Genomic DNA, 59,944 nt, shown 5'->3' with positions numbered 1-59,944 from the left:
TTAAAGTTAAGAATATATATTATTTTATTTTTATGTGATCATGAGTTAAATAATTCAAATTTACATGCAATGCATGTGAGTAAAAGAAACTTCATCAAAGATGTTAAGAATGTAACTAACTAAAGTAAAATATTACCGTATTATAGCAATAATAATAATAAAATATTATTATTATAAAAATAAAATAAAATAAAATAGTAGTGATATGTGAAATATATTTAAATGAAGTATTAAATTATATAATATAATATATTTATTAAATAAATATAATAAATATAAATATATTTATTTTCCCTTAAAATAAATATATATCTTATAAGAGCTTTATATATTGATATATTTTTATTAGTGTATAATGTAAGTTATATATAGCACATACAGTTTTTAACTTAATAATCTTATTATTAGGTCCTTCACAAAAATTTTAAAGTATTGACATGATTTAAACATAAAATTTTATAAAATTTAAATAATAATCTGAATAATTTTTTTTAAAGTTTTAAAATTATCGAAAAGTAAATGACTAAACTTAATACGTATTTGAAATAACGAATAAAAATTTAAACATATTTTGAATATCTAAACCTAAATAAAATATTAGAATTAAAAATTTCAATTTTACAATTTCTAAAAACAGAAAAAAAATAGTTCATATGAAGAAGTATTGGTTACTTTTTATTTTATTAAAATAAAATAGATTATTAATATGAAATTTTTTATTTAATTAATATATTTTTACAATATATGTAAAAAAATAATCTTTAATAATATATTAAATTATTTATTATTATTTATAAAAATTTATAATAATAAATTTATAAATATTATATTATTTATTTCTAGATAATAATAAATTAAATAATTAATATATATACATGTAAAATTTATACACGACGCATGTGAATAAAAATCAATAAAAATAAAATAAAGTAAATATCAACTTTTTTTTTATTTTTATTAAGGGATGGTAGACTTTTGCATATTCAAGTGGTTTATCCTCTGCCATTTCTGTATTTATTCATTTCGTTCTTTTGGTTAAGAAGAAGAGATTGCATATCTTATTCAGGAAGGTATCGAATTGGAAGTGTATCTCGGGACATGAGGCCCCTAACTACCAGCCTACTATCTGATGTTTAATAGCCATTTAATATGCACTTGCATACGCTATGTGGCCCATGGTATTGGCCGGTTCTAAATTGCATATCTTTCAATTTTGACTTTAGAAAATAAAAAACTAATTAAAATAATTTAAAATTCTTATTTACGAGTTGAATTGAAACCCATAATTCCAGTTTCAGTCCTTTTCCAGTTTTTAGACTGATTCAAATTCCACTACAATTTTAATCCGATTTCAGTCTGTTTTGATTGATATGATTTCAGCTAAGAGTCGGCCAGTGGCCTGGTCTACAATTTTGGACACACTGCACTTGTGGTCACTTTACACCACTCTTTAGATATCCATTTCCACCAATTAATTTAAACTATAAACTAAATTTAGATTAATTTATTTTAGGATAAAGTTTAAAAAACTACTCCATATATGGAGCATTTTCACTTGAGGAAAAGAAATCTTTTAAACACACATCTGTATTTTTATTATTTTTTACATAATTTTACATGTATTTAACTTGAACTATTTATAAATTTTATAAACAATGTAGCATCCATCAATGCATCAGATAATTTATGACTGTATTAAAATTTTATTTTTTAAATTTAATTAAAAATAAAAAGTATACGTTTTAACAATTTATTATAATCACAAAATATCTAGTCAGATGTTAAATTATTTAAAAATATTAATTTTATCAATAAATTATATTTCTATTAATATTTACAATCTAAAAAATAAAAAGAATTAAATATTCTTGAAAAAATGTTAAAGAAATAAAACACATATTACTTGTTTGATACAAAATGTAATGACCTAGACTCAGATCACATGAGATATTGTCCGCTTTAGCCCTACTGGCAGCATGTTTTTGTTCCTTTCGCGGATTCAAGAACTTCCGAGGATATCACCCATCTTGAAATTCTTCTAAACCAAGCATGTTTAACTATGGAGTTAGCGCCTCATATGATTAGTTTCAACTCTTTACATATATATTATCTTCCATTCCCCGCCTCACTTCGATGTGCAATTCATTCATCTACCCCTATACCTTAGAGTGCTGTTGTCCTATAAGCATGCCAGAAGTCATTCCTTGTCCAGGCATCCTATCTTTGTCCCGGAGTTCACTTCCCACTCTCATCGAATCGTTTCTCTAGGCTAGTCTGTCACATGCCCACCAGCTTATGCCTGGTTCGTCCTCGAACCACATATCTATTAGAAGGGTCTTGCTCTGATACCATTTGTAATGACCCATAACCAGATTACATAAGATATTGTCTGCTTTGGCCCCACTTGTCTCACGGTTTTATCCATTTGGCGGGTTCAAGAACTTCCCACTAAAAGGGTCAATGCTCTGAAACTATTTGTAACGACCCATAACTAGATCACATAAGATATTATCAGCTTTGGCCCCCACTGGCCTCACGGTTTTGTCCATTTGGTGGGTTCGAGAATTTTCCAGGAGGTCACCCATCTTGCACGTTTAACTTTGAAGTTACTATAACTCCACAGCTAAACAACCAAAAAACATCTCATGTGATTAGTTCCAACTCTTTACATATATTTTATCAACCATTCCCCTCCCCATTTCGATGTGCAATTCGGTTCATTCATGTATCCCCGTATCTTAGAGTGCTACCATCCTAGAAGCTTGCTAGAAGCCATTCCTTATTCAGGCATCCTATCTTTGCCCCCGTGTCCACTTTTCGCCCTATTCGGACCACTTCTCTAGGTCAGTCTGTCACATGCCCACTAGCTTCCGCCTAGTTCGTCCTCGGACCACATATCTACTAGAAGGATCCTGCTCTGATACAAAATGTAATGACCTAGAACCAGATCATATAAGATATTATCTGTTTTGGTCCCCACTGGCCTCACGGTTTTATTCATTTGGCGGGTTTGAGAACTTCCCAGGAGATCACCCACCTTGAAATTTCTCTGAACTAGCCCCCACTGGCCTCGGTTTTGTCCCTTTGGCGGGTTCGAGAACTTCCCAGGAGATCACCCATGTTGGAATTTCTCTAAACCAAATACATTATCTGTAGAGTTACTATTATTCCACAGCCAAATAAACCAAAAAACATCTCATGTTATTAGTTTCAACTCTTTACATATATGTTATCAACCATTCTCCGCCCCATTTTGTTGTGCAATTCGATTCATTCATGTACCCTCGTATCTTAAAGTGCTGCCATCCTAATAGTCTATCAAGCATCCTATCTTTGCCCAACGTCCACTTCCCGCCCTCATCGGACCGCTTCTCTAGGCCGGGCTGTCACATAAAAAAATACATTTATTCTTCAAGTGTAAAAGCATCAATCCACATGTAGTTGTTTGAACTTTACCTTTTAATATATAGTTTTGCCGGTCCAAAATAGAAAATTTATAAATGAAAATTAAAAGGTCTCATAAAAAATATAAAGGTGGAAAAAAATGAATTCAGAATTTAAAAATACAAAAAAGATTTTGTCAAAATATAAATGATAAATAATTAACAATTTCTACCAAAATACTAACATTAAAGAATTATACTTCCTCTTGAAAAGCAGTAACACATTAACAAATTAACATATAAGAAATATATTTTTTTCACAGTAAAATATGAAAAACTTAAAATTTTTGTCAAATAAAAAATTAATATATAGACAAATAAATAACTCATATCAGCATCAAAACAACTATAAATTATATACAACACCCGAAAATAAAAACTTACCGACTGTGAGAGTGGAAGGCGGTAGTGAAGATGGTAAGTGGTGTATAGATAGAAAAATTTATGTGTAAAACACTACAAGAAATTGACAGTTTACAGATCAAAATTTTCACTCTGTAAATTGTTATAAACCGTCGATAAATAACATTGTCGATGGTTTATTGACTATTTTCCAGCCGATGCTAATTTCACTGTGAATGAAAATTTATCGACGATAACCAAACCATTGGTAAATTTACCGACTAAAATTTAGTCGGTAAATTGTCAAAATATTTTATAAAATAATTATTTACCGACTAAATTTTATCAGTAATTGGTTTTGAGTGATCGATAAATTATTGTCACGGTAAAAAAAAATTAGAGAAAAATAATTTACCAACGAATCGGTAAACCGTTGGCAAATTGTTAATATTCTTTCAAAAATAAAAGAAATTGTTATCCGTGAACCATCAACAACTATTTATATAATATTTAAGAAATAAAAATATAGTTAATAATTCATTCGTAATTTTTTTAACTTTTTTTAAAATAAGAAAACTATTGGTAAACCATCGGTCTTAAAAAATATTTAAAAAGATAAAAAAGATCATTGGTAATCTGTCAGTAAAGTTATTTTTTTAAAATAAAAAATCTAATAATAAAAATTATTAAAATATAAATATAAATTAAAAATATAAGATATTATAAAATAAAATACTAAGATTAAAAAGAATATTCAAAACAAATAAAATTTAAAAACTTAAAATTGAACTTCAAAACTAAAGAAGTATAAGATAATCCTTAGAAAATATATAGAGATAAAGGAGGAAGAGAGAAAGATTTATAGACATAAAAAAATAAAATTAAAAAAATATTAAGATAAATTAAATTAAAGTAAAATTTAATGATTTTTCCAATTTATGTTAATATAACAAAGCTAAAGAAATAGAAATAACAAAGTATAATAACTAAACAAACTTTAAAAAATAAATCTAAGAAATTTAAGATTTAATAAATTTTCTTTCAATTGAAGGTATTGGAAGAATTTAAGAAGCAAATAGAAAAAACACATAGATTTATTCAGTCGGTAATTAATAGCAAACAAAGAAGAATAAATGAAATAAATGAGAAATGCATAAAAGAAATGTGAGAAAAATTATAAAAAAAAAAAAAGCTTTTCTCTCTTCTCTTCACTTTTACTTTTTAAACACCAATAAATTCATTGTCGGTAATTTTAATTTTTACTTTTTAATAGTTCTTAAAATTTCATAAAAAAATCTCCCTCCAAAATATTTTCAAAATACTGGCAGTTTACTTATAAATTTCGTCAATAATTTTAATTTTAATTTTTTAATATTCTTAAAAATTTCGTCAGTAATTTGAATTTAATATTTCATAAAACTTTTATAGGGAAATTTTTCTCCAAATTTATATACATTACCAACAAATTATTTTTGTAGGTAATAATAAATAAAAATTTAAATTATTAGTTTACCTATAGATTTATTCAGTCGGTAATTAATAAAAAATCATTCTATTAATTATCGATAAGAATAATTTTTCGATATGTAAAGTTTATTAGTATTAATTTATCGATGAAAATGCGTCATCGGTAAATATTAAAAGTAAAAAAATAAAAAAACACTTTTAGCCGCTAAAATATTTTGTCGGTAAACTGTGAGTAATTGTAAAATAAAATTTTTTGATATTTTTTCAATCTTCCATCAGTAATTAGTAAATTTACACACCCAAAAATTTTCATCGATAAATTTTATAGGTAAACCATCGGTAAGTCGTCGCTAATTGCGCTCACCTTCCTTTAGCGCCTTATTTAGCAGTGAAAAATTTTAGTCAATAAACTGTCAATAATCTTAAAATAAAATATTTTCAATATAATGCCAGTATTACATCAATAATTTAGTAAATTTACCAACAAAAAATTATCATATGGTAAATCTTGTCGATAAACTGTATTAAATCGTCACTAATTGTGTGCATCATTCTTTAGCGCCCTATTTAACGATAAATTTTTTTTCTCTGTAGACCATCAGTAAAATTCTTGATATATTGTTGGTATCTGTCGGTAATTAAGTAAATTTACCAATAAAAAAATTCGTCGATAGATTGTTGGTAAGTCGTCGCTAATTACCCGCACCTTTCTTTAGTGCCTTATTTGGCGACGAAAAGTTTTTATCGGTAAATAATTATCGGTAAACTGTTGCTAATTAAGATATAAAAAAAATTGATATTGGTTTAGTATTCCGCTAGTAATTTAGTAAATTTACTAACAAAAAATTTATGTAGGTAAATTTTATTGAACAAACTAAGCTTTTTTTTGTTAGTGAAAAACCTTTAACATATATAAAAGTTAAAACAACAAAAAAGAAAAATACTTATAGGCGGCAAGGAGGCAACATGCAGCGCTGAGGATCAAGCAACGATAAAAAATATTGTGAAAGAAGGGCAGAGAGAGAGAGGAGGGAGTAATGACTGTGAAGGGGAAGAAACAACTTTATGTCATTTTCTCCTTAAAAGGTTTAACAAAGAATTTGTGTCCATTGTTAAGTTTTAGATTGTAATTATTAGATGGGCAAAACGACAATATTTTAATTAGAACTTTAGTACAGATGTAAATTCGTTTCTATATTATTGATTTTGTATCAAAATGACATATCCATAGTACAAAAAGACGTTGTTTATGTGTTAAAACATGTTCGTCGCTAAATGGAAACGGCACTGTGTTGCTTGAAGTTAGCGCCGATGACTTCCAACCCTATTCTTCCAAAATGTAGAAACTTATCCACTAAATGAAGCTTTTAGCAATGAACTAGAGCCCTTAGTGACAATATTTTAGCACTTAATTTCCGCCATTTATACTAATAAATTTCCCGCTATTGCTAGAATCCATTGCTAGTCGGTTGTAAAAAAAGCGCTAACTTTTTGCCTTAATTTTAATGACGGATGCAAATCCATCACTAACTACCATCGCTAATCCATAGAAAAAAATTTCTCTTTGTTATCCGTTGCTAAATTGTTGGTATGTTGTAGCATTTAGCGGCAAATTATCATCCGTTGCTAAATGTCTCATTCAATGCAATGTATGATTTTTAATGGTAAACTAGCTAAGTATGAAAATACTCTTGATGAAAGAAGTTATTCACTTGTGGATGCTCCTATATACCTTTGTCACCCTCCTTTAACTTAAAAAAGAAAGGTAAGAAAAGCTACAAGGTGGGATCAAGAATGAAATCAAACAGCAAATGGATATACCATCAAAATTTGCACATTGATATGCCAAACTAAAGAAGTGGTCACCCATAAAATCTAAAGTAACAGGTGATGGAGTTTCGATTATTGAATCTCAAATTCCTTGAAAAAATTTAACTGAAAATGATGGGGCATATGTTGTTGGCGTATGGAAAAATTGCCCTGACAAATTTGGTCCCCGGTTATGGTGTGTAGGTCTCTTTCAATAAATAGAATACGTGCATGAACACTCTGAAGAAAATTGTTACATACATATTAGAAAAAGCCATAATTAACGTGTCTATAGTGTGGAGGAGTTATTAGCCTCCATGTTTCTTCCACAAAGAACCAAATTATGCTCATTAATTGGGTTCACATGCTGCTACTGCGGCTAAGTTAAACAGAAAATGATATTTAAATTAAAATCATTCAGTGTCTTTTTTTTTTCAAAAGAAATTTATTCATTGAATTCTCAATAGGCACATAGTTATACAATAAAGAAAATACCTATTTTTAGGTATGAACAAAAGGCCAATTCGATTTAAAATTCAACTAGACTGGAAAATAAAATAAAATACAATTGTCCTCTATCTTATAACCGAAGTTAATAAGTTTGGTTCAGATCGATTTGAATTTTCGGCATTTGAATATGTTTTTCATGTTTAGATTAAATTAATATTCTATTATAAAAATATAGTCATATTTTACATAAATACATATATGAGTAGTTTATTTTTACTATAAATTAATTAAATAATATAGAATGCCCTTAGCATATTAGATCTTAAAATATGTAAAAATTATTTCTATTAATAAGATTAAATAGAATTTTAATATTTTATAATTATTTATAATATTCTATGAACAATAATAAATTAAATACTTTTAATGTGTTTTTAAATCTTTTTATACATAAATTTAAGTTGTAGGCAAATATTAAAATGTGTCAAAATATAGTAAAATATATTAAAAAATTTATATCTCAAAATTTAATATATATATATTTATATTATAGATAAATAAAATTTAAAAATTAACATAATTAGTAACATATCTTTTTATTTTTCAATTAGTTATACTCTAGAGAATTAAAAATCAATATACTTTTGGCAAATAATGAAATAAATTATCTATTAAAACTAATATAATATAATTTTCAGGAACTCTTTATACACTAAAATTCTATATTATTAGTGAATAAAACTAATATTTTGTATATTTGATAATTTAAGTATTTCATTAATATGTAATTAATAATTTCATAACCAAAAGTGTTATATTATTATGATGGACATTAATATTCATCGTTCATAGGATAATATTTATTGTTTACTATAACGATTTTTATTTTATATTCAGTCAATTTTTTAAATGTTTATTATTTTAGTGAAGGATATTCATCATATATGATATACATATTCATTAATTTGTTATTGTCAATTTAGTAATTATAAATTTATATATATTTTTTAAATTACCGTAAAATATTTATTTTCAGATGAAAACGATATTGATTTTTATGAAAGTTAGATTCATTATTTTTGTGATGCATATTGAAAATTTTTATGATTGATATAAGTATCCATTATTTATAGATATAATATTTATTAATTTGTTAATGGATATTTATTATATTCATTATTAATGAACAACATATTTATTAATTTATCTAAACATATATATATATATATAACATAGATCGTCTTTACAGCTAGTAAATAAAAGAAAACGTCAAATTTAAATTATTTTGTAAATACTTATAATATGCTACAAATATCTTTTTAGTAAAATAAAATTAATAAATAAAAAATATTTAATATTTAGTAAATATAAGTTAATGAATATTTAGTATTTAATTTAATAAATATAAATTAAAAAAATGAAGAAAGCATACGTCAGAATTCTAAGATGACAGATGTGTTATGCTGGTCGGAACAAGGAACGGTGGATAAAGGCCTTATAAATACCACTCTGATTATGTCATGCATACAAAGATGAAACCTAATGGAAGAAAAGGAAAGTCAAACCTTAACTGAATAGTATAATATTACATCACTCATCTGGCCGTTATCGATGACTTTAAAAATGCAGTCTCCGTAAAGAATGTATCCATTGCTTCTTCCCTAAATAATTAAGATTTCTACTCCTCACTGTCATGGTTGGCAGTGCATCTTAAAGTCTGATATAAGCAAATATTAAATTTAAGTTTGATAAATGCATTTAAATGTTAGTTAAATTTTATACATTAATTAAAATAAGGAATTGGTTCATAAAAAAAAAATAAAAATAAATAACTTATGATTCTAATCTTTTAAATTAAAAATATTTATAATAAAAATAATAATAATAGTTCATGCAACATGCATGTAATATGATTAGTAAAGAAATAAATAGAGTATCCAAAGACGTAGTTTAGTAATAAATCAAAAGTTAAATAAGGTTTCAATCCCTCTATTTATACTTTATAAAAAGAAAAGCATATCTCAAAAAATAAGATTATATATATTTCACCATTTGAAATCTCTCCAATCCAAACACCATTAAAGCAGAAAAATTCATTAGTTGAATATGATAAATTGTATTCTCAAACACATGGCAAGTGGGGAGTACATAGTAAATTGCATTGGGATCACCACATTTTTTATTTTATAACAAAAATTAATCAAATCTTTAATCTATAACTAAAAGGTTATTGAATTTTAATTTTAATAATATCCATAATATTATTTGACAAATATAAAAATAAATTATATAAATAGTCACTAAATTTTTTATTTTGTAATAAAAAGGTACTAAAATTTTAATTTTAAAATATACGTAGATGTTTTTTTTTATACAAATAAAAAATTTGATACCTTTTTATTACAAATTACAGAATTTGATAATTATTTATATAATTTATCTTTTAAATGTGCTGACAAGACCGGTAGTTGTTATTAAAATTAAAGTTTAGTTTAGTTATAAATCAAAGGTTGGGTTATTTAAAAAAAGATATCATCAAAGGTTTGGTACTTAGAAGTTATTTCCTTATAAATAGTACTATACATATAGTGTAATTGCAAAGCTCAAAGCAGCAAGTATACACACCAAATGGCCTCAATAAGCCTTCTTGAGATCTTCTTAGCAGTCATTAGCTTTGTTGTTCTTCGTTATCTGCTCAACACCAAAGGCATGCCCATAAACTGGCCGGTCGTCGGAATGCTGCCGGATACTATATTCAATTTCCACCGAATTCATGAGAGGTTTGCAGAAGTTCTAGAGCAAAATGGGTTAACATTTTTGTACGCCGGCCCTTGGTTTTCTAACGTCAAGATATTAGGCACTGTGGATCCAGCAAATATCCACTATGTAATGAGCTCCAACTTTGCAAACTTTCCAAAAGGGTCCGAATTCTCCAAGATATTCAACATTCTTGGAGATGGGATTTTCAATTCGGATTCGGATTCCTGGAAGAACCAAAGGAAAACTGCACAAGCATTGATCAACCACCAGCGATTTCACCAGTTCCTGGTGAAGACTTGTCGAAATATGGTGGAGAAAGGGCTTCTTCCAGTTCTTGAGCATGTAGCAGATCAAGAGTCTGTTATGGACTTGCAAGATATATTTCAGAGGTTTACCTTTGATATCACATGCATATTGGTTACAGGCTACAACCCGAAATGCCTGTCCATTGCATTTCCCGAAGTAGAGTTCTCTAAGGCCATTGATGATGCTGAGGAGGCATTATTTTATAGGCATTTCTGCCCAGAGTACACATGGAAGTTACAAAGGTGGCTAGGGTTTGGTCAAGAATGGAAAATGGAGAAAGCTTGGAAAGTTCTTGATGATGTATCAGCCAGATTTGTATCAAGAAAAAGAGAACAACTCAAGGAAGGTTCCATTTTGCGAGAAGATGGAGAGGGTGTAGATTTATTAACCTCATATATGAGTAGTGAGGTTGAAAGCAATGGTCCACAACCAGAAGACAAGTTTCTAAGAGATACAATTATAAATTTCTTGCTTGCAGGAAGAGACACAACTAGTTCTGCTCTCACTTGGCTTTTCTGGCTTGTTTGTAAGAATCCACAGGTGTTAAGCAAGATAAGAGAGGAGATCAAAGCAAAAATACCAGAAAACCAAGACGAAAAATGTCGGATGTTCAACCCGCAAGAACTAAACAGTCTAGTTTATCTTCATGGAGCTTTCTGTGAATCACTAAGGCTATACCCACCAGTTCCCTTCCAACACAAAGCTCCTCTACGAGAAGATGTGCTTCCTAGTGGGCATAAAGTTAGTCCGGATATGAAGATAATCTTTTGCTTGTATTCCATGGGAAGAATGGCATCAATATGGGGAGAAGATTGCTTAGAATTCAAGCCAGAAAGGTGGATTACTGGAGGAAAGATCAAGCATGAACCATCATACAAGTTCTTAGCATTTAATGCAGGACCAAGGACTTGTCTGGGAAAAGAAATTGCATTCATTCAAATGAAAACTGTGGCAGCTTTCGTACTCAATAACTACAATGTTCATTTAGTAGAAGGGCAGCATGTGTCTCCGGCCACTAACTCTATCATTCTTCACATGAAATATGGCTTAAAAGTCAGTGTTAGCAGGAGGTGGGTTTGAAATTAATTTTATATATTGTTCTACTTATGGGGAAATGTTTTTCCTTCTTTTTAATTATTTTTTAAAAATTTAGAAAACAATTTAAATTAAAATATGCATTTATCATGAGACAAAGTCAGTAAATGCATGAAAAAATTGTTCTAATGTGTGTAAGAATTATTTTAATATGTCTACCATCTTTGCTAGTTAAAAATTGTGTGGTTTTCTTTATTCTATAAAATTTATATTTATCAAGGCCTATGATTAAAAAATTCAAATTTTTATATGTTTTGGTGACTTTATTTATTTTTTTAATTATAATAAATTTAGTTAAAATTGAAACCATCCTGACGATTATAGCCTGTCAAAATAAGTGACATGGCAAATACACATGGTAAAATCATGTGATGCTTTTAATTTCTGACAGCTGCACTTAGAGGAAAAAAAGAAAAAAAAGACAAAACAAAATTCAATTAATCCATATTACTTTCTTTTAATTCATCCATAAATGACGACACCACCGCTACCACTGCCGCCACTCCTTTTCACTTTTTTATTATCCAAACGACCACAGATCAAAATTAATTTTAAAAAAAAAAAGTAAAATCGAAAAGAAAAATACAATAGTAAAGTGATGAACAATGATTAAAAAAAGAATCATTTCTAACACTAATGGCGATGAACAATAGCAAAAGCGATAGTGATGAATATTCAGTTTATTGATTATATTTTATTCATATGGTGATCATCTAAATATTTAGATGCTTCTTTTCTTTAACCTTTTTAGGTTTTTTAAATTTTACATTATGTTATTTATTATATATACCCCATAATATTCATTAATTACCTTATAATCATATTCTTACTAAAGGATTGGATAAAATTGTAAAATATTCAAATGTTTGGATTTTTTGAGTCATGACTAATAGTTTTTATCATATGTATTTAGCATTTCATTTAATTTTGCCATATACGTTTACTACGACACTTAATTTTGACCAATCTTGACAATTGGCTATAATTACTAAAATATACTTAATTTTGACTAAATTTGTTAATATTAAAAAAATTGAATAAAATCATCAAAACACATAAAAATTTAAATTTTTTGAGCCAATAAACGGCATATTGATTATTTTTATGTACCAAGAAAGCTTAATTCAAAAGAGTAATTAATATTATATTATATGAGATATTTTTCATTAAATTTTAAATTTTTTTGGACGGTATATATTTAAACTATTTATAATTTAACAATTGAGTTAGTCACTTTTTCAAATGGACATTTGCGTGCGGAGGTATATTTCTTAGTACTTTGATAAGTATATAAAGTTGTAAATCACGTTCAATTTGGAGTGTTGCAGTTCTTTTCCGGTTATTGATCCTATTTTGATGAGTAAAAGGACCAAAATGCCTTTTAAAATGTGATGTTTGTATGTTTGGTAAATCATAATGAAATATAATGGAATCAAACAAGTATGAAATGCAATGTATTTATTATTATGTTTGGTTATAACAAAAAATAAATATAATATAATATAATCTTTATTTTCATTTTAATATTTAATTTATTTATAATAGCATATAAATAAATTATTAAAAACTAATATTTAAATTATTTTTTAAAAATATTATCAGTTCCCATAATCCAATCGTCAAAATTTACCCATCGGTCGTCAGAATTTGCTCATCGGTCGTCAGAATTAAATTGTCGACGATCGCCAGACGGTGGTGTTTAAATTATATTTGATAAAAATAAAAATAAAAATAAATATAAATTATAATATAATATAAATTTTGTATGTATTGAACATTGCATCAATTATTCTTTTAACTGATTACATAATGTAATTGTCATTTCATTACATCAAAAGATTTTAATAACCAAATAAAATAATAAAATATATAATATAATTATAATTTCATTACATACTTCATTACATCATATTAAATATAGTCTAAGTGTGGAGGTGAGCCAACAAGAATTAATAAATTAGATAAGCAAGCAATAAAAACACAATATTCATTAAAGTAAAATCCATAAAATGGAACTAAAATTTATATTCGAAAAAATTAAAATTAGAAAATAAAAAGAAAAGGTAAGATTGATATATACATAAACGTTTTAATTTTTTTGCAAGTAGTTTAATGTCAATTTAATAAATATAGAACTTTGAGTTGTTTAGATATTTTATGTATTAGAATTTAGTAAGATTAAATTCTCAAAATTAAACTTTTAGTAGGATCACAATAAAAATACTCATAGATTACAAACACTTCTCATAATTTATAAAAAATCTCAGTGGGACAGTGAACCCACTGAAATGGACATTTGTAACAAAGAGAAATTTTTTTTTTTAAAAGAATGGTATTTAGTTAAGATTTTTATAGAATTTTTAGGTAAATTATTTTTAAAGAGTTTATGAATTTTTAATAATTTTTGCAGATTTTATAAATTTATGACTGAATTTGATAGACTTTATTTAAAAATTTTGTTATAAATATTGACAGATTTTTATTGACTTTCACAAAATATTATTTTTTTACTATTCAAGCATTTAAAAATGAAATTAATCGTTATGTTTTTAGTCTTTTTTTATATTTTTTTTAAGCATTGTTACACATAATATTATTTGTAATTTTATATACAAATAATAAACTTCATTTCATTGTTATGTCAAATTCATATCTATTTAAATTTTTTATTTCACAATATGAACATTATGTTTTTAAGAACAATTTTTTTTTAAAAAGAAATAATTATATCATACTTTGTCTCTGATCAATCATTAAATTTATGCCATACTCGTTATATTTTATGCATTACCTATTTGATAAATATCTAAACTAACAATAATTATCCCTTACCAATAAAAACAAAGGTTTATGGTGGAGTTGTTTTCTCAAAACAAATTCTTCAAAAATCACTAGATTTTTCAATTGTAATTTATTTTTTATTAGGATCCCTCTTAAAATTAAATTAAAAACTTTTGTTATTTTTTTTGTATTTATGAGTTCAAGAAAATATTATTATTAGTTTTTTAGTTTCAATTAATTTTAAAAAAAATTAAGATTGAGAAAATAGTGGAAAAGAATAACAATGGTGCAGTAGACTTTGAGAAAAGAAAAATGAGTTTTCTAAAGAAAATTCTATTGAAATCTTGAAAAAAAAAATTCAGGGATTTTTTATTCATACTATTGCATAAAAACTCATCTAAAATATATAAAGTCTATGTTTAATGACTTTTTAAATATCAATTTACTTTACAGACTTTATAAAAATTGTAATTATATAAAAAATTTAGGCTCGGCCCGGGAAAGCATTGGCAACAACAGAAAGGAAAGGGTCCATGTAGCTGCTGCGCCCGCCTTCTTCTTAGTAAATGGGGCAGCGAGTTCGGCATCTAGTAGAAAAGAAAGAATCCACTTCAGATAACTACGCCTCCGCTACCTCACCCTAATTTAACATATGCTCTCGATCTACTTTTAAACAAAATAAAACTTCTCGAGTTAGATTAGAAGATTAGTAAATGAATTCCCTTGTTACTTTTTTTTTTTCCGCATGAGCAAGCCAAGCAGCTAACTTCGAGACAACTAAGGACAAACTAAGCACCCTAATTTTAAAAAAGGTTTTTAAAGGATATTATTGAGTGCCCTATAATTTTTATAATTTTTTAAAATTATTATTAAAAGTACACTGAATTCGACCGGTCTTTAATTCTCCTAATCCAATAAGAGGAAAATTTTAAGAGTTAAAGACTCCATTGTTTTGCAAAAAAATAACTCTTTTCTAGAGTATTTATTTCAAAATATAACTTTTTAAGAAAAAATAATTCTATTATTTGACTGTATTTATAAAAAAAAATACAAAAATAAAGAAGTTGCTTTCTCATGTTTGGCATTATGAGAGCTATTAAATTTTGTTTCAATAAAAATAATTCTTAAAGTACTTAATAATCATCAAAATTTTATGTTATAATTAATATAAAAAGAAAGATTGCACCAAAATTGAAGACATTTTGGCGTCTAGTTATCAGTTTCGGCAGTTGGTCATCAGTAGATAGCAGGCTATCGAAAATGATTACCTGTACTTAATATATTAATTGATATATATTTAATTAATTCTTATACAAATTCTTTTCATATTCATAAGTTTGTATGTGCAGAAAATGATTTTTTTCTTTCAGATGAGAAGTTTTATTGAGAAAATGCCTTAATTTTTCCTTTAAACAGAAATATTTTCATTCACTAATTTCTTACATACACCAAATGCTTTTCTTCTTAAAATTGCTGGATTGTCTTTCGTCCAAAGATGGCTTTAGATAGAAAGTAGGGAAAATAGTTAGATGCAGGCGGGCTGCAACATTCTGTTGTTAGGGTGGTTCAAGCCTTTCATGATAATGCACTATTCTTACTTGTATGATCCTGCAAAGAGTTGTTAGAATTGCAAATGAGCTAAGTTTATGTGGATATGGAATTCTCCTCCTGGCAACAATTTCAGAAGGTAGGTCACAGAAAGAAGAAAAAAAGAAGAAAAGATGCCTTATATATTATATTATATATTATATAAAAAAAAATAGACAATCAAACCCATTTCTCGATTCAATAGAAGCTAAAAGAGGTGAATAGAAGAGGGTCCAAAATAAGGAGAGATATATATGTAAAAACGGGGCCGATTACGCCTATTCCTAAGAATGTAACGACGGAGAGATCCATATGTAAATATAGTATCTATTTAGATACGCTCGAATAACCCCTTCTTTCTCATAATGAGAATGTATATAAGCCTATTCCGGTCTGGTCCGGTATGGAATGAACTTATAATCATGGAATCTCGAATGTTATCAGTTCCGGTACGTAGCCCATAATCTAAAATGTGTGTGTACAAAAAAACAAGTCGAGGGAACACTTGTGTGATTGCTTCTTCTCAGAAAGTAATTGTTACCATATCAGGAGAAATACCCAAGATGAACTGACTCATGCAGGGGTGTCTCTAATTGTACCACAACAGCCTCCTCCACCACAATCCAGCCCCCGGTCTCATTTTTTGCTTGATTAGATGGATTGGAACAACTCTGCAAAATAAATGTTGAACATGCGAGTCGAGGGTACATGTGCTTCAAATAATAAGTGAACTTAAATTTTAAGCCTAATCTAGTCTTAGTTGATGAAGTTTCAAGTATTAATTCGGCAAATATAAAGGAGCCACCGTAAAGCCTACCACTGCTTATAGAGAAAGAAAATCTAGATGGTAATCATTGTAACTTGTAGGCTATTAGAGTTAACCCAGCAGTACTGCTTCAATTAGCAAATTATTCAACATTTATAATCTATATCAATCAATTACAAAAAGTAAAGGTAAATAATCCCAGTAAAACCAGAAAGTTAATTATAAATTAATCAGCTAAAGTATGCACAAAAATATTTTCTATTAGAAGTTGTCATGGGTCCATAACAAAGTATCTTTTACTTTCCTATTTTTCTTTTAAAATTTTTATCTTATCCTTTTGAGTAACAGTTTCTACTCGATGAATGATTAACAGAATCAACACTAGTTAAACACTCACCTTGGAGCAGGTGAAAACAATAAGTGTCATCCAGTTCCAATTCTCTAGTGCATGTTTTTGAGAATCAGCAGCAACGTCCTGCAGAAAATATATTAATGGGGGCATCAACTGCATCTCATAGTGCCTTGGGCCACCACAAAGCTTGCATGTCCCAGGGTCTTCCACCTCTGGTTTTGCTAGAAGAGGCCTTCCACCAAACAAGTACCTGAGTGGATTAGAATGTTAATGGAGCATTATGTTGAGCAAAAGGGAAGGTTAACTGAGGAATAAAATGAGTAGAAATATCAGGAAACACGCAACAGCAGATGATATATCACAGAAGGTGAAAAGAGAGAAAGACAACTTTATCAGGCACAGCATAATAAACCAAATGGTTTAAAAACCAGCTGATTGATTAAGAAAATAAAACCAGCTATTGTATTTGACATGTATGTTTGCATAGCAGGATAACATGAGTGTGCACAAGCGCATGCATGTTTGCAAATATACATAAGCATGTGTCTGATGAATCTAGAATAAGTACTGGAATGGATGCTCTAAACATCAGAGATGTGTTACACTGTGTATGACTTCAAACCGGAAGCTAAACTGACAAAATATACAAAAGCTAGATGAGCTATTTTTTTATACAAAGACATCCAACCCAAGTAAACTAATAGTTAAAGTTTACTAATTGGGATTGCTTGGCTAGTATACTTGCAGAGTTAAGGTGCGAAACATGGACTTAATGTCTAGATCTTGCCCTATTAAACCCAAAAATAATGAGAGAGAAAGAAAGAGGGAACACTGTTAGAAAAATGTGATTCTAAGAAATTCTTAGCGAATATATGCTAATCAACCGGCCATACTAAAAACAAGTTGGGACTCTGTTAGGCAAATGAGCTATTAAAGAATTCTTAGCATATATGTGCATGCTACGCTCAACAAGTTGGAACACTGTTAGACTCATGTAACGCTGTCTATGTCAGTTTATGTCCAACCAAAATCTATCTTTACAAAATTTTCTATTATTTTGGATGCAGATAAATTAAGGTGAGGTGCAGGGTATAAGCAAGATAGTACAGAAACCTTCAATATCATTGGGTCAGTCCCACCATGAAAAAGAAAGAATTCAGAAATTGATTTTCAATCTACTCCAGCATTAATCATTCATTTTAATTGAAAGGTACAAGAACTTTCTGCCCTGCCCAATCAAAACACCTATATCCAAGTACCCTTGCTAAATGTTAATTATATGCATCAAATAAGGGGCAAAATAGACAAGGAGAAGGTCAAAAAGTAACATGCATACCAAAAAGGAAAGGTAAAAAAATAACATACATACGAATTCTTTAAGATAGAGCTAGAGAACCTTGCCAAATTCTACAGCTTCTAGAATTTGTGCTCTGACCTTGTCATACACAAACTAGCTCAAGCATCTAGCCTGACATTGAATCGTTCAAGGAGCCCTCAAGTAGTACCAAACTACAATGTGATAGGCAATAAAACAATTCCAAAGGATTATCCAAAGTCTAAACTGTAAATGAAATTTCAGCAATTTTTTAACCAATTTTACAGAGGCTAAATACCGGAAGCATTGCTCAGGGTTGGCATCCAACTTCTTTTTAAATTTGAGGTATGTCCTGTCAGCAGTTAAAGCTTTATCATATTCATAAGCTTCCTCCCCCCATACTTCTTCTTGTTCTTGATCACCATCATCACTTTGTTTGTCCTTAATGGAAAGCGTGGAGTAGTTGGAGCAAATAGAAGTAACATTCCCTGAGGGAGGCTCTTTCTGAGTATAAATGTAAAAACAAGGAACCACTGCAATTACCAAATAAATGCACCAAATCATAATTTATTAAAAGTAGCCATAGTTTATGGCACAGGGAATAGTTATATGACAATTTGCAGGAATTCAAGTTCAGAAAGGATAATAGAGGAACCAATCTGCCTTCAGTCTGAGCAAGAATAAGGAGCCAATTAGTGTACAACGCATTCCTACAGTACATTGCTATATGCATGAAACTGATGTCATATTCTTACAACTGAGAGAATAATTTACCCGGCGAATCCATGTCAACCATTCTTGTCCTTGTGATCATAGGGGGAGAGTTGACAAGAGACTCATATTGGTCAGTCTTTTGTGGTTTCTTGGAATGAGAAGCCAAGCTTCCAGCTTCCGAAAGTGCTTTACCCAAAGCATCAAGATCCAAGTCCTTGTCACTTTCATCATCATCCAAACACTCAAGCCAGTTGGTTTTTGAAACTGAAACAGGTGTAGTAGTCACAGCAACTGCTTCTTCAAAACTTGTAGAGGGCTTTCTTTCATCATCCAATCTCTGAAGGCGAAGAGCGCGCCAGCTGCAGGTAACCAAAATATCGAACAGAATATAAGGGCCTTGTTTGGAACAACTTATGCCCTTGCTTTTAACATGATCTAATTGCTTTGAGATAAGTTGAAAGAATTGAGTTCTAGTAATTAGAAGCTTTCCAAATGCTATTGTTTGGAATGCATCATGTGCAAGAACTCAGGTGAACTGAATTCTTGAAAAATGTTGTCACTTATGGTATGAAAGAATTGAATTCTAGCAAGAAAAGCTTTGCAAACCTAAAAATTAACTAAATATACATTAAATGAGTTGAATTCTTTCCTAACTAGACTTCTCAAACACACAATAAATAGATAAAAGATTGAAAAATGAAAATAAAAGGATACCTAACAGCATTAGACCCACATTCAGGCAATAAACAACCAAAAACCAAAAGAAGACGATCATCAGCCTTGAAGCTTGAACTTGAAATTGGAGCGTAGACTTGAGCAACAAGACAAAGCTTGGCTCCACAGACACTGCAATTAAGCAGATTACTAGGAGTTAACGATTCTTGAGAAAAAGGCCAGTCCTGCCAATAATAAAAAAATACATGTTACATCAGAAAGAGAAAATACCATTAAGCAAGAAAAGGGAAAGGAGGAGACGTTTTGGTTGCTATACTAACAGGAAGACCGCCAATTTTACTAGTGTAACAATCAGAGGGTTCCCGATTATCATCGGCCCATGCCCCGGGCATCCCCAGTACTAATCTACTCATAACTTTACTACACAACACACAAGTAATTGATTTTCGTTTTGCAGAATATGGTTTGATTTGGTTTTTGGATAGCAAACACTTGTCTTCTGAGAACGGCTACTGTGAGTGAGTCTGCTGTCCAAGTAGATAGCATAGCAAACCCAGACTGCAAGAATACTACAGCTTCTATTGCACAATTAGGAACTAGAAGTAAAATGTTAAATTCAAAGTATTGTCATGATTTTTTCATTTATGATTATTTTAATGCTTTATTACAATGTTTTTAATCTTCAATGTTAAAATATTGGATTTTATTCGAGTAATTTTGTGAAATTTAATTTTAGTTTATTTTTTAATTATAAATAAATAATTAATAATTTTTAAATAATTTATTAATTTTATATATTTTTTATCAATTTAAATTATCAGTAAATTTATATATAGTTTTTAGTTATTTATATATATTAAAATTATATAAGTGAATAAAAATAATTGTTAAATTATCGAATATTACTGATTAAATTCTAAAAATAGATAAATTTTTAATAAATAAAAATAATATATTTAGTTGATTGATAATTAAATCTTGTATATAATTGACTAATTTAGATTTAATTATGTTGATAAATTATTAAAATTAAAATAATATAAACTTTTAGAATCACTATCAATTAATAAAAATTAAAGTTATTTTAATTTTAATAATTTATTAACATAGATAAATACTAGAATAGTCAATTATATATAGTCTTTAGTTATTTATCAATTAAATATATTATTTTTATTTATTAAAAGAGTTTGTTTATTTTTAAATTTAATTAGTTGTACTTAACAATTATGAGATTCAATTATATAAATTTAATTATATAAATAGTTAAAAATTATATATAAATTTATTGACCGTCTAAATTAATAGGACATATAAAATTAATAAATTATTTAAAATAATATCAATTAATTATTTATAATTAAAAAATAAGTTTACAATGTTAGAATACCAAATAGCACTCTAACAAAAATTCAATCTATAAATTTTTATAAATTTACATAGTATCATATATACATGAAAAGGATTCATATTGGATTTTATATAAATTGACTAATTTAAAATTTAATTATATTAATAAATTATTAAAATCAAAATAATATAAAAATTATAGGTTACTGTACACTGTAGCATATTAGAAGGATTCCATCATAAAATATAGAGAAAATTTCATAGATTTATGGAATTTTAATATTCTTTTTCTTTACGGTGCTCTGTTTTTTTTTTCTTTTTTACGGTATTTTTTATTTCTTTTTTAATGGATTGCTCTCTAACATGTTCTAATTTCCCCTTAAAAAAACTTCAAATAATAACAAAATGAATGCGAATATATTAACCAGAAAACCGATAATTAATTATTAGATTTTTATTAGAAAAAAATTATTCAAAAAAGTTAATAAAAAAGATTATATTTTTTTTCTGCAAGACCAATTTGAATGATCCTTATTGAATTTAAATAGTTTCATTTTAAACAGTAAATATTTCTTAAATATAGTATTGAAAAGATTATCAATAGTTATAACAAATAGCTTTATAATTGAGTAGCTAGAAAAAATATATTATACAAATCAAACATCAATTAAAAATAAATAAAAGAGAGAATTGAATAATTTTAAAATGTATTGAAAAAGAGAAGAAGAAATTGAGTTGTTAGTAATTGGTAGTGTATGGCAAAGAAAAATAGGAGAAAGAATATTTTTCTTTGCATACTATGTAATGTATAATATTTCTTTAAGTGAAAAAAAAATGATGGAATGAGTCATCTTCCAAGCAAAAATGGAGAATGAATCTTTATTTTGAAAAAAAATATGGAATAGCGATATAATTGAAGAAGAGGAAGAGAAGAAGAAAAATTGAAGAATGAGTCAAAAAATAAAGAATGGTAGAACAAAAAAAAAAGAAAGAATTTTTACTTTTCCATGCATGCAATGTGTGACATTTCTTTAAGGGAAAAACACATCGGGAGGCCCTTAAACTTTACGACTTTGTACATCAATTTTGTTGTATTCCACCCTTTAACAATAATTTCTTGTTAAGCCTTTTTTGACAAACCGTTAGCAAGTGTTTTACAAACTCAAGTTAGAGTGCGTCTTATGTATGAAACCGATGCATAATAAGACAGAGAACATGTAAGCAATTGATTTGGAAAGACTAAAACACTAAAGCGATAGCGTTGGGAGGAAAAAGAAAATTCCTAAATAATCTGAATACCTAATCCTTAAATTCCCTCTAGCTAACCTTCTTTCGATTTTGAGTAAGAAAACAAGCAATGTCTATAACCTTTAGTTGAAACACATTAAACGCCTTAAGGATTGAAGAATTTTCGTTGAAACCCATAACGATTTAGAAGTTGCCGTTCATAGCTCCTGCAATTGTGTTTGTATTCAGCAGCATTGGAAGCTTTTCTGGAGAGACTTTGCATGGTCAATAAAAGCTAATAGATGAGCAACAACTATATAAAGCATATAAAACAAGATTGAAAAATTGATTCAACAGTTCCAAGTAAGTGCGTTTTGAAAATATGTTTTTCTGTATGCTTATACGATGTCGTTCAATGGTTTTAATAATTGTGTTTGCTTGTTTGTGGATCCTAAATATCTCATTCTTTATTACTTTTGCATTAGTTTATTCCATTGTTGGTTATGTGGTCCCTGAAGGCTTGAACAAAGAAAGAGAGGGATTAGATCTGTTTTAGTTTTATTTAATAATACGACAAATCAATATGGTTAAAAACAATATCTATAAATGTGTTTGTTATGGTATATGTTTATTGTAATAGACTATGTGCAAGAAATCCGTGTGATTAATAAGTATTTTTCATTGTGTATATTTGTAGAAGTAGGTGATGTTGTGAACTTACTGATATATCATGCTTGTACATTGATAAAAGGGAATAAGGCAAGATACTTAGGTGGTAAATTTATTTTAGTAGATGAGTGCTTTGATTTAGACTTACTGTCTTATCCTAACTTACTGTAATATGTTAGGGATTTAGGGCATTCCAAGATTGGTGGGATATATTATTGGTGTAATAAGGCAAAGGATTTTCAGTTGTTAACCAATGATAAAGATGTTTGTAACCTAGGCAGTAAAGTAGTGAATGGAGATAATCTTAAGATTTATATGGACCATTTTACTACTGTTAGGCAAATAACTAGTATATCTAACCAACTATTTGTAGAAGTTAGGACATTAATTAAGGCTGATGTGGGTATTGAAACAGAAAATGAGCATTATGGGGAGTATGATATACCTCATCAAACCTTTAATGAGTTTGTAGTTCTTGTCGAGTTATTAACATATGATGAGATGAGGAGGTATAAGAAGCTAGGGAAAATGTGAGGAAGTCTTGGAAAACAAAAGGAGTAAAGATGATCACTGATGACATAAGTGAGCAAGTACCTGCAGATTCTGTCAGTGAAGAAGAAATTGAATTTGCTGAAGATGATGACACGGATGGTGAGGGTAGTGATGATGAGGGAAACAATTATGTGTATTATAATAATGAAGATCTAGGTTCTTATTACAGTGGTTCAGATAAAGATAGTGATAAGGCACTTAGGAGATCTAGCTCTAAGGTTAAGTTTGATCCAAACTCAATCATTCCTGTGTTCTGTTTAGGTATGCTTTTTGATAATGTTGTCCAGTTTAGATTTGTAGTTGCTAAGTATACTGTGATGAAGCGGTTGTAAATTAAGTTTGTGAAAAATGAACCAAAAAGAGTTAGGGCAAGATGTGCTAAGATATGTCCATAGGTTTTGTATGCCTCTAATGAGAATAATGAAGATTCATTTATTGTGAAGACCTACTAGCACCACCACAAGTGTTAAACAAAGTAGGAATAGAATGGCTAATAATAACTTCTTGTATATATTGTTGAAATCAAGAATCATGTCACAACCTACAATTAAGATCAATGACATATAAAACTTAGTGTACATAGAATATAAGTTGAGGGTTTGTATGAGTACTTGTAGAAATACAAAGAAGAAGGTATTGAGGCAACTTGAGGGTGATTTAATGGAGCAATATGCTGACTTAGAAGACTATGTGGAGGAAGTGAAGCGCAACAATTCTGGATCAACCTGTGTAGTTAAGTATAATAGAGAAAATGAAGGGAATTTAAATATTTTTAAGAGATTTTATGTTTGCTTAAGTGCTTGTAAGCAAGGGTAGATTGAAGGCTGCAGGCTAATAATAAGGCTAGATGGTTCTTTCTTAAAGGGAGTCTGCAAAGGATAGATTTTATGCACAATTAGACGTGACGACAATAATCAGATGTTTCCTTTAGCTTGGGTCGTGGTCCACATTGAGAACAAGTTTAATTGGGCTTGGTTCCTTCGATATCTAAAGCATGACTTGCTTCTTAGTGATGACACGTGTTATATCTTTATTTCGGACATGCAAAAGGTAATTGGCTTGCACACATATGAGTTTATGTTAATTGTTATTGTAATGCTTCAATATTTATTTATTTATTAACTAATTTAACCTTATGTATTTCTGTTGAAAAGATTTGGAGTATGCCATGAAAGATGAATTGCCTAATGCATTACCACATGATGTGTGCAAGGCATATATCATTACCACATGATGTGTGCAAGGCATATATATGTAGCATGGGTGAAAAAATGGAGAGGAAAAGAAAGGAAAAAGGCTTTTTAGGCATGTGCCAAGTGTACTTACCTAGACTTCAAGCATACATGAATGAGTTGGAGAAGTTGGGAGATGAAATTATATAGAATCTGTTAGAGCATTCTTCGCATTAATGGACGAAGACCTTCTTCACAACTGATTGCTCATGTGATATTGTGGATAATAATTTAAGTGAAACATTTAATGATTGGATTATTGAAGCTAGGTGCAAACCCATTATTAGTATGTTGGATGACATAAGAAAGCATGTGATGAATAGGATTTGAAAAAAAAAACTGTTTGCTAGGACTTGGATTTCTGATATTGCACCAAGAGCTATGGAGAAGTTGGAGAAAAATAAATAAGAGCCATTCAATTGGTTTTTAAGTTTCAATGGATAAGAAGGCTTTGAGGTGGAACATATATGTAATGTAGCAAATAAACATATAATGCATTTAGACAAGAGAGAATGCACCTGCAGAGAATGGTAACTGAGTGAAATCCCATGTGGATACACTATTTCTATTGCATATAGTCAAAAGATACATCTTGAGAACTTCTTTGCTAAGTGGTATCACAAAGATACTTATTTGAAGGCATATGCATATTTCATGCAGCCAATGAGGGGGAAGGAAGTATGGGACAAGGGTAATGCTGAACCAATTCTGCTATCATAGGTTAGAAGAATGCCTTGGAGGCCTAAAAGAGCAAGAAGGATAGATAAATATGAGATAAAGAAAGTGAAAAAAATGTCAAGAAAAATGGAGAATTATGATATGTAATTTTTGCAAAGAAACATGATACAATGTCAGAGGCCGACCTATGAGGGAGACACCTTATGAGGAAAAATATTAACTCCATATTTCATTAAGCATACTCTAAAATGAAGGGAATTTAATCTGATCCTTTTGCATGTTAATATTGAAAGAAGAAACAAGAGAAATATAAGAAAGAAAAATGAACCTACAAGTGCAAAGAACTCAAGTAAGAAAGATTCAAAAAGGCCTCAACTAAGTCAAAAAGCTGCAAAGGCTTTTGCAAAGGAATTCACTAAAGCCCAGCCAATGAAAGCCAAAAGTAAGGAATATATATCTTTTTTTTGACTATTTTAACTTACTATGCAATTTTTATTAATATTAATTTATTTTGTATAGAAACCACTAAATTCAAGAAATATGTAACTGCAAATGTGACTGTAAGGGGTTCTAGTCCTTCTCAACCTTTCCCACACTTCAATGAATTGGCTGGTTCAAGTGGAATGATTGCTGATTTACCAAGTCAAGATTCAAATGAGAGATTTGGAGTAGTTTATATGTCCAAATTATCTACATAGAAGACAGTTTTAAAGAACAAAGAATTTCATATCAATTTTATAGATTCATTTATCAAAGATGGATATATAAGTATACTTAACCCTATTTTATTTCAGTTATGAAATTTAAAGGTACAATTATATTTATGAAAGACTAAGTATTGTTTGGATATGCAGAACATTTCAAGTGCACAAACACCAACTGTTGATCCAAATTTAAGCTATGGCCAAAGAGAATTATAATGGAAATAGAATGAGGCAATTACCATAAACACTTTGCTTGCAGTTAAAGAGAAAATGAAATCAACAATGAGAAAGAAAAAGTGAAAGCAACAGCTTTTGTATTCTTTTTTGTACTTTTACTAGGTGCATTGTGACGAGCTACTAATTGTAAATGGCCCTCTTTTATTTTTATATTTCTGTCAACTTAACAAAGTAGGAAATATTTTTGGTTATCATGTTAATAATATAAATTTCGATTATTATGTTAATGATATGAATTTTGTATTATATTATTGTAATTCTTATATTATTTTCCATGAGTCGAGCATAGAGAGAATTCTTAACAGTTTCATTTCATTAACTATACCAAAATAATATAATTAAGGCTAACCATTAAAGGCCTCCAAGGTTACAAAAGTGCCATTTCTAAAAGACCATTACCCTACATTATACCTACTTGAACAATACTTTGCCACTAAAATTCCAGCAATAACAATAAACCCTACTCTATACTAATCTTTGGTATTCTGCAGAAACTTTACTTCTTGTCTTGATTGATTGAGCGTCCACCTTAGTTCAGCCACTTCACTCCTTAATTCATGAACCTCTTGAACAACAGAAGCCATTGTAGTATTCTCCAAATCAACATTCAAATTAATGGATTGTAATGCTCCAAGGTTTGCGTTAAGCGGACGTAGTTCATTTAGCATCAGTAGAGATCTATTACTCAATCATTCATCATACTAGTAAAAAAATTACATTGATCGCTCTGCCAAATAGAAAAAAATTAAAAAATATATCATTATCCAGAAAAAAAATTGAAAGAAGAAAAGAACAAAATGTTTGAGCTAAGGACTTTTATTACCCGCCTAGCACACCTCCAGAATCTCCTCCCATTATTATTTTCAGTTCTTGCAGGAAAGACTTTTGCAGGTTCACCACAATCACAAATGACATTTGTTTGCTCAACACCAAAATTAGCAGCTTCTTCATAGTCATTGGGCACTGTACTCACCCCGCTAGAAGAAGCCATTAAGATTTTCTTGGTTTGAAGAAGATAGAAAGAAAGTGAAGGCTTTTGATTTTGACCTAGGGTTTCCAATTTAAAGAAGAAAAAGCATAAATTGATTCATATGTGGCCCCAATATACCAAACTGACGTGAATTTTTAAGTTTACAAGATGGCTTTTCAATAGATTACATGTAAATGGCGTTATATCAATTGAGTCTATGCTGGTAATTCTATCAAAAAAGGCTTTAATATAACAGGAATACAATAAAATTGATGTACATGGGCTTAATACAACAAAGTCGTAAAGTTCAGGGGTCTCCTAATGTGTTTTGCCTTCTTTTAAGTATTTTTAGTGTGATATTTTGCATGCATATGCCATGCGTCCTTTTATTATATCATTTGATTAGATGGTGGAATAATTTAATGTGTCATACGTCATAATTGCATGCCATATATATGCTAAATTTGGTTTTTGTTGTTTTTCTATTTTTTTATATTTGGTTTATCTTTTGCTACAAAATAACAATTTTATTTCAAAATATACAGATTTAATTTATTTTTTATTATGCTACCTTCAAGTATGTTGTTTTTTAGTTTATTTTTGCAACAAGTTAATATTTTTAGTTTATTTTCAAAACAAATTAGCAATTTTTGGTTAATTTTATATCATGATATACCTTCCAATGTGTTATTTTTTGTTTTTTTGTTTAGTTTTTTTTATTTCTTTTGGTTTATTTTAGGTTTATTTTACAACAAATCAATGTTTTTATTTTAAAGTATTTATTTTTTTAGTTTATTTTTTATTATGTTATAGTTTATCTTCAATTATATTGTTTTTTAGTTTTTTTTTTAGACTAATCAATATTTTTGTTTCTTTTTTTACGTTAACTATGTCTTTTCATTATGTTATTTTTTGTTTATTTTTTTTATAATAGATCAAATATTATTTCTAGATTTATGTTTTAATTTTTTTATAGATTTGATCTTCTGAAATCAACTCGAATTGATTAATCATCTTTGAAACTCTTGTAAATGTGTCGTTCGTCAATATTGGTTGTAAATCGATCAAAACAAATAAAAATTTAAAGAAAAACAAAGCAATTTTATGAGATTTATAATTTTATTTTAAAATTCGAAATTAATATTTTTTTTATTTTTTTAATATAGTTATCGATTTTGGCTTTAAAATTGATTTTGGAAGTAAAGTTTCATCAATCTCTTTATTTTTTATTTGAGACAGGGGATTTGTGTTGATTTATTCTTTGCTTTTTAGATTTTACATCTTATTTCAAAAAATCAGGTATTTTTAATGTTATTTTCAAAAATTTCAGATAATTTTTATATTATTTTCAAAATTTGGGTATTTTTATAATGAATTTTAGGATGCAGTATTTTTATAAAATGTGCACCATTTCCGGTATTTCTTTAATTTTCTCTAAGACATATTTGTTTGTGTTTGCGGGCCCGCGCAAAAGGAAAGGAAAGCCAACCTTCATTTTCATTAAACAAAAACCATTACAAACCACTGAAGTCTTAAGCCAGATTTGAGCTGAAATGAACAATGATATTCTTTTTGGAGGGCTTTCTGACATTCATACTTTAATCTCTTAGAATCTGGTTGGATGAAAATCTGAACCACAAAACTAAACAAATCCAACTAATGATTTTGATTTCTTATTTTGAGTTCAATTTTTTACTCTTATATTGAAAGGAAAAACCGAACCTACTTTTACATTTTTTTTTAATGCAACATAACTAATCTTTCCTTTTGAATCTGCTCTGCTAAAGTTGAGCATGCAATATCAGGTTTTTCCTCAAGGCTGAAACTGAACATTCCCTGTCGCAAATATTATAACAAGAATAAACTTAAGCTGATACTTTAATAACAAGATTTCAAATTGCAACCTTAACCAAAAACCTGCTTTCTATCAATAATATTTACAATGGTCAAGTATGTTGCTGAAAAATAGGCCACATCGGCCCAATCCCCTGTCGACTAGGCTCTTTACATTGTAAAATTAGCTCAATGAAGTGTGGTAACTAATCAATTTACAGTGTATGTCTCTCATTTCCATCTCTTGGAATTCTTCAGCCCTTTGGACTTTTGTTTTGCAGCTTGAAAGGCCTGCACTTTTTGTTTCTTCCTAGCTTCCTTCTCAGCCTGTAAAAGAAAAATAAGTAAATAAATAACACTACTCCATGACAACAACGTCATTCCTACATATTTGTCCTGCAAACAATCACATGGAGAAAAATGGCTACAAGCATGGTATGAAGGATCAAACTTACTTTTGACATCTTTGATTTGGCTTTCACTTTCGGAGCCTTTTCCTCAAGCTCTGCTGCGCGTTCAAGTTCTCTTTCCCTAGCGTCAAGGTTTTTCTCCAAATAATACTGTGAATCAAGAAATTCTGTTATCAAACTACATGCGTGCATAAGGTTAGAAATTCTGAATTCCCACACATTAGCCATACATGCAGGACACTGAAAGAAAAAAACTGATTTCCATTTAATATATATCAGTTCCAGACAAAAAAGTTACGTCTAACCATATATTAACATGTACAAAGAAATATTAAATTGGATACTCAGACATCAGGCCCCTATGGACAATATACTTCTAGGATAGCATTGGGATATGAAGACATTACCACAACCAGTTCAGAGAGGAAAATGCACTGCTAGATATATTATATAGTAAGAGGGCAAAAGAATGGAAAAATTATGAAAACATAGAGGAGTGTAAGAATAGAAAGAGAGCTTACATTGTAATCGCCTGCATAATCCTGTAGCTTGCCATCTTTAACTTCAATCACTCTATTTACTATTTGCTTTATGAAGTATCGGTCGTGAGAAACTGTTATAATTGTGCCCGTGTACTCTGTTATGGCCTCCTGATATACATTCAGACACAGGTTGGCCACTGCACTAAAAATTGATAAAATAGAAAATGAGCCCAAAAAAAAAAAACCCATACCTCAAGCATCTCTTTTGAAGTTATATCCAAATGATTGGTCGGTTCATCCAAAACTAGCAAAGTTGAAGGTTTTACCATGAATTTGCAAAAAGCTAGTCGTGCCTGAATAGAACAAGAAAATAACATTCAAATCCTAATCATTATAGAAAGAGAAACAATAATAAAAAGAAAAAGTCCTAGAAAGAAAGAAATTTAGATCAGGGCATCATTTGTTTAGTAAAAGTTAAAAACATAAAAAAAAAAAAAAAAAATGGCAGGTAAGATTCATGAGCCATTGAAGCAAATCTACAACGAAATTCTATTAAACCAATGGCATCAAGCTAGTCCTGAAAACTCAGTTGCAGAAGATGGATTCAAGAAACCCACAGTGCAAACGAATTAGGGCATAAATTATGGTTTACAAGATACATCAGAGAAAGGGAAACTATAACCTGAATTCATATAAGAGGTTCTTGAATTCCTTGACATATACAATGGTAGATAAAATGGGAACAGTCTACTTTCCAGCTGATTAATAGAGGCTCTTAGAAAAGAATTGATCTAGTACGGATTGAAAGTAAATTTCTTGGTTCTTTATGCCATTTCAGCATTTAATTACCCCAAGCTATAATCATCATTTGGTAGCCCTTAAACTTCAATTATTGCCCAGTTAATAAGATAAGTTATACTAGCCTACTGTTGCAAGCTCCAAGCAAATATCAAGGAGGGCGTGGAGAAAGCTTCAACAAATGATTCAAAATGGAACACCAATTTGTTTTGCAAAACCAGATTCCCTAAAAGAGTGAGCAACTGAAAAGATGCATGTGAATGCCAGTTTAATTTACCTTCTCACCACCACTCAAAAGGGAAACCTTTCTATCAAGCATATCAGCTTTGAAATTACAACGCCCAAGGAGTCCCTTTATATCATCAATTCTCCAGTCCTCTGCAACTTCTTCCACCGTTTGAAGTACTGTTTTATCTAAATCAAGTGCCTCAGCCTTCAAAACAAGTAGATCAAAGTCTGTCAGCACTAACCGTTTATGTGCATAACAATTGAAAACCAAGCAATTTGCTAGATTATAAGATTGAATTAAATGGCATCCAGTTAATGACAATAGCACACCTGGTTCTGCTCAAAATAGTTTGGCAGTACATTATGCTCCCCAAGTACAATTTCACCGGCATTTGGCTTTTCTAAACCCATAATCAATTTTAGTAAAGTACTCTTTCCACATCCATTTGGGCCAATGATGGCAATTTTTTCACCTCTTTCTATTGTGAGATTTGTTTTATTAAACAGCACCTGGTACAAAAGCACACTGAAACTGTCAATAATTTGTAGAAGATCACCACAAAGTACAAATTTTGAAGCCTCTCCATTGACAAAACTCACCTGATCCTCATAACTAAATTCCAAATTCTTAATCATTACAACGTTTCTTCCACTTCTTCCACGCTCTGGGAACCTGATCTTCATTTGTTTCCTTTGAAATGGCTTCTCTATTTGATCCTCTTCTTGAAGTCTCTCTAATTTCTATTTGACAGTCAGTGGGAAAAAAGATAGGAAGGTAAAGATTTCAGCAGCTAGGAAAAATTTATTGCAGATAAGTAATGATTGAGATGAATAATCATTCTCATTGAGAAATAAAAAAGCCACATGCCTACAGCTCATAAGATACAAAAGTTGGTTCTGGGAAAAAAGAAACACAGCATTAAACTTCCTTTTACTAAGTTGCAGCATTCATACGTCTGCCATATGATTTTACCTAGAAAATGATAATAGTAAGACCTAATATGTGAGATGGTCAGAAAGATGAAAGAATTGACACTACGCACATACACTAGAAGGCTAATGTAACAGGAAGGGGGAGGGATTAGAGATGCAGCCAAAAGAGCCTAAGAATCTTCATTCTTGATAAGTAAATTTATTTCCATTCAGAAATACATTCTACGGGTCAAAAAATAAAAGGTATTATTACACCTCATCCCTCATGTTTAATTCTGGACTTGTTTCTGTTATCCTAAAGGGTATGAAAGTAAAACGGCATTATGGCGTAACTTTTTTGCAAAGGACTTGTGCACATTATGTCAAGAGTAATGATGTAACAGCCTGCAGAAAAATTATACTATTTTGTAAATACATAATGACATTACTACAATAATTACTTCTTTGCAGCAACATCCGAAAAAACACCAGATTCAGTTTAACAATCTAAGAAGCATTTTGAAAGATAGATTAATCTTTTAGTATATTAGCTCAAAAAATATCAATTGTATGCCTAAAAGAAATCCAAAAAACAAATATTTTTTGTTCTTGGTAGCAATAAAACTAAATAGTTTTATACATCTAACTGTACCTTCTCAGCAGAAGAAGCACGACCAGAATTTGCTCCTGCGCCCAACCTGCTTATTAAGTCCTTTGTTTGCTCAATTTCCTTTTGCTGCTTCTCCCAGGCAGCATATTGAGATTCAATCCATGCTGCCTTGGACACAAGGTACTGAGAGTAATTTCCGTCGTACGTTCTGGCCACACCCATTTCAGTCTCCACAATTTTTGTACACAATTGATCAAGAAAGGCTCTGTCATGCGATATGATAACCATTGGCACTTCTTGCTTCTGGAGATAACCTTCAAGCCACTCAATTGTATCAAGGTCAAGGTGATTTGTTGGTTCATCCAAAAGCAACAAATCCGGATCCTGAAAATAAATAGTCAAACATGTAAGCCAACTATCTACCTTTAGTACTCAAACCTTGCAACATATATCACTATTGTAAAAAGTCAACTAAAAGCTATCCTTTCCTTGACATTTCAAATCTTACAGCAATTTGTGACAATAAGAAGAAGCCTCATTGCCAGTTATAAGTATACCTTACCCACAAATTAACACTTCTACATCAATGAATGCACTCATATTTGATGTCAAGAATAACTAAAGTGGGATAGCATAAATCTAGTTTTGAAATCAAATAACATAACAATAATAATACAAAGTTTTAATGACACAGCACTACCAAAATATTTCCAGTACTATCATCCAAATTCATGATCTACTATTTAATAAAAGAAACAAGATTATATTCTTATATTATACCTGAAGCAAAATCTTTCCAAGTGACATCCTCATCTGCCACCCACCACTAAAAGAAGCCACCAACCTATCAGAATCCTCAGGTGCAAACCCAAGTTCAGGCATCAACTTACTAATCTTTGCATCAACCTCATCCAAATCCACAGCTTGAGCTCTCCTCTGCAACAAATCAAACTCATCCAATAATCTACCCATAAGCTCCAAATCCTCCACGGAATTTTCTATTGCCTTTTGCACCTTCTCTAACCTCCCAGCAATCTCCATTTCTTCTTCAAATGCGCTCATAAACTCTTCTTTGACAGTCCTACTCAATGAAACCTCAAATTCTTGACTCAAGAACGCAACTTTCATATTTGGTTTTGCTTTAATTACATTCCCTGAATCAGCTTCTTCTTGCCCTGTAATAATTCTCAACTGGGTAGTTTTCCCTGCTCCATTAACACCCACTAATCCAACTTTCTCACCTTTTTTCACTTCCCAAGTCACATCTTTTAACACAGTTACACCTTTATAGCTTTTACTAATATTTTCAAGCTTTATACCAGATGTAATACCTGAAGCACCAGTATTTGACTGCTTTCTGGAGGCTCTTTTGTCAAAATCATTACCAGAACTGCTTGAAAACAAGGATTCGATGTCTGTAGTATCTGTGTCTGCGTCAGCAACTGATGTTTCAACGGTGGCTGTGGATAAACGGGCAGTGATTCTTGAAGTCGGTCTTGTGGAAGGAAATTTTACTGAAATTGGTTTTGTGATAATGGGCAGAGATGAATTTTGCTTAAAAGGAGGACGTAGAGGTGAACCAGTTAAGAATGAAGAAGAGTGAAGGTCTAAGCGGTGGAATTTTGTGGACAAGTCCATGTTTGCTTACTGAGAAAATCTTCTTGGAAATTAGAGAAATGGGCAAAGGGAGTGAGATTTTTCTCTATGGAGAGAGAGTCTCAGCCTCTGTCCATTGAGAAAAGAGAAATTGTGGAAGAGAAGAAAGGGTTTTCTGATGTAATGGCAAAACGGAATTAAATGTGTCCATAAATTTTCTTTTCGTCTCTTTTCTTCCTTTTTTTTAAAAAATTAATTTTCTTGCTGTTTTCGTATTTGGCTTATAGAGTTTTTTCTTTCTTTTTCGATTTTGACACTCGAAAATGATGATATTATCAATTTTACCACTGTGGGGATTTAAAATTTTCAGCCTGCAAAGTAATAAACGAATTTTATTTTCTTAGGAATATAAGATTTATTTTACTGAGATATAACAATTTTATAAATATCCTACAAATAAACTATAGATAACACTATTTTATTTATTTTAATTATAAAATTTTAAATGTTAATAACTCTATTTGGTTAGAAATTTTTCTATTTGTGTATTTTAAACTGTTATATTTTTTAAATTATGATCTATGGTGTTTTAAATATTAATATTAAATTATATTAAAAATTGTTTATTTTTAATTATGATTATTTTAAAACAAATTATTATTCATCAAAAAATTATTTAGATTATAAAATAAGAGATATTTAAATTACAATAAAGCTAAAATCTTTTTGCAGTTAAAACAATAACAAACTCAAATAGATAAATAATAATAATATACTTTTGAGTATAAATTTCTTCCAATAAGAAAAATTATATTTGTTTCAAATTTTTCAAGTTATTTAAGAAAAAGAACAAAAACAAAACCAAAATATTTATATCTTATTAATGTCACACTTTCGTAATTTGTAATAAAAAAATTAGACAGCTTGCATTAAGGTCTAGTGCAATCCAATAATTTAATTCCGTCAAAAGATAAATTTACGAAAATAATTTGATGTAATTTTTATATTTTAGATTAAGTTAAAAATGTGATATAATTTAGTCATAAACGAATAATAGGTAAAGAAAGATTTTAAATTTAAATATAAGTTATTCAATTTTGAAAAGAATAAAATTAAAATATATATAAAAAAACTCACAAATATTTAGAAAGATTTAAATTAAAATAAAAATGCTAAAGTTAAACAATTGGATGAGTAATTAAAAATGAAATGTCATATATATATATATATATATATATATATATATATATATATATTTATTTATTTATTTCAGAAAACATAGTTTTTTCTGTTTTAAATTATAAGATTTCCATATATGTGTTTATTTTTTTCTCATTAATAGATATATTTGCAATTTCTAACTAAGAAAACACTTTATAATAACTTCATAGATTTAATAAATTCTCTCCACTAAAATGAATAATCACTAAAGTTTGCTGATGATAGGGCATTGTTGTAGTTTTGTGGAAAATGCAAGGGTTAAGAAGTACAAAGTATATGATTTTATGGGTAAAATACTTCATGGCCAGGAAAAAACAGATAACACTCGTGGGAAAATATATTTCTGTGGTGCAGATTCAGGTAGCCGAATTTATGTAACTCACTCTATCCCGTCATGTCGTGCCACGTGTTAATCAGAAGAGCGATTATCGCTCAACCACGTACACAGAATACTTTCAACATGCATAGAAAGAAATCGCAAGTTTGAATAGTCATTTTTTTTGGTTAATGTAAATTAAGGATTTATTATGGTCTCAGCTTATTAGTTGCTTACTACTAGTGGTATTTTTTTGGCGCAAAACGTATCAAATCAGTATATTCTTTTTACACCACCTAGCGTGGTAGTCAGGTGGAAATAGGCTTTTTCAAGCGATTAAAGATTTCATTGGGTCTTTCTATTTGGCTTCGAGTTTGGTAATGCAGTGATGAATTTCAGCCCGAATCAAGGCTTTATAAACATTCTGCCGCATGGTCACACCAACAGAAATCACTACCAACTAGTCATTTTCTTTCTCAATTTATTTGACAGAAAAATATTTTTTTTTGGGCCAAAATCATTCAAAAAATGAAATGATTAGTCATTCTGTTTCTGAAAAATAGGGCTTAAAGTTTTGTTTTCTGTCTTTATGTCTACTAACTATTAAATCTCACATAACGAGTTGAAGATTTATATAATATAGTTAGATGATTAAAAGTTATAGCTGGTTTTGTTAGAACTTGGAGAAGGAAAAGGATCAGTCTCAAGGATTCTTTCTAATGGGGCAGGTTTTATCCCCTAAATCTTCTAATATGATTGTAGTGAAGACTGCCTTCATGGGTGCTCAACAGCCATTGAAGGACCTCTCAATTTATAAAGTAGATAATGAAAATTTTAATTTGCGTCGAGGTAGGATATGAAGTTAGAAGAATAGTTCCTTGGCATTTTAATAAAAATCTTATAATCCTAAAGAAAATTTTAAGAGATGAAGAGCCCATGAAAGGAATTTAAAGGACTGATGAATGTTAATAAAATAAAGATAAGGTAAAGGAAAAAGAGAGGGCAACAAGATAGTTCTCTATTCCTTGTGGTATTCTTGACCTAAACGATCCGAGTTACGTACAATTAGGAAAGCTTTACAGTTAACGTTGGATATTGCCCTATATGCATTTGAATATTCTCTTATAGAAACTTGATTTAATATTCACTCTTTTATTGAATTACTTAAGTAAAAAGATTTATATAGACTCTCTTTCTATTATAATACAAATTAGGAAAAAAATAAATATTTCTAAAAGATAGGAACATATATGGTAAGAGATAAATACAAGATATATATACTGTTTAGGAGATAAGTAACAGATAAAATCTTCTATACTCCTCCTCAAGTTGATGCATAGGAATTCTACATGCCCAACTTGTCTAATGCTTAGTAAAAAAATTTACTAGATATTACTTTGATAACGATATTGGCGAGATGATCTTTAGATCGGTGATAGATCATAAATAGTTATACTTATTGTGTTTAATTCCTTTACATTTTGATTAGATAATGTGCTTAATTGTGGAAATTGTGTTTATTTTGATCTAGATGATGAAATATCAAGGATTGAGTGGAATTCAGTCTAAAGACATGTTTCAAGGCATCACTTGTCAGAAACTAAGTTTTTTGGAGGAAGAGCAAAAATTTGTGCAGAAGATCATTTTTAATAAGGCGTGACCACGCATTACAATCCGCGAGCTGCTGAAATCTGCAGAAGAGAATTTTGAATTTTCAAAATAAATTCGTGGTGGACCCACTTTTATGTAATTTTCTTTATTTTGGAAGTGCTGAATAAAGAAAACTGACTCCCATATTATTTAGGATTTTAATTTATTTAGATTACCATTTATCTTATCCTTCCTTATAGGGATAAGATCATATAGGAAGTTTATTTCTTTTTTATAAGGATTATCTTATTAGGATTTAGGTTTGACTTCCTATATAAGGAGGCTAGTTCTACCAAGTAAAAAGGGGGGCTGAGTACTTTGAGATTATTATTATTTTTCTTCTATCTTCTTCTATTCTTTTCTTGTGAATTTTTACTCCACTATGTGTGGCTAAGTTTTTAGTTTCTGATTCAAGAGTGAATAAATTCCAATTATGATTTTGTGAGGCTTTATGCTTAACAGAATTCTTTTTTAATTTAAGTATTCTTTATTTCTTGTTTTTATTATTTATGAATTTTTAATATTAACTTTGATATTGATTTTTCTATTGCTAAACTTTGAGTTTGTGATTCGTAATTGTCATGAACGATTGACACAAGTAGCAAGGAGCTGGCTCATGTGTGTGTGATTGCGGCCTTTTCGAATTACATAGCTTGCATGATAGGCTCTAGAGAAATAAAGGAACAAGATTAATTCAATTGCAGCTATCTCAATTAATTAATGTTGGTTTAGTCATTCTCATTATTCTTAATGCTATCATTGAGTTGATGTGGAATACTATCATGCCCAGTTGACTAATGGTAAGTTTTAATTTGGATGTTCGGTTTGAGTCAATTATATTAGGAGAATTTACACTTGTTGCGGCTTTTCCGAATAAGTAGACTACTTGAATAGAAAAACTGATATTTAAGTCTATGATCAGGATTACAATTGGATGGAATTAGCACTCTTGAATTGGAAGTTTATTAAGATTGATTTTTATTTATTTTAATATTCAGCCTTCATTGTTTTCTGTTTATTTATAATTTTGGTTCAAACATTCAAAATCCCCCTATTTTTACTTAATTTTGAGAAACTATTCGCATTGGTTCCTTTGGGATTCGACCTGGTTTCACTATTTCTACAAGTCATTTGAGGAAAATCAGTAATTTATTTTGAAGGGCTTTGACAACTCGTTCAAATTTGGCACGTTGCCGGGGAGTCTATTTTAGTTTCTCATTGCTTAATTTATTTGTTTATAACTCGTTCTTCTCAAGCTATTGATTTGTAGTATAATCTTGAAATTGAGAAGACAACGCGTTGATTAAGAAAGGAGACTAGGTAAAGAAAAAATTGTCTCATAGAGGAATTAGAGATAGATTTGGCTATTGGTGACATATCTATTTTACAAGAAGTTGTAGAAAATATGGCGAAGTGAACTCTCAAAGAGCTAACCACGCCGGATTTGAATCAACAACCTTTATGCATTACATGTTCTAATATTACAATTGATTTTGAACTAAAATTTGGGTTAATTCACTTACTCCCCTCTTTTCATGGATGTGCAGGTGAAGATCCTCATAAACACTTAAAAAAATTCCATATTGTATGCTCCGGAATGAAGCCACATGGTGTGACCGAAGAGCAAATAAATCTTAGAGCTTTTCCCTTTTCTTTGATGGATAAAGCAAAAGATTGGCTCTATTATCTACCCTCCGGTGTAATAATAATATAGAATGAGATGAAAAGATTGTTCTTAGATAACTTTTTCCTTGCAACAAGAGCTGCCAACATCAGAAAAGAAATTTATGGTATAACATAGTTCACTGGAGAAACATTGTATGAGTATTGGGAGAGGTTCAAGCAATTGTGTGCTAGTTGCCCCCATCACCAAATTTCTCAGCAACTCTTAATCCAATACTTCTATGAAGGATTGTTGCCAATAGATAGGAGTATGATTGATACAGTAAGTGGTGGAACTTTGGTAGACAAGACACCTGAAGAAGCCAAGCAATTGATTTCAAACATGGCTAAAAATTTTCAGCAATTTGGTACAAGAGCTGATGGAGCTACAAGGCGAGTTAATGAGGTAAGCACTAAAAATCTTGAAAATCAAATTTCTGATTTAACTGCTTTGGTTCATCAAATGGCTATAGGACAATTGCAAATGGCAAAATTTTGTGGAATATGCTCAGTTTAAGGACATCCCACTGATATGTGCCCAACATTACAACAAGACTCGATGCAAGAGGCTAATGCTCTAGGCGGATTTACTAGTCAACCTCAAAGGAAGTATGATCCTTTTTCCAATCATTATAATCTTGGATGGAGAGATCACTCGAATTTGAGCTATGGAAACCAAGGAGGACAACAAAAATATCCTTCCTAGAATTTCATTAGACCACTTCAAGCTTCAAATTCAGGTATGTCTTTGGAAGATATTGTTAAAAATCTTGCCAACAATGCTCTTCAATTTCAACAAGAAACAAGGTCAAGCATTCAGAATTTAAGCAATTAAATTACTCAGTTGGCTACGTTGGTTAGTAAATTGGAGGTCCAAAATTCTGAAAAACCACCTTCACAACTAGAAATAAATCCAAAGAAGAACGTTAGTGCAATTTATCTAAGAAGTGGAAAGGAGATTCCTTCAGGGTCGATTCCACTTAAGGAAAGTGAACCAAGCAAGAAAAATAAAGAAGAAGCTTCCTCTAAAGCATCATATGGGGTAAAGTTCGATTCTCCTCTATCTCTTTCATCTCACACTCCATTACCTCCTTTCCCTAGCAGATTAGCTAAGCCATAAGAAGATGAGCAAGAAAATGAGATCTTGGATACATTTAGGAAGGTGGAGATAAATATCCCATTATTGGATGTTATCAAGCAAATTCCTATATATGCAAAGTTTTTGAAAGAATTATGCACAAACAAAAGAAGGATAAAGGAAAAGGAGAAAGTGGTGGTAAGTAAGAATGTGTCGGCTATCTTGCAAAAGAATATATACCAAAAAAATGCAAGGATCTAGGTATGTTTTCATTACCTTGTGTTATTGGTAATACGAAAATTGAACGTGCCATGTTAGATTTAGGAGCTGTCATTAATGTCATGCCATTTTCTATTTATTAAGAGTTGAAACTAAATAACTTGCAAAAGACTAGTGTAGTGATTCAATTAGCTGATCGTTCTTATATTCATCCCCTTGGAGTTGTTGAAGATGTTCTGGTGCAGGTTAATGAGCTCATATTTCCTGTCGACTTTTACATTTTAGAAATGGATGGTGATTCCTCATCAAAATCAGCTTCGATTTTATTAGGACGACCATTCATGAAAACTGCTAAGACAAAGATTAATGTAGATGAGGGTACTCTCTCCGTAGAGTTTGATGGAGAGATTGTTAAATTTAATATTTTTGATATAATAATATATCTTAATAATGTATATTCTCTTTGCCATATTGATGTAATTAATCCAATTGTGCAGGAAGTATTTGCAAAAGAAAGTGTTAGTGATGAGCAAGAATTAGATGCATAATCTAATTTAGAAGGAATTGGTTATGAGATTGGTGAAAAAGTATTATTATATAATTCTCGATTGAAGCTTATGCCTGATAAGTTTTGTTCTTGATGGATTGGTCCAATTGTTGTTACTAATATATTTTCCTATGGTGCGTGGAAATTAAAAGCTTGGATTCAAATAAAATTTTCAAAGTGAATGGTTATAGATTGAAGATCTTCCATGAGGGTGAAATTGCTTCATATCTCATTAGTTTTCCTTTGAATCACCCCACTTATTTGGATGACTCAAATGTTTCATCATTTCGTCGACATAACGACGTTAAACAATTGCGCTATTGGGAGACAACCCAAATGCTTTCTTTATTTTTATTTATACTTTTTATGTTCTTTCACTTAGTTTATTTTGTTTTTAGTTTTTAGTTTTTTCTTTAATGAAGAAGTTTAATTTTTTTTGGCAAGAGACTAATTTTGATAAGGCGTGACCACGCCTTTTTACAGCTCTCCCAGAAGCATTAACTGAATTTATTCCAGAAGCTCGTTTCTTATAAGGCGTGACCACGCCTTATCTCAAAACATCTTCTGCTTTGTTTTGACCTATCTACTTAATTTTATAGAAGCTTGTTTCTTATAAGGCGTGACCACGCCTTATCTCAAAACATCTTCTGCTTTGTTTTGACTTCTTCTCTTAATTTTACAGAAGCTCGTTTCTTATAAGGCATGACCATGTCTTATCTCAAAACATCTTCTGCTTTTTTTTGACTTCTTTACTTAATTTTACAGAAGTTCGTTTCTTATAAAGCGTGACCACGTCTTATTTCAAAATATCTTCTGATTTATTTTGACTTCTCTACTTTATTTTTTTTATTTTTTTAATATTATTTATTTTTCTTCTAAAAAAATGGATAATAAAGAGAAAAGAAGAGGGAAAGTTTTATTTTGCAGCAGCCACCAACGTTATTTCTTTTGCAGCAGCCACCACCAATATTTTCACTTCCTCTTCCCTCCACCCAGACACCTATCACTCACCATCCATGGTACGCCTTAAGACTACCGCCCGAAAAAGGACCTCAACGCGATGGTGCAATAACAGGACACCTTCAAATCTCGGCAACGCGACGATTCACCAAGAATAGAAAACGATAGTAGCCCCATGCGATGACGGCTTGCAAATCAGAGGAGTTTCGCATTTCTTTTCATTTCTTTTGTGAGCCATTTCTTTTGTAAGGATAATGTGTAGTTTAGGTGTGGGGGAGAAATATGATAATTACATTATTTCCTTTTCTTTTTGAAAATATTTTTTATGCTTAGAATTAGGTATGCTTTAATTCATATGTGCTAATTTTTCTTTTGCAACCTTGAGTTTTGTTTTGATAACTTAGAATACCATGTAAGTCAGACATAAATTTTTGGTTTGAGTTTTAATGCATGAAAGGGATAAGCATAATTAGTGTTTCTTTAAAAATATCTGATGGTCTCATTAGTTTATTGATTGAAAAATGCACAAGACTTGATAAAAATTTGAACATTGAAGTGAGCTTTTGAGCCTAAGAGCAATTCATTATATTTTGCTCTAATTGTTTTTGTTGAGTGTTATCAAACTTAGTATGTTTATTCTAGAACTTGCTTATAAATGCATGTTAAGACCACATCTTTAGATTAATGCTTTAATTTGATAAGGGCAATTAGAATTAACCTATTCTTAGACTCTTAAAAGACCTACCTTATTGATTTTCCTTTTAGTTAGTCACTTTGAGCCTATTTTTCATTTTCTTTTTCTTGTTTTTAACACATATTGTTTAACCCAAGACCTTTCGTTTGCTACCCCTATTTTTTTACCCTTCTCAAGACAAGAAGGGAAGTGTTGCATAGTACAAAAGAAATAGAAAAATACAAAAAAAAATAAAAAATAAAAAACAAAAAGAAAAAGAAGAAGAAAGAAAGTTGATATTTATTCCTTTCATGAAAGAGGATAATTGGAGAAATATTCATCAAATATACTGAATTAAATTATTACGTATTGTTCCTCTAAAGTTTTAGTGCTCATATAAGATGTGGAAATAAATTTCAATATTTACATAGTGTGTTTTGTGGTTATGTAGCATAGTTATCATGCAGGAATCTAACCTTTTTGTCTTGATTATGAAACACTTCAATTTTGTCTTTTATCATACCCTTTCCTAAGCCCCATTACAACCCTTGTGAAGTCCCTTTGATTTTTGCATCTAATTCATGTATAGTGGTGGACACTTGATTCATTAGCAAGCTTATGGTAACAACATGCTATGATTTGATTCTGAAAGTAAATGCATCCTAAACACTTTGAGAGCATTGAGTGAAACCATGTTAGAGTGTTAAGTCTTGTTGCTTTGATTTTGATGAATTAGTGAGATACTTGTTCTTTTTATAAAATTTATCCTATGAGTGCTACTCTCTTGATTGTCATTATAATTCAACTCATTGATGTATATTTAACTTATTTGGTATTTGTAGAGATTAAAAGAGATGAAAAGAAAGTAGAGAGGAGAATTGGTATGTTGAATTGAGGTATGCTTGAGGACAAGCATAAATTAGGTGTGGGAGAATTTGATAGATTATAAATAGTTATACTTATTGTATTTAATTCCCTTACATTTTGATTGGATAATGTGTATAATTGTAGAAATTGTGTTTATTCTGATTTAGATGGTGAAATATCAAGGATTGAATGGAATTCAGCCTAAGAACATGTTTTAAGGCATCACTTTTCAGAAACTAAGCCTTTTGGAGAAAGAGCAATATTTTTTGCAGAAGATCATTTTCAATAAGGCGTGACCACGCCTTACAATCCGTGAGCTGCTGGAATCTGCAGAAGAGAATTTCGAATTTTCAAAATAAATTCGTGGTGGACCCACTTTTATGTAATTTTCTTTATTTTGAAAGTGCTGGATAAAGAAAACTGTCTCCCATATTATTTAAGATTTTAATTTATTTAGATTACCCTTTATCTTATCCTTCCTTATAGGGATAAGATCATATAGGAATTTTATTTCTTTTTGATAAGGATTATCTTATTAGGGTTTAGGTTTGACTTCCTATATAAGGAGGCTAGTTCTACCAAGTAAAAGGGAGGCTCAGTACTTTGAGATTCTTATTATTTTTCTTCTATCTTCTTCTATTCTTTTTTTTTGTGAAAAAAATTTAAATTGTAAAATGAAACTAATAAATATACATATCTTTAATTCACCATGCGTGGCTAAGTTTTTAGTTTTTGATTCAAGAGTGAATAATTCCAATTGTGATTTTGTGAGGTTTTGTGCTTAACATAATTCTTCTTTAATTCAAGTATTCTTTATTTATTATTTCTATTATTTATGAATTTTTGATATTGATTGAACTCACGACTCAACTTTGATATTGGTTTTTCTATTGCTAAATTTTGAGTTTATGATCCGTAATTGTCATGAACGATTGACACAAGTAGCAAGGAGCTGGCTCATGTGTGTGTGATTGCGAAGTTTATTTCTTTTTTATAAGGATTATCTTATTAGGGTTTAGGTTTGACTTCCTATATAAGGAGGTTAGTTTTACCAAATAAAAGGGGGGTTGAGTACTTTGAGATTATTATTATTTTTCTTCTATCTTCTTCTATTCTTTTCTTGTGAATTTTTACTCCACCATGTGTGGCTAAGTTCTTAGTTTCTGATTCAAGAGTGAATAATTCCAATTGTGATTTTTTAAGGCTTTGTGCTTCAGACTTCTTCTTTAATTCAAGTATTCTCTATTTCTTATTTTTATTATTTATGAATTTTTGATATTAATTGAACTGATGATTCAACTTTGATATTGATTTTTCTATTGCTAAACTTTGAGTTTGTGATCCGTAATTGTCATGAACGATTGACACAAGTAGCAAGGAGCTGGCTCATGGGTGTGTGATTACGGCCTTTTTGAATTGCATAGCTTGCATGATAGGCTCTAGGGAAATAAATGAACAAGGTTAATTCAATTGCAGCTATCTCAATTAATTAATGTTGGTTTAGTCATTCTCATTATTCTTAATGCTACCATTAAGTTGATATAGAATGCTATCGTGCCCAGTTGACTAATGGTAAGTTTTGATTTGGATGCTGGGTTTAAGTCAATTATATTAGGAGAATTTACACTTGTTGCGGCTTTTCTGAATAAGTAGACTAAGAACTTGAATAGAAAAACTAATTTTTAAGTCTATGATCAGGATTACAATTGGATGGAATTAGCACTCTTGAATTGGAAGTTTATTAAGATTGATTTTTATTTACTTTAATATTCAGCCTTCATTATTTTCTGTTTGTTTATAATTTTGGTTCAAACATTCAAAATCCCCTTATTTTTATTTAATTTTGAGAAGCTATTCACATTGGTTCCCTTGGGATTCGACCTGATTTCATTATTTCTACAAGTTAGTTTAGGAAAATCAGTAATTTATTTTGAAGGGCTTCGACAACTCGTTCAATCGGACATGAAGGACTTCAATTATCCTTTGCTTCTAATTGTTCCTTAATAAAGTGTCTGTCTATCTCCACATATTTTGTCCAATCATGTTGAATTGGATTATGAGCTATATCACATGCAACTTTGTTATCACAATATAGTTTCATAAGACATGTGGAACTCGGAGTTCATGTAGTAAATTCTTAATTCAAAGTAACTCACAAACACCTTTAGCCAACCTTTTGTACTCGGCTTCTGTACTTGACCGAGCTATAATACTTTGCTTCTTACTTCATGTAATGAGATTTCTTCCAACGAAGGTTAAGTAACCTGCTATTGATCGCTTATCATTAATAAAACTAGCCTAATCTGCATCAGTATAGTCCTCAACAGACAAAGTTATCCCTTTGGTGGACATAATATCTTTCTTTGGAGAGGATTTTAAGTACTGCAAGATACGAAGAACAACTTTCATATGATCTTCGTTGGAGAGTGCATGTATTGACTCACTATACTTAGAGAGTATGCCAAATCCAATCTAGTAATCGATTTACAAGTCTCTCATATCTTTCTTTATTCGTAGGGTCTTGAACGGGAAATATGCCGAGCTTAGTATGTCTACTAGCAGGAGTATCAACTAATTTACATGCTAGCATACCGACTTCTCTAAGCAAGCCCAAAGTATACTTTTATTGAGACAAGAAAATACATTGCTTAAATCATAATACTTCAATTCCTAAGAAACACGAGATCACCAAGGTCTTTCATTTCAAACTCTTTAGAAAGATAGTTCTGTAAGGCTATCTTTTCATCAACATCATCTCTTGTTACAATCATGTCATCAACATATATGACAAGAGCAGTTATTTTTCCCTTCTTATGTTTTATAAAGAGAGTATGATCATAGCTACTTTGTTTATAGCCAAAGGCGTACATTGAACTTGTAAACCTTCCAAACCAAGCTCTTAGAGATTATTTCAATTCATATAGAGACTTCTCTAGCTTACAAACTTGCTTACTTCCTTCAACCTGAAGTCTACATCCTGGAGGTAGTTCCATGTACACTTCCTCTTGGAGATCACCATGAAGAAAAGCATGTTTTACAAGAGCAATTCAAATTTACAACCAAGGATAGAAGAATTTTGACAATGTTTATCTTGGCCACAAGAGCAAAAGTCTCTATATAATCTATCTCATAGGTTTGACTATATCCTTTTGCAACCAGCCGAGCTTTGTATATCTCCATATTTTCATTTACTTTGTATTTAATGGTACAGATCCAGCTACATCTAACATGTTTTTTTTCCATTTGGTAAATCTACAACTTCCCAAGTTTCATTCTTTCGAAGAGACTTCATTTCTTCGTTCATTGCTTCTATCTACCTCGAGTCTTTTATGGCTTTCTACACATGCTCAGATTGTTCTTGTTCGGGTTGTTTAAATAGGTCGGGAGTTTCTGTTGGAAGTAAAAATCAATGAAAAAAGTATGCAAAAGGAAAAAAGTAGAGCCTAATCTTAGGCTTGAGAAGAAAGAGTTTCTATTGAGAGATCGGTTTGTATTTATGGAAGGTCGGGATTAGGAAAATGTTTAAGGTCAAGTTGTGTTTGAAGTTCAGGCCGCAAGTGAATTTTCTCTCCCCTTGACTTGTAGTGGGTATAGTAGGAAAATACATATGATGTTCATAAAATTGGACATCCATACAGACATACATTCATTGAGTTGGAGGATGATAATACCTATATCCAATCCGATGAAGATCATAACCAACAAAGATACACCAAATAACACGAGGTTGGAGTTTGTGACGTGTATGGTAAGGTAAATGAATAAAGGCGTTGCAACCAAGGACTGTAGGAGGTAAGTTCAGTAATGATGGTGAGGTAAGTTGTAACGACTAGGAACCAGATCACATGAGATATTGTCCACTTTGGCCCCACATTGGACTCACAGTTTTATTCCTTTGGCGGATTCGAGAATTTCGTAGGAGGGAACCCATCTTAAAATTTCTCTGAACCAAGCACGTTTAACTTTGGAGTTCTTATAACTCCACAGCCTAACAACCAAAAAATGTTTTATGTAATTAATTCAAACTCTTTACATATATGTTATCAATCATTCCTTGCCCCATTTTAATGTGCAATTTGATTCATTCATGTACCCTTGTATTTTATAGTGCTGCCATCCTAGAAGCCTACTAGAAGCTGCTCTTTGTCGAGACATCCTATCCTTGCCCTAGTGTCCACTTCCCACCTTCGTCGGACCGCTTCTCTAGGCCAGGCTATCACATAAGGCTTTTAGCTTCTGCATGGTTTATCCTCGAACTGCACATCTACTTGAGGGTCCTACTCTGATACCATTTGTAACGATCTGGAACCAGATCACATGAGATATTATCTGCTTTGGCCTCACAGTTTTATCCCTTTGGCGGGTTCAAGAACTTCCCAAGAGGTCACCCATCCTAGAATTTCTCTCATCCAAGCACGTTTAACTTTGGAGTTTATATAACTCCACAGTCAAACAACCAAAAGGCGTCTCATGTGATTAATTCCAACTCTTTACATATATGTTATCAATCATTCCCTGTCCCATTTCAATGTGCAATTTGATTCATTCATATACCCCTATACCTTAGAGTGCTACTATCCTAGAAGCCTGCCAGAAGCCGCTCCTTGTCTAGGCATCTTATCCTTGCCCCGGTATCCACTTCCTGCCCTTTTCGGACTGCTTCTTTAGACCAAGCTATCACATAAGGTTTTTATTTAATGTATCAAGTGGGATGTGGAAGTCTAGAGTACGAGATAGAATTTGGTTTATGAGGTAAGAGGCTGAGAATAAAGTTTCTTCCTAATATTACAGAGGCATATTTACTTCAAATAATATAGCTCATATTATTTTCAAGAGATATCAATTTTTTCTTTCTACAACTCTATTTTGTTGGGGAGAATAAGGACAATGTGGTTTGATAGATTACACCATATTGTTGGAGGAATTATGTGAGTTCATGCTTAATGAATTCACCTCCACTATCTGTCTGAACTACTTGAACTGAAGTTTTATATTGAGTTTGCACCATCAAATGAAATTTCTTGAATAATGAGCAAACATCCTGCTTAATTTATATCAAGCATATCTATATCATATGACTATAATCATCAATAAAGGAATCAAGCCACCAAGCTCCATTTAAGGTCGGCACCTTTGCAGGTCCTAAACATCAGAGTGTATAATCATAAATGGTGCTGAACTTTTATTTGAATTTGTCAGAAAAGAGACTTAATGACTTTTTACTAGTTCACAAATTTCATATTTGAAGTTCAAAGTAGATGTTTTTGAGAACAACTTAGGAAACAAATACTTTAAATATCCAAATGATGCATGTTAAAGGCGCTTATGCCATAACTAGGTCGTATTTTCTATACTTGAGGATACCAAACTACTATTCCCCGAACTCTATTCAGTCAATGCACTTAAGCTAGATGGTGCAATGTCAAGATAATAGAGCTTTCCTTTTCTAGTACTACAACCAATTGTCTTTTTTATCTTGATGTCCTTAAAAACACATTAATAGGACTAAAAAATTACTACACAATTTAAAGAGGTGGTTAGTTGAGATACAAATATTAAATTGAAATTTAGAGATGGAACAATTATAACAGATTCTAAATTTAGGTTATCAAGAGAAAATGATCCTTTACCAATAACACTAGCTTCTATACTATTGGTTGTAGACATAAAAGATTGTTCAAATGGTTTTAGCTTGGTAAGTGTGATAAAAGACATATAATCAGTTGATCCAGAATTAATAATCCATGCAAACAACCTAATAGTAGCAGAATTACAAAAAGATTTACTTGGTGGTTCTGAAGATATGTGTAAAGTAGCAACATTTGGTGAGGAAGGTTGCTCGATACAGCTATTGATATTGATCCAATTTTAGACTTCCATTCTGGGTTTTAGAAGATCTCACCATTCAAGATATCCGATCAGGTCATAACATATGCTTTGAGTATGTGCCGTTGCACCACAATGTGCATATTGCTTTGTTAAATTGGTCTGTTTATTACTAATATTAAAGCTCCTAGTTGTATTTTACCGAGCAGACGAGTTTTTTTTCTTTTAGCAAGCAATGCAGTTGACTCCGAGAAAGTCTATTCGCCAATCAAGATTTTGTATTTATTTACTTCTCGGTGAACATATGCATATGTTCGTTCAAGGTCTAAACTCGAATCCATTCAAAGGATTTCTCCTCTCACTTGTTCAAACTCAACATCAAGTTCATTTAAGAAGATGTAAATTCTCAATTTTTCTACAACTGCTTTATACATAGTGATGTTATTGGATCTTTCATTCTTACTTTATCCCGATGATCAAGGTTTTGGAATATTTCAATTGACTCGCCCACAGTAAGTCGAAAGAGATTTGGCAGACTGCTAGCTTAGGAATGCTCGTTGATTAAGAGCAAAAATTAGTCTTTTGTCTGATCTATCATAGAATGCTTTTGCAAGAGCATTCCAAATTTCACGGGCTGTTCGGATATGAAGATACAATTTCATGATATCTGGTGTCATTGATGTGAGCAACCAGCTTTTAACTTTCTGATTTTCAGCATACCATTTGGAATAAGAAGGATCAATTGATTCGGGTTAATGAGAATCTCTAATGATATATATAGTTGGATAAATGGATATATACTCATTTATGTGACTTATGAGATCACACCTTGGACTTTGAGTGTTGTCAGATTATACTGTCTTCGGAATAGCGCTTAGTATACGCATCGTTTTTGGGGCATATGCTAGGTGGTGCTTTTTGGAGGCTTATTGTTTGTGCGTGTATGATTATGATTACATTTTGGGGTCTGCATATGTGAGACGTCTGAGTGCCCAAAGTTTTTAGGGATCAATAAGATACATCTATGAGTTTATATTGATTTCTACTGAATGGTTTATTTTAATTATTACTATTTTTCCCTTGGTATGATACTAAAATTTAAATTAGTTTCGATATTTTTTTCGGATTGACTCGAGATTATATAGATAGTTGATTTCATATCAGAAAAAGGATTTGCAGTTTCAAATATATACTGAAGTGATTCTTTATTTAATTAGTTTCACAAAGGTTCATTTGTCTAGCTAGAATTATTTGATCAAATATTTATGTTCAGAATATTAGTACCATTTTCTCCGGCAGAAAAATATTTAAAAAATAGTACAGTATTTAAATCCTTGTCTATTTTTCTTTGTTATTTATTTATCCTCTCATTGAGTTTTACTCACCTTTATTTTTTTCCACTAATGTTATGCAGGATATCTAAGAGTTGGATCATAATAAAAGTAGTAGTAGTTAGAGCTTCGCGTTGCTAGACTCCACGATCCGAGAAAGTGAGAGGGAAGAGTGAATAGTTAGGCCCAGTTCTTTTAGGGCCATTACAAAGTCAGTTGTTTGAAGATAAAAAATAGCTATCAACTGCTTTTAACAACTGAATCAAATACCCTCTACGTCATTCAAGGACTAGATTGAAAGAAAATATAGAGAAAGAAAATAAGTATTATTCAAAACTTGACATATAAACCGGCCGTCAAGTTTTCATAAAGTTCCATATTGATGAATATATAATTTCGACTTGTAATAAAACATCAAAAAGAGCAAAATTATAATTTTATATTCAACAAGAAAAATTCATCTTTAATTATATTACAATATATATAGAATCAATAAAAATAAAAAAATTAGATGTGATAAACATAAAAAAAATACTAATGAATATTCAACAAAATATTAATAATGAACAAGTAAAAATAAACATGCAAGACATGAATATTTTAAAATTACGTTAATCAAGACGATAACGCTGTTCCATTTAATAAAAATGTACTGCACGCACTATGAATATCAGTCCATAATATTACATGGATTGGGATCTACCATATAACTATTATTGTCTTATTAGTTAAATCTTTATCCTTATAAATTATTAATATTTTTTATTTTTAGTGACGTGGAATCTCTAACAATTATTGATGAATAATTGTAAGGTGATCATGGTCATATTTTATTAGTTATGGACAACATCAGATTGATAAATTATTGAGTGCCTTTTCCTTTGCCATGCCATATCATTAAGGATTGCCCTACCTATCGAAAAACATAAACACTGACCAGTATAATATTACATGTCTTATGAAAAAATTAATAATTGACCCATTAAGCATACAGCTAGTTAAATTAATTCCAATCCAAACACACTTACAAACTAATTTAACTTAGCTCATATTTGTTTTTGATAAATTTAAGAATTTTATTAATCAAATAGGGGAAATGACATCTTAATAACCCATTTATCATGTAAAAGAAACCCAAAGAACACACATATGCAACTAAGCACAAAGGGACCAAAAACAAACAGACCAAATTCTCGCAGGAGCTCAAGGGATTAGAAACATCCCAATGAGACTTGAAATAAAATAAGAAGTTTCACACTATTGCAATGATAAGATGGTGTTCATCACTCTAGTCGACTTGAAATTGTCGCCATGATTTGAAATTTCAACAGGAGAGCAGCATTCAATTATAAGATGGTGTTCATCACTCTTTTTTAATCACAGACACCTTTAAATAAACATATTCAGCTTTCTCCTTTGTCATGTAATCGTTCAGGATTGCCTTGTACCTATCAAAAACCTCATCCATAATAGCTTTGTCAAAACCAAAGTGGCTAATAATAAGAGGCTCTATGACAGCTCTTGCATACTTTGCAACATTATATCCAGGATCTTTAAAAGCTTCAGAAATGTTAGGTTCACCATGATAAGGATTCCAATGTTGTTCAGAAATCTCTAACTCATCAATAAGGAAAGATCCATCCTTTTCAATTTCGGATATCACTTCAGACATGGATGGTGTAAAGAAAGGAACGTTGAAGGAGTCCAATTTTTCTTTATCTACCACTCCCTGCATCATAATCGTAATTCATTTTCACCATAAATAATTTTGGAATTAGCATCTTGGGAATAAGGTAGGTGTTATATGTCACAAAACCATATAAAAAGTGGAAAAATGAGACTATAAAGCAATTATTAATACTAAGAAAGATATGCAGATAAAAAATATGGGATTTTAATTATAACTATATTATATTAGGATAAATATAAAAAAAAAATACCATGTGATTTATTGGTATAAAAATATATATGAAAACATACCATGTGGTTTTATTATTTACATTTTTAGTATGTAATTTTTTCAAGACAAAGAAATATATGATTATAAATCGTGACAAAAAAAGTATCTCACTGTTAAAAAGTTTCGTTGGCAGAGATTCAATAATCTTCACCCTGCTCAGTCATCATTATCATGTTGTCTGTGTCTGATAATGTGAGTTTAGAACTTAATAACTCTTACCTTTGTTGTTTGATCATTTAATCACAGTTCAAAAAGTTATTGATTCGAAGAAATCAATTTGATTGTCAAACAATAAGCTTTAAATCTACGTTATCGAATACGGACAATATAATAATAATAGCTGATTGAGAGTGAAGATTGCCGAATCATTATATTTTAACGATGAAATAGTTTTCTTTGTCAGCATTTATAATCACATGTATCTCTTTATCTGAAAAAATATATACTAAAAATTGTTAGAAAATGAAATCACATTATACGTTTTTCTATTTATCCCTATTATATTTATACCTCTAAAACTAATTGACTAAGAGCCATTGCCAAAAGCTCCCATACATAACAACCATCCTTGCTAGATGGGTCTTTACTTTTTCTTCCCATAATTTTCCATACCATGCGCCCTTCTGACATCAATTCCTGAGAACGACACTTCAAAAATGTGGCAAAGTCTCTTTGAAATTGAGCATAATACGCTTTTAACACATTTGGTGGACTTGTGCTAGACATATAAATCTTTCCGTTGTTACTTTCCAAGTCTCCTGGAACCTAATAAGTGAAAATCAAAATATTATTCAATGCTTAATTTCTTAAAAGTAAATGTATATATTTTAATAGTTGAACTCTTAATATCCTGCATTACAAGTCATTCTAAATATAAAAACATGATTTAATACCGAGTTCAAGCAGTGCTACCTGAGAAAGCCAGTGGAGACTATTAAAAGAATAGGCGAATTGTACGCTGTTGTGAGGTAAGAGCCTACCATGGAAAGAACCAGGGACTCCATAAAAGAAACAAGGCCAAATGCTTTGTTCTTTCAACTTTTCTTGGAAACTTGGCAAAGACTTAAAGATAGTGTTGAAGTCATTGCTTGGGAGATCATTCAAGAACACATGATATTCTGGGGATTGATGACCCAGCTTTCTATAGTTCGTCTCTACTGCTTTGATGATTTCAGACACAGCAAATAGAGTGTTTGGCCCAGAAGAACAACCAAAATCTGCAATGGCTATACTCTCTGGGAAGCTGCTGCAACAGAGATTGGTCACGGCTTTCTCTATTATTGGCTTTGCCGTGAATATTACCTTTTGCTGAAAATTAATAAAACCTATCAAGTTTAAATTACTGATAACTTAAATAAATTATGTTCTCAATTTTCATGCAATAGATAATTAATTTATATTAGCTGTTCATGGAGCTAAAAGTATATTTTTTGTACATCAGTTTTCATGTTATTATTATTAATGTGCGTGCATGTGAAATAAAGAGAGGTTTATTGTTACCTGAAGCAAAGAGTTTTGAACATAGCTATTCTCTCCAGTTCCAGCATTCATGTGAAGCTCTCGAACTACTTCCATCTCTCTCTTTTCTGTGTTTGCCAGTTGCTGGGTTTGCTTCTATTTATAGACTTGCACTACGAATAATTCTTGTTTGAAGTGACACTTTTTTATAAAAAATAAATAAATTGAGTTTCTTCAACTTCATTTTTAGTACAATTTTGGTCTCCACACTTTTAATTTTATGAAAGCAACTTTCTATTGAATAATATTTTTAAGCCTCTCAAAATTAATTTTCTTTTTCTATTAAATCCTAAATGTTGTAATTTCATCTTTTTAGCCTATAATCCCTTAGATCAATTCTGTTTTATTTTTAATTTTCAAATAAAGTCTTAGTTTTTGTTTAAAAAAAATAATGCATTAATAATAGCTTTAAAAGAAGAAAAAAAAAAGAGTGACATTACTGAAGAACATTAGAAGTGCTGGATAAGCCTTTTGAAATTTCATAATTCTACCTGAGCTCAATTGTTGTGAAATTTTGCTCTCTATTTATCATCACAATTAGAAGGGACACGGCTGGTTAACCTAACTTTATATATATTTATTTTGTTTATTTGATCACTTTTAACATTTTAATTTTTAAAATAATCTAACAGACACAATAATTTAATGTTAATAATATTTAAATAATTTAACTTTTCACATATAGTTTCATTCAATATGTTCGTTCACATGTCTTGCTCATAAGTATTTAAATATTATCAAAAAATTAAGATTTATATATTTAAATACTTATATAATTATATAAAATTCTTGTAGATTTAAGGAAACTTTTTAAAAATATTTTTTAGCCTCCCACTTTTATATTGATACAGTGGATATCTTAAGTATATTTTCTTTAATTAGTGTATATAATTATCAACTTACTATATATTTTTATAATTTTTATAGTATTAAGATGTTTAATATATATTTAATATTATGTCTTGTATAAAATATATGACATGCATAACTAGTTACTGAAAATTATTTGGTAGTATCTGTTTTGTACTTTTAACATCCATTATACATATTTTGATATATATTTTATGTGATTAATATATCACATATGTTATTTGATTTGACGTGTGAGTGGATGTTGATATTACAAGATGAAAGAATACTGTTAAAGAAAGCAGAATGAAGAACATGGAAGGCATGGCCTCAGATACTGCACAAACTGGATTGCTTGTGCAGGCTTCTCATCACTGACCAAGTATGAAAGGGAGCAATTTTTCCTATACCTTTCCCCTCTTAGAAAGTAGCCGTTAGACATATGCAAGTATCAGTATAAATTTTTCAATTAGTTGTAAATAAACTTAGAATTGTAAAATACTCATCGCTGTTTTATCAATACAAGTATATACAAATTTCTTCAAATCAATACAAGTATATACAAATTTCTTCAAATACTATTAACATATGATAGAAAGAGAGATTCCTTTAAAAATAAGTTTCTCTCTTATTTTTAAAAGATTACGTATTGTTTTTATTAATGCTAAGTAATTATTAATTAATTAAGGAATGTTAATATGAAAGAGACATTTGCTTAGGAATTTAGTTAAACCTTCAAGACTTTGGTTTTGGTACAACTAATTCAGATGGCCTTACCAGCTAATTGTTATCTCATTGCTATTATTGTTTAGTACTGAGCAACCATTCATAATAAGAATTCCTATTGAAATTATAAAATAAAATAAAATAAAATAGCTGGATAATCATAAATGTCATCCTATTGTTTTTCTTGTGCGTAATATGGGGTTATATGTAATCAGTATGTATCAGAAATATAATTGGCAAAGATTTTTGGTCAGAGAAATTTAATTTATGTTATATATAAGGAATGTATGTTACATAATTATCATGTTAATTTAGTTAAATACAGATGGGTACAATCATAATCAAAGTTTTTGACAGGTCTTTCTTCTTGTTTCTTTTTCCATTTTCGGACGAATCAATTCAATTATTGTACTAAATATTTAAATAGTTTTCTTTACTTTGATTTAATGACCTGTTATCTATACTAAGCTTTATAATAATGATTTCAGTAGTTTATAGCTGAAGTTAAGATACCAAATATCTAAGGACTCAAAATGTAATATTTATTGATATGTCGACCACTCATTTTGTTAATGGTTTTCTATAGGATAATGTCGGCGAAGAAAAAGAACAAAAACTATCAATTATGCATGCATAAAAGAACCTGAGCAAAAGTCAGGTGGCCTGATTGGCACGTGCTATTAAAATCAATACCCTTAGTAGAAATCGGCATGAGAACGAGAAGGCCGACAACGATGATGCTGAATGGGAGTTTAAAGGAGAGCGGTCAAGAAAAAGAAAAAGAAAAAAAGAAATTAATGAGCTGAATAATTTATTGATTTTTCTTAATTTTGGAGAGTAAAGAGAATAAAGAGAGAAAGAATGTGAGGAAAGGGCAACTGAAATATAGAAATCCTTTTATTTCTTTTCAAAAAGTATAAATACTATTTTTAACATTTTACATTGAATTAACATTTTTTTTAATAATTATTTATTATCTAATTTTTAATCTTGAGTTAATTGAAACGTGCTTATAAACTTGTGGTTCATATTGAGGTGGTCCAAATCAACACAAATAAATAAAAGTAAATTTATACACTCTAAATTAATATTTTAAGAAAATATAATATTCATAATAAAGTAATCAAACAATAAATAGACATGCAACACAAATGTTTATGACTTAAGACTATATGATGAAAATAATATTTGGCCTAGCTAATTATTTAGTAATTTCCTTATTTTATATTAAGTCTAGATCTAATGAATGAGATAGCGATGTGCTTTTTTTTTTAGCTACTCAAACTAATGATGCAACTAAAGTTTCTTCTATCAACATAGATTGAAGCAAAGAAGATGTCTCTGATACATTTAACCTAAATATTTTTATAATAATTACTATTGTTAAATTAATATGATGGTTAACTAATAATAATAACTGAAATTAATAAAGATATGAAGGTAAAGAAATCACTCATTTAATAAATAATAATAAGATTCATACAAAAGTAAAAAGACTAAACTAAACACTTATGAAAACTAGCATAACATATTTAACTTAATAATCATGGTATTGATGACAAACTTAGTACTCGCAAACATACCAATCGAATTTTAGTATGGGCAAGTTCACTATGAGATTAATCTCATAAAAAAGTGTAAAGCATATATTATAAGACCAACTATCATACCAAAAATAATAAAAATAAATCAAAAAACTCTAAGCCAATACTTAGTAAATAGAGTAAATATGTAAATAGAGTGATTAATATAAACTATATGTTAAATAGTATTCAGTCTAGCCAATACTTAGTAATCCCCTTATTTTTCCTTAAGCCTAAATCTAATGAATGAGATGGTGATATGCCTTTTGCCTAAGTTACTCAAACTAATGATGTAACCTAAGTTCCTTTTACCAACATAGATTAAATTAAAGGTAATGTTTATAATACATTTAACCTAAAGATTTTCATAACAAATATTATTATTAAATTGATATGATGGTCAACTAACAATAATAGATGAAACTAACAGAGTTATGAAGGTAAAGAAATCATTCATTAAACTCATAAATAAATAAAGTTCATATATAAGTAAAAAGCTAAACTAAACACTTATAGAAATTAGCCTAACATATTTAATCCAATAGTCATTGTAATTAAATAGAAAGACATAAAAATAAAGGTGAAAATTAAAGCTCTCTTAAAATCTAGAATTTTTTCAAAGTGTGAAGATAATTGATCCTCACTTTCCACTCCTTAAAAAGCTTTTTAGATCTCCAAATACCCTCATATTTAAACCTTTTCTTGTCCTCAAATAAATAGCAACTTAAGAATTAACCTTTGAAAAATAATGAAGAACATTCATACTCAGCTTAAAAATATTACTCAAGAGAATCTCACTAATGCATAACTTAAGCCAACCCAGGAAAACTTGAATCATATAAATTTTCTTAAAGATGTAAACCAATTATAGTTAGTCAAAAGATTCAAGTATCTTTCGTCTACACATGTTTCACAACAAATAGCCTAACTCATTATGAATATAACCATAATGCACAATCAAAATTATAATAATCTTATTTTAAAAGGCAAACCTTCATTCATAACAAGAGATCAATAGGTATTTATATTTTTTACTTATTTTTAAGCTCTTATATTTTTCTTCTTTTCTTTACACCCATTGGACTTTTTTATCTTTATATTTGGGGGATCATTTTCTTTTTTGAGATGTCAAGTCTTTTTACGCAAATACAAACATAGATAATGAATGCACCTGGTCACTCAACAAAACAATATCAAGATGCTTTGCATACTCATAACTTGAATTGCCTTTTTACACGAAAATCGATATTGGTCATGAAAATTCTCGTTTATTAAGCAACCAAATTAAACGGAGGAAATTATAAAACTTAGAGCTTTAACTTGCCCATATCATATCTCACAACTTAAGCAAGCCAATATAAAAATAAACAAATAATAACCTAAATTATACACTTCTAATTATGCATATCTCAAATTTGCCAAACTACTTATCATGTCCATAAGCAAAAGATGAACACTTGAACATTTAAGTGTAAAAAACTCATAAGTTCATATTTATATAAGTTTAAAAATCAATTCAAGAACTCAAGGATCAACATAAAAGCATTCTTTCATTGATTTTTATATAGAATAATAACAAAAAGCTTAGTAGAAAATTTAAAATTTTGTAAAAATTAATTAAAAGTTACTAAATACATGACATATCTAAATAAAATAAAAGAATTATTCTAATTCTTCTCCCCACACTTGTTTTTGACATTGCCCTCAATGTCTTAAGCATATAGGAATAAATAAATAATGGAGAAAAAGATAGAATACTTTCTTGGTAAGTTGGAGTGTCACTTGATGCCATTGTACTCAAGTAATATCATTCCATATGCCCCTTAAATAATCTTAAAGAACCATCTTTGATAAGTAACACATTCGTTAAAATAAAATACTAAAATTAAAACATAACCATAAAGTTATGATTACAAAATAAATTCATAAAAGAAATCTTAATTAGCTAGAAAGCATAGAAATCCTAAGGTAGCTAAAAGCAAAAAAGAAATGTCCTAAGGTAGCTAGATAACTAAGTCCTAGAAACAGAAAAATAAAATTCCTAATACAAAAATTAAAATTAATGATGAGGTGGGGATGATGGTGGTGATGGAGCATCAAAGTTAACTAATTCAATATAGCAATGGAACTTGTATGCTTGTTGGTGTTGGCTCCTCTTTACATTAGCCGAGCGAGAGTCAAATGCGTTGAGCCTTTGGCTAAGGTTGGTGTTCATAAAGTGTAGTTGATTCAATACTTGGTGCCAACCTTGATTGCGCTATTCTTGCCCTCTTCATCCTTTATTATCTGATTCCTCCTCCCTCTCTTCTTTTTGTGGCGCGTCTCTAGCCACACTGCTACTACCTCCACTTGATTCGTGCTTAAAAATAATAGGACCACCACATCAATTAACTAAATTAGCTCTAATCAAAGTATTGATATCCAAATTTTTCATGAAGGGTAATTCCTCATATGGAGAGGACTCCGGATCAAAACTACAAAGATACATAACCGAACCCGTAGTAATAATGCCCTAATTCAATACAGTTCTTAGGTTTAGCCACTATTTTTTAGTAAACTTTGCATAATAAAGTATGCTAAAGAGATAGGTTTATGGGTGTCTAAACAC

At 30.0% G+C, this 59,944-nt stretch overlaps 4 protein-coding genes and 1 non-coding gene across 9 annotated transcripts; 1 reads left to right on the top strand and 4 right to left on the bottom strand.

Annotated features, from left to right (window-relative positions):
- The first annotated feature begins 10,052 nt into the window (after positions 1 to 10,052).
- Positions 10,053 to 11,809, top strand: LOC8285139 (alkane hydroxylase MAH1). Its single transcript, XM_002529181.4, has one exon. The coding sequence runs from the start codon at positions 10,140 to 10,142 to the stop codon at positions 11,655 to 11,657; it is 1,518 nt and encodes a 505-aa protein (XP_002529227.1). The 5' UTR covers positions 10,053 to 10,139; the 3' UTR covers positions 11,658 to 11,809.
- Positions 11,810 to 16,262: 4,453 nt separating this feature from the next.
- Positions 16,263 to 20,474, bottom strand: LOC8285124 (programmed cell death protein 2-like). Of its 5 annotated transcripts, none has more exons than XM_002529182.4 (6): positions 20,183 to 20,472; positions 19,902 to 20,086; positions 19,248 to 19,546; positions 18,772 to 19,006; positions 17,204 to 17,408; positions 16,263 to 16,711 (listed from the first exon to the last, which is right to left on the bottom strand). In XM_002529182.4, exons 1-6 carry the CDS (start codon positions 20,273 to 20,275, stop codon positions 16,586 to 16,588), a joined length of 1,143 nt encoding a protein of 380 aa, XP_002529228.2. In that variant the 5' UTR covers positions 20,276 to 20,472; the 3' UTR covers positions 16,263 to 16,585. The 5 variants fall into 5 exon arrangements, 2 of the variants coding, with proteins under 2 accessions (XP_002529228.2, XP_048233166.1); XR_007216746.1 differs by lacking the exon at positions 16,263 to 16,711 and adding an exon at positions 18,524 to 18,667 and having other exon boundaries at positions 17,256 to 17,408; positions 20,183 to 20,474; XR_007216747.1 differs by lacking the exon at positions 16,263 to 16,711 and adding an exon at positions 18,555 to 18,667 and having other exon boundaries at positions 17,263 to 17,408; positions 20,183 to 20,474.
- Positions 20,475 to 29,358: 8,884 nt separating this feature from the next.
- On the bottom strand, positions 29,359 to 34,534 carry LOC8285123 (ABC transporter F family member 5). Its single transcript, XM_048376843.1, has 9 exons — positions 33,535 to 34,534; positions 32,797 to 33,138; positions 31,833 to 31,973; positions 31,563 to 31,742; positions 31,282 to 31,437; positions 30,458 to 30,559; positions 30,246 to 30,374; positions 29,770 to 29,874; positions 29,359 to 29,641 (listed from the first exon to the last, which is right to left on the bottom strand). Exons 1-9 carry the CDS (start codon positions 34,390 to 34,392, stop codon positions 29,546 to 29,548), a joined length of 2,109 nt encoding a protein of 702 aa, XP_048232800.1. The 5' UTR covers positions 34,393 to 34,534; the 3' UTR covers positions 29,359 to 29,545.
- A 4,771-nt stretch (positions 34,535 to 39,305) lies between these two features.
- Positions 39,306 to 39,412, bottom strand: LOC125370753. Its single transcript, XR_007216856.1, has one exon. It is a non-coding gene; the product is annotated as a small nucleolar RNA R71 (small nucleolar RNA).
- A 12,339-nt stretch (positions 39,413 to 51,751) lies between these two features.
- Positions 51,752 to 54,290, bottom strand: LOC8285125 (S-adenosyl-L-methionine:benzoic acid/salicylic acid carboxyl methyltransferase 3). The gene is made up of 4 exons (XM_002529185.3): positions 54,161 to 54,290; positions 53,573 to 53,968; positions 53,171 to 53,425; positions 51,752 to 52,429 (listed from the first exon to the last, which is right to left on the bottom strand). The coding sequence occupies exons 1-4, from the start codon at positions 54,233 to 54,235 to the stop codon at positions 52,064 to 52,066; spliced, it is 1,092 nt and encodes a 363-aa protein (XP_002529231.2). The 5' UTR covers positions 54,236 to 54,290; the 3' UTR covers positions 51,752 to 52,063.
- Between the last annotated feature and the right edge of the window lie 5,654 nt (positions 54,291 to 59,944).

The sequence above is a fragment of the Ricinus communis genome, chromosome 7, assembly GCF_019578655.1.
Source record: "Ricinus communis isolate WT05 ecotype wild-type chromosome 7, ASM1957865v1, whole genome shotgun sequence".
Taxonomy (NCBI): Eukaryota; Viridiplantae; Streptophyta; class Magnoliopsida; order Malpighiales; family Euphorbiaceae; genus Ricinus; species Ricinus communis.
The sequence above is the reverse complement of the archived record's forward strand: the minus strand, read 5'-3'. Positions and strand labels throughout refer to the sequence as shown.

Excerpts from the sequence above, each read along its gene's own strand:
- LOC8285125 (XM_002529185.3), bottom strand. The coding sequence starts at position 54,235 with ATGGAAGTAGTTCGAGAGCTTCACATGAATGCTGGAACTGGAGAGAAT. Across the intron at positions 53,426-53,572 it reads GTCTCCACTGGCTTTCTCAG|GTTCCAGGAGACTTGGAAAG; the intron begins GTAGCACTGCTT and ends TTCACTTATTAG. Across the intron at positions 52,430-53,170 it reads TTAGTCAATTAGTTTTAGAG|GGAGTGGTAGATAAAGAAAA; the intron begins GTATAAATATAA and ends ATTATGATGCAG.
- LOC8285123 (XM_048376843.1), bottom strand. The coding sequence starts at position 34,392 with ATGGACTTGTCCACAAAATTCCACCGCTTAGACCTTCACTCTTCTTCA. Across the intron at positions 31,974-32,796 it reads GTGCTTCTTCTGCTGAGAAG|AAATTAGAGAGACTTCAAGA; the intron begins GTACAGTTAGAT and ends ACTGTCAAATAG. Across the intron at positions 30,375-30,457 it reads CTTCAAAAGAGATGCTTGAG|GAGGCCATAACAGAGTACAC; the intron begins GTATGGGTTTTT and ends AATGTATATCAG.
- LOC8285139 (XM_002529181.4), top strand. The coding sequence starts at position 10,140 with ATGGCCTCAATAAGCCTTCTTGAGATCTTCTTAGCAGTCATTAGCTTT.
- LOC8285124 (XM_002529182.4), bottom strand. The coding sequence starts at position 20,275 with ATGAGTAGATTAGTACTGGGGATGCCCGGGGCATGGGCCGATGATAAT. Across the intron at positions 20,087-20,182 it reads GTAAAATTGGCGGTCTTCCT|GACTGGCCTTTTTCTCAAGA; the intron begins GTTAGTATAGCA and ends TATTATTGGCAG. Across the intron at positions 19,007-19,247 it reads GGTTGACATGGATTCGCCGG|TGGTTCCTTGTTTTTACATT; the intron begins GTAAATTATTCT and ends TGGTAATTGCAG.